This window comes from Phoenix dactylifera, chromosome 11 (genome assembly GCF_051530095.1).
Source record: "Phoenix dactylifera cultivar Ajwa chromosome 11, Ajwa_hap1_PhDact_Kaust_v1.1, whole genome shotgun sequence".
NCBI classification, from domain to species: Eukaryota; Viridiplantae; Streptophyta; class Magnoliopsida; order Arecales; family Arecaceae; genus Phoenix; species Phoenix dactylifera.
The window spans coordinates 5947684-6017976 of record NC_143200.1 but is presented as its reverse complement, the minus strand read 5'-3'; the positions used below and the strand labels follow the sequence as shown (position 1 = coordinate 6017976).

The 70293-nt window shown below is 39.2% G+C and overlaps 6 protein-coding genes, 4 non-coding genes and 1 pseudogene across 10 annotated transcripts in view; 5 read left to right on the top strand and 6 right to left on the bottom strand.

Moving 5' to 3' along the window:
* The window catches only part of LOC103706612 (kinesin-like protein KIN-5C), a 9605-nt gene extending 1805 nt beyond the window's left edge, over positions 1–7800 (top strand). The window contains exons 3-23 of the mRNA XM_039117794.3: positions 132–290; positions 456–805; positions 886–1024; positions 1177–1274; positions 1380–1536; positions 2726–2795; positions 2871–2947; positions 4445–4498; positions 4596–4676; positions 4764–4875; positions 4950–5036; positions 5140–5315; positions 5432–5593; positions 5702–5809; positions 5901–6059; positions 6141–6224; positions 6306–6511; positions 6595–6696; positions 6807–6916; positions 7042–7193; positions 7325–7800. Coding sequence (XP_038973722.2) covers positions 132–290; positions 456–805; positions 886–1024; positions 1177–1274; positions 1380–1536; positions 2726–2795; positions 2871–2947; positions 4445–4498; positions 4596–4676; positions 4764–4875; positions 4950–5036; positions 5140–5315; positions 5432–5593; positions 5702–5809; positions 5901–6059; positions 6141–6224; positions 6306–6511; positions 6595–6696; positions 6807–6916; positions 7042–7193; positions 7325–7516 — 2835 coding nt within the window. The 3' untranslated portion in view covers positions 7517–7800. The remainder of the gene's footprint in view (positions 1–131; positions 291–455; positions 806–885; positions 1025–1176; positions 1275–1379; positions 1537–2725; positions 2796–2870; positions 2948–4444; positions 4499–4595; positions 4677–4763; positions 4876–4949; positions 5037–5139; positions 5316–5431; positions 5594–5701; positions 5810–5900; positions 6060–6140; positions 6225–6305; positions 6512–6594; positions 6697–6806; positions 6917–7041; positions 7194–7324) is intronic.
* A 2354-nt stretch (positions 7801–10154) lies between these two features.
* LOC148700611 (uncharacterized) lies at positions 10155–10652 on the top strand. Its single transcript, XM_088707883.1, has one exon. It carries the CDS (start codon positions 10155–10157, stop codon positions 10650–10652), a length of 498 nt encoding a protein of 165 aa, XP_088564009.1.
* A 1477-nt stretch (positions 10653–12129) lies between these two features.
* Positions 12130–14800, bottom strand: LOC103706579 (uncharacterized). The gene is made up of 2 exons (XR_015971079.2): positions 14664–14800; positions 12130–12662 (listed from the first exon to the last, which is right to left on the bottom strand). It is a non-coding gene; the product is annotated as an uncharacterized LOC103706579 (transcript).
* Positions 14801–22169: 7369 nt separating this feature from the next.
* On the top strand, positions 22170–23401 carry LOC148700610 (pentatricopeptide repeat-containing protein At3g26782, mitochondrial pseudogene; annotated as a pseudogene).
* A 13719-nt stretch (positions 23402–37120) lies between these two features.
* Positions 37121–38167, top strand: LOC103706578 (germin-like protein 9-3). The gene has a single exon (XM_008790725.6). The coding sequence runs from the start codon at positions 37261–37263 to the stop codon at positions 37936–37938; it is 678 nt and encodes a 225-aa protein (XP_008788947.4). The 5' UTR covers positions 37121–37260; the 3' UTR covers positions 37939–38167.
* A 1938-nt stretch (positions 38168–40105) lies between these two features.
* Positions 40106–40885, top strand: LOC103706576 (germin-like protein 9-3). The gene has a single exon (XM_088706657.2). The coding sequence runs from the start codon at positions 40256–40258 to the stop codon at positions 40883–40885; it is 630 nt and encodes a 209-aa protein (XP_088562783.2). The 5' UTR covers positions 40106–40255.
* Positions 40886–43106: 2221 nt separating this feature from the next.
* LOC103706575 (ubiquitin-ribosomal protein eL40 fusion protein) lies at positions 43107–48179 on the bottom strand. Its single transcript, XM_008790722.4, has 5 exons — positions 47899–48179; positions 47698–47784; positions 47473–47575; positions 44367–44433; positions 43107–43316 (listed from the first exon to the last, which is right to left on the bottom strand). The coding sequence occupies exons 1-5, from the start codon at positions 47999–48001 to the stop codon at positions 43290–43292; spliced, it is 387 nt and encodes a 128-aa protein (XP_008788944.1). The 5' UTR covers positions 48002–48179; the 3' UTR covers positions 43107–43289.
* LOC113462692 (small nucleolar RNA Z266) lies at positions 45461–45549 on the bottom strand. The gene has a single exon (XR_003385636.1). It is a non-coding gene; the product is annotated as a small nucleolar RNA Z266 (small nucleolar RNA).
* Positions 45688–45775, bottom strand: LOC113462693 (small nucleolar RNA Z266). Its single transcript, XR_003385637.1, has one exon. It is a non-coding gene; the product is annotated as a small nucleolar RNA Z266 (small nucleolar RNA).
* Positions 45931–46019, bottom strand: LOC113462698 (small nucleolar RNA Z266). Its single transcript, XR_003385642.3, has one exon. It is a non-coding gene; the product is annotated as a small nucleolar RNA Z266 (small nucleolar RNA).
* Positions 48180–50536: 2357 nt separating the features above from the next.
* LOC103706574 (alpha/beta-Hydrolases superfamily protein) lies at positions 50537–59428 on the bottom strand. Its single transcript, XM_008790721.5, has 5 exons — positions 59071–59428; positions 58471–58709; positions 53230–53342; positions 51297–51437; positions 50537–51178 (listed from the first exon to the last, which is right to left on the bottom strand). Exons 1-5 carry the CDS (start codon positions 59336–59338, stop codon positions 50926–50928), a joined length of 1014 nt encoding a protein of 337 aa, XP_008788943.1. The 5' UTR covers positions 59339–59428; the 3' UTR covers positions 50537–50925.
* Positions 59429–70293: the final 10865 nt, after the last annotated feature.

Here is a 70293-nt window from a genome sequence, read left to right as displayed (position 1 = left end):
TGCAGCAGCATGTATTCTTATTATAGCATTATCCTACATATTCGACATGAAGGTTCTGTAATTCCTGAACATTAATATGTTTTCAGATACACGTTCAGACATATATTGATTCTAAGTTTATATATTCACAGGTCTTTGGTCCTTCAGCTAAGCAGAAAGATCTTTATGACCAAGCAGTGGTTCCAATTGTAAATGAGGTCTTAGAGGGTTTCAATTGTACTATATTTGCTTATGGTCAAACTGGCACAGGAAAAACTTATACAATGGAAGGTGAATGCAGGAGAGCTAAGGTAAGATGCACAAGATGCACTTTAGATTAGAAACTTTTTTGTTGCCTACCATCATTTCAAAATGGATTTCTTAACCTATTAACTGCCAGAAACTCATTGCTCTTTACAAATATATGCTACTGCAACATGATGGTTTTTAATCTTATGTTGAACCCATACTTGCAGAGTGGGCCTAAAAATCAGTTACCTGCAGATGCAGGTGTCATACCAAGAGCTGTCAAACAGATTTTTGACACGTTAGAAAGTCAAAATGCTGAATACAGTGTTAAGGTTACTTTTCTAGAGTTGTATAATGAGGAAATCACCGATTTGCTTGCTCCGGAAGAGTTATCCAAAACTGCAATGGAGGACAGGCAGAAAAAGCCATTACCTCTCATGGAGGATGGTAAAGGAGGTGTTCTGGTAAGAGGCCTAGAGGAAGAAATAGTAGCAAGTGCAGATGAAATCTTTTCTCTTCTAGAAAGGGGGTCTGCAAAACGCCGTACTGCAGAGACTTTATTAAACAAACAATCCAGGTGATACTTTGCCATTGTCTTGATCTGTTTCTTAGATAAATGTTTCTGCCCATTTAATCCTTTTAATTTTATAATTCCAGTCGGTCACATTCTTTATTTTCTATTACCATTCACATAAAAGAGGCAACTCCAGAAGGTGAAGAGCTGATCAAATGCGGGAAACTAAATTTGGTTGACCTTGCTGGGTCAGAGAATATTTGTCGTTCAGGTGCCAGGGAGGTAGTGCATTATATTCAGACTTTTATTCTACTGCAACTTTCTGTTAGCTTGTTTAAGTAGTATTGCGCTATTAGCTATCTGATTTAGTTCAATGATTGATAATTTGGAACCTGTTCTTAAACCACCATTTTAAGCTGCTGTTTTTTTAAAAGGGTCGTGCAAGAGAAGCTGGAGAGATAAACAAAAGCTTACTTACTTTGGGCCGTGTTATTACTGCTCTTGTCGAACATCTAGGACATGTCCCCTACAGGTTCGAACTTTGAACTCTGGACCGTGTCATATTTTTGTCATTTGTAGCTGCTCCTCTTGATATTCCAGCCCTTTTTGTTAAAAGTTTTATTTTTTGGACATTCAGGGACAGCAAGCTGACACGTTTACTTCGTGATTCACTGGGTGGAAGAACCAAGACATGCATAATTGCTACTGTATCACCATCTGTACACTGTCTTGAGGAAACCCTTAGTACATTAGACTATGCTCATAGGGCGAAGAACATAAAGAACAGGCCCGAGGTGCTTTATTCTTTCCCTTTTTTATGTTTGGGTAATGTAATTTACTTTGGTGTGTATTGAGGAAAACAGTCATTTCCTTTCTTTAGATGCATGCTGATTTTTTTCATTGTGTGCTAACTTGGCATGTACATATATCATCGAGAAGTTTTCTTTTCTCTGCCATTTAAAGTCATTTAGAGAAAATTTTGAAAATTACTGTCTGACTGTGATTTACAATGCATAAATGTGAGCCTTCATTAGCAATTCTCTAGATGAAAGAAAAATGTAGGGTACATTTGAAGATCGTAAACTGTGAATTCCACTTATGTTTATTGTGGGTTTGAATATCACTTGAAGCTTATGTTGTTTTATCGCTTTTTGCTAGTCTGTCAATTTGACATTGCCATGAATTTAAAAAAGAATTGATGTGCTGAAAAGACCTTCACAATTGATCTGTCTTGGTTGTAGTAAAATCTAGCTTTCTCAAAACTGGATCAGCTGATCCAGTTCAACTGTTTTTGTTGATACCAAAGGAACATCTCTACGTTGTTTGCTTATCTGCATTGTCTATGTAATATATATGAATGTGAGATATGTTCTTAATATTGCCCTATGAAAAAATAAGTCTTTTTAGAATAAAATAACAATAATCCATCTTTATATCTGTCTTCTTTGTATTTAATAAAAAGTAAATGAATCCAACATCATTTGATGATCCATAGATTGTAGCAGAATATATGGTCTCTGAACCAGAATTGACTGACTCGTGATCAAAATGTTCTTTTCTTTAACTACTCAATGCCTCTAATCATTAGAATAAAATATCAACATTTTATCTATCCCTGCATTCAAGGAAAAAAGTAAACTAATCTAATGTCAATTCAATGATCCGTAGATGTAGTAGAATACGTGGTCCTTGAACCAGGGCAGACTGGTTCGCATTTCAAATGTTCTATTTCTTTGAACTACTAAATGCTTTTAATAACTAGATGTGTACTCGAGACAGTTCTGCTGGTGATAGTTCGCATTATATTCTGATAGTGCCAATATTTTCTTTTGAAAGAATGATAGTGCCAATTTTTATTTAGGTTTTCACAATTTCATTTATTCCTGGTGATCCAAATAATTGTGACAAGGCCTATATGTCATCCTCATAGAACGATAACAGCTATGAGTTACTCATCTTAATTTCTGTTGCCTTTAATTGCAGGTAAACCAAAAAATGATGAAATCTACATTAATTAAAGATCTCTATGGAGAAATTGAGCGTCTTAAAGCAGGTAATTACTCATTTATTGGAAGTCAATTGCATCTTGCAGCATTGTCAAATGGCCTAAAAACGTTTCCTTTTTCAGAGGTGTATGCTGCTCGCGAGAAAGTTGGAGTTTACATACCAAAAGAACGATACTACCAAGAGGAGGCTGAAAGAAAGGTGCTGGACTACCTATCCTATCCATCTCTCTCTCTCTCTCTCTCTCTCTCTCTCTCTCTCTGTGTGTGTGTGTGTGTAAAAAATGCTACCAATTACACTATTAAATGTCAGTTCCATAACATATGAAATAATCTATCATAATAGGTTTTAATTAATCTTAACACAAGAAATAAACTACCACAAGATATCATGTATGTCAACAGTGTCACGCCCTCGCCTCCGCGGAGCACGTGAGGCATCTAGTGCCCACATGGGGGCCACATAAGGGGGGAAACACGGGGCTTCCCTGCCAGATATTGTCCGGTTCCGGAGCTTCACGCAAGCGTCCTTCATCCCTCTCCGGTTTTGTTTTCTACCCAAAACGCGTCTGCAGGATTTGGAGACACCCGCCTCATATGCTCAGGCTCTGGAACGAGTCTTTCCGATGTGGGACTATTGGGCCTCACACCCTTCTCACCATCGGACAAGAGCCGTCCTCGGCTCTGATACCAAATGTCACGCCTCCGCCTCCGCAGAGCACGTGAGGCATCTAGTGCCCACGTGGGGGCCACATGAGGGGGAAAACACGGAGCTTCCCTGCCAGATATTGTCCGGTTCCGGGGCTTCACGCAAGCGTCCTTCACCCTTTCTCGGTTTTGTTTTCCACCCAAAATGCGTCTGCAGGATTTGGAGACACCCATCTCATATGCCCAGGCTCTGGAGCGAGTTTTTCCGGTGTGAGGCCCAATAGTCCCACATCGGAAAGACTCGTTCCAGAGCCTGGGCATATGAGGCGGGTGTCTCCAAATCCTGCAGACGCGCTTTGGGTGGAAAACAAAACCGGGGAGGGGTGAAGGACGCTTGCATGAAGCTCCGGAACCGGACAATATCTGGCAGGGGAGCCCCGTGTTTTCCCCTCATGTGGCCCCCACGTGGGTACTAGGTGCCTTACGTGCTCCGCGGAGGCGGGGACGTGACATTTGGTATCAGAGCCGAGGACGACTCTTGTCCGATGGTGAGAAGGGTGTGAGGCTCAATAATCCCACATCGGAAAGACTCGTTCCAGAGCCTGGGCATATGAGGCGGGTGTCTCCAAATCCTACAGACGTGTTTTGGGTGGAAAACAAAACCGAAGAGGGGTGAAGGACGCTTGCGTGAAGCCCCGGAACCGGACAATATCTGGCAGGGGAGCCCCGTGTTTCCCCCCTCATGTGGCCCCCACGTGGGCACTAGGTGCCTCACGTGCTCCGCGGAGGCGGGGGCGTGACAATCAGTTCCTGTCTAGGGTGTATGCAACCATGAAAGCCTCAACCCACATATGTAGGATCAGCTTTGAGTCAACATATATTCACTCATATTATAATTCATTTATAGATTCAGCCTCAGTTTTTTTTTGCTATTGTCTGCAAACCTACTGCTGAAACATTCACTGCAATTTCCAGTAATATTTATACTTTGAAATAGAACTTGCCTTATTATTTATGATGTTACTGAATCTCTATATTTTGTTGCATAAAGGCAATGACAGAACAAATTGAGCAAATGGGGGTCTTGCTAGAAAATAATCAAAAGGTCAGAACAATTTTTGCATGCCCTTAATTTATAAATCATCCTGTCTAAGATTTTCAGGTTCTGAATCAGTATTTATCTTTCTGCATTTCATGAATAGAATATTGAGGCTCTGCAAGAAAAGTATAATGCTCAGCTTCAACAGTCTTCTGACCTGAGCAAAAAGCTTGATGCCACTGAGGTAATATGAGTCAGAATCTTTCTTAGCCCTTTCTTTCATTTTTTTTAAAAATTTCACACAACCGTTCTAAGTTCTTTTGATATGCAGAAAAGTTTGGAGTATACTAGTAAGTTATTGGCTACTGCTAGAGACGATCTGAAGCTAGCTCAATACACTCTGAAGGAGAAAGACTTTATTATAACAGAGCAAAGGAAAGCAGGTTTGTATAATTAATAGATGTTCAACGTCTCAAAAACTATTTAAATTCCTTAATATTTGCAATGCATGAAACAGAAAATGCTTTGGCGCATCAAGCTTGTGTTCTGAGATCCGACTTGGAAAAGTCGATACATGATAACGCTTCATTAGTTTCTAAAATAGGTACATTTCGCTTTTAGTGCGCTGCTGTACTTGAACACTAAGCTGCAGAGCCTATTACTTATCTTAATATGTTCTCATATTTTTTTTAAACATGATTCCCCAGCTAGAGAAGACAAATTGAATGTTGCCAACAGATCTATAGTGAACAATTTTCAAGCTGATCTTGCAGCAAAGATTGGAACACTTTGTAATACTGTTGTTGCAGCCTTGGATCGACAAAATGAGCACCTTCGGTCTGTTGAGAAACTATGTCAATCTAGTCTTGATTTTCATGATAAGGTACCTATGCTGATAAAAAGGTGTCATCACACTCAAAAATTACTATCTTTATCTTAAAAAACTTTTATCATTTTGTTACCTTCCTATTTCTTTATTTATTGATATCATGCATTCAGGCAGTATCAGAACTGAAAAGGAAAGCGTTAGCTTCAAGAGCTTTGTACATTTCACATATAGAAGCTGTACAAAATGTAGTGCGCTTGCATAAGGCAAGTAGCAATGCCAGCCTAGAAGAGATGTCATCTACGATTTCTGCCAATAGCTGCTCTCTTGATCAGGTGAGTAGCTCCATGTATCTGGGTTTCTGAATTCACACCACAACCATTCCTGTTTCCCTACACAAATGCTGTTTTTTCATGCACAAAGGCTGCTTGCTTTTGCATCAGTTACTTGCTTCGGGGGAAGGAGAAGCAGATCAGATTTTTGATGATCTGCAAAGGGTATTGTCAGATCACCGTGGAGGGATTGCACATTTCACTCAGGAACTTCGTGAGGTTTGCTATTTAGTTTTTTTTTTCCCAGTCATATTTCGCGAATGTAATGAGAACCTAGTTCATTGGACTTTGCTGATGTTAAACTGTGCAGAAGTTTCAAGTTAGTTCGGATCGGACAAGGGAAATGTCCAAATTTATTCTTGGACTGCTTGATAAGATAGGGAAGGGAACAAAAGAATTTCAGAATGACTCAACTTTGGTACATGAGGCTCAGGTGAAGAGCATTGCCGAGTTTCAAAAAGCATATGAGGTAAACAGTTTGCAATATGTTATGATCCAGTACTGCAGATTTGGCTTGATAGATTATCTAAAAGTTGAACACTGCAAGCAGGAGCAAGCTAGATCCGAGGAAGAGAAACTTTTAACAGACATTACCAATTTAGTGTCCAGTCACATGCGTCGACAGAAAGAACTGGTGTGTCCTGATGTTCTATCATCATAACTGGGTATTTTTGTTCTGGTTTTCAGTGATATCATAAGATGAGTTAGCTTGCAGGTGGATGTGAGGCTCTCTGGCCTGGGAGATGCTGCTCAGAGTAGCAAAGTAATTCTGGATAACCATGCATCGTCAATGGACATTGTCACAACTGATGCCAAGAGGAAGTGGGAGGAATTTTCTAAGCAGGCAGAGCAAGATTCAAAAGATGGTTCCAACGTTTCAGCAGCAAAACATTGTCGCATGGAACTGCTGCTCCAACAATGGTCCATTCTAGTAGCCTTCTTTGTTCCTCTCTTGCGTTCACGGATCTTGTTTTTCTTACTGCATTCTTTGTACGATGCCACAGTACAAACACTGTCGATGCTGCTTCTCAACAATGGAAGAAGACACATGCATCTGTTAGTGAGATGAGCAGCAAACATGTTGCTGAAATGGAAGCACTAGTAACGTAAGTCTTGCGCTTTCCCACTCATCTTGTCGTCTCTTCCATTTCTTGCATCAAACCCATGTCTCTTCCATTTCTTGCATCAAACCCATGGCTGCATGACTTCATCGCAGGAATGCCATTGAGAGCAACGAACAACATGACGTTGAGGTTGCCTCTGCAAGAACAACAGCAGAAGAGGATGTAGCCAAAAATAGCATAGAAGTTCTTCAGCATTTTGACGGTGAGTTAACCACCCATCTTTTCACCTTTTCGCTTTGATGCTCTGTAACACAAGAAAGCAATAGGAACAAATAGGAACTTTTGAAATATTTGAATTGCGTCATTTCTTGAATCAATTTGCTTCAGGTGTGATGGATCATGAGCGCAAGTCAGCATCTGCAGCAATGGCAGCAGTGGAAGCTCATTCAGCAACGCTGCAGAAACTGCGAGAGGATCACTCAAGCCAAGCCGCAGATATTAACAGCCACACGGAGAGAACATTCCAAAACAGCTACATGGTAAGCCCACCAATAATTACATTTCCTTTCTCTCTCAGATAATATAAGCACTAGTTTCTCTTCACTTGAATGTTGCTCACACTGTGCACTTAATTTACTCTGCCATAACACACCATGATCCATGATCACAGGACTATGAGCCAACCGGAGAAACCCCCGTAAGGTCGGAACCAGATGTACCAAGCAAAGGAACGATCGAATCCCTTCGAGCCATGCCAATGGAGGTGCTCCTCGAAGAGTTCAGGGAGAACCATCCATACGAGTCCACCAAGGAGTCCAAACTGTCTCTCATACCCCGTTCTCCACTCATCCAGCTCAACTGATAGATACTTCTTCAACCTCAAAGCATCAAAAGCTCTATCTCTCAGGAGTTCCTTATTTCGTTTTATGTACTGTAATCTTATCTCCTGGTGTAATTGAGGGCCAGGGAGGTAGTTTAACTTAGCTCCCCATGCTATCCATCTGTACTACTGTGATGTATGGAAGAAAAAGAAAGCATCAAGTGCAATATTTTTGTGGCATGTATGCATTTTGCCGAACAGTGAATAGTTGTATCACAAGGAGCATTGATTCTTGACAATAACAAGAAAGGTGCTTCCAAATTTTCCATGGCTGCTATTAGGTGTGATAGAGGTGGGTCTCCGATTGCTGGAGCAGAGTTTGAGAGGAAGTTAAGTCATATAAGGAGCGCACCTTCTAATTGTGTGTTTATTTTGCGAGTTGAGAGTGATTGAATGGTTGTTGGGTTTAATTGCCGTCTGTATCCAAAGGAAAAAAAAAAAATTGCTGCCATTTACATGGAGCGTTGCAAAAGCACCATAAAATTTACTTGGCTGAGGGATAGGGGTTGTATTCTTTGCATGAATTATGCAATAGTTGCTTTGAGATCTATACAGATAGTTAAATAAAATGATTCTGAATACTTTAAAAGCTGTGCAGGATACGACTGAATGGTTAACGTTATGAAAGATCAATCATTCTTTTGTGTGATAGATACAATCTGAACCCTTGGCTGAAACTAGTATTGGCACATTTGGTGTATGTGGGGGCAAATGAGAGAACGTATCAGATGGCAGGGATATTATTCTTTGGTCAAATTTAAAAAAAAAAGAAGAGAATTGCTGTTTCAGAGAGATTAAATTAAGTATGTGGTGGGGACATAGACCACTGTTTCCAGCATGTTTATAGACGTCGCCGGCGTGCATAGCAGTATAGCACTTTGGCCCTAGTGTTATTTTCTTATGTATTTTTGTTTATTGATTATGTATTTTCGTCTTTTGTTAGTTGCTGGCTTGTTATGATTGTATTTAGCTATTGTAGTGAACCATGATGTTGTTGGATCATGGGTAGTTATATGATCATTTGTGGGATCATGGGTAGTTGCATAGGGGGTTATATATGGAACCCCCATGTCTCCTGTTTTAGTTAGAGAGTATTTTGGAATGAAAACTTTGTCTTGACATCTGGTGGACTCCATATCTTCCCTCCCCTCCCCTTTCTATTCATATCTTCTTCCCTAAATCACCTATCCCGCATCAGTTTGGTATCAGAGCCCCCGGTTTTGCCACTGTTGCCAAAACCTCTCCCTTTCTGGGCTGTAGTGGGACAAAATACACCAAAAAAAAAAAAAAAATCCTTTTGCTGTCTCCTTGTTCCCGAAAACTCCCACAGAAGTTTCACCCTGTGTATGGCGGAGTAGCGCCGAATTCCAAGATTCAGGTGGGCGCACGAGATCTACGCTGTACCTCGACCACCACGAACGCCGGAGCGTGTTGAAGGACCACGCCCAACTCGTGTGACCAAAAAAGGAAGGAGCCTCGCCTCCCTTTTTTTGTCTCTGTCTCTCAGTTCCACCGTAGCAGCCGCAGACCCCACTCACAGAGAAGAGATCTGGGAAGAGAAACGGTGCTCGGAGCGGGTGGCCGGCCGCCGTCCACCACCGCAGGCCACGGGATCCACTCTGCAGCAGTAGCCACAGAGTCTGGAACCATCTTCCGAAACCGTCGGGAGGTTGAAGGAGCACTGGTTAACGGGTAAGTCCCTCACCCGTTACCCTGTTTATTAGCTCGGATCCACTCCAAAAAAAAAAGAAAAAGAATGTTGCACGTGAGTTGCACGTACCCCAACCCACATGAGGCACACGTGCTCCATCGCACGTGAGTCGCACAAGCTAGTCACAAAAAAAAACAGCGTAAACAAAACACTGGCTTATATACCCCCCTTCTTGTCCCAGACCGTCCTTGGCAGGACATTAGTATGGATTTTGTGCTAGGATTGCCAAAGACTAGAAGTAAGCATGATTCAATTTTCGTGGTAGTGGATCGGTTCTCTAAGATGGCACATTTTCTGCCCACTTCCAAGACTTCTAATGCCTCCAAAGTTGCGCGGATAATCTTTGATGAGGTCGTTAGACTCCACGGGCTTCCAAAATCGATAGTGACTGATAGAGATGTCAAATTTTTTAGTTATTTTTGGAAGACCCTCTGAAATTTTATGGGCACAAAGCTTAAATATTCCACAGCCTATCACCCTTAGACAGATGGTCAAACTGAGGTGGTCAACCGCAGCCTAGGAAACCTTCTACGATGTTTAGTGGGTGACCACCCAGGTAATTGGGATCTTCTATCCACAGCTGAATTCGCCTACAATAGTTCTGTGAACAGGACCTCTGGCTTGAATCCTTTCGAAATTATTTTAGGCTATGTTCCGTGAAAACCTGTTGATCTTATCCCAGTAGCACCTAACAATAGAATCTCTGAGACCGCTAAGTCCTTTGCGCAACACATGCAAAACTTACACAAAGAGATTAATAAGAAAACTGAAATCAATAATGCGAGATATAAAATGGTTGTTGACTTACGTCGACGTTATCACAAATTTCGAGTGGGTGATGATGTAATGATTAGAATCAGACCTGAACGGTTTCCACCAGGAGCCGTTAGAAAATTGCACGCCCGAAGTATGGGTCCATACAAAATTCTGAAACGGGTTGGATCTAATGCATATGTGGTGGATATTCCAAGTGATTTTGGGATTAATCCAGTTTTTAACGTAGAAGACTTAGTTGCCTACCGAGGTCCGACAACTATTCCTGCAGACCCATTCAATGAGCCTGATACTGATCTCACATCCAATTTTGAAAACATATCTCCTGCTCCTACCTTGTCTCGTGTACCTTTTTCTCCGCAGATCACAGACACAGTGGAACAGATTTTGGATGATCAGATTGTTAGTACGCAGAGCGGTGGTTATCAGCGATATCTTGTCAGATGGCATGGTCGACCTTCGTCAGATGATACCTGGATTAGTAGAGATGAGCTTCAGCGACTTGCTTCAGATTTGTTGGAGCATTACCAGACATCCATTTCGCCAGAGGCGAACTCTTCTCAGCTGAGGGGAGTTGGTGGGGACACAGACCACCGTTTCCAGCATGTTTATAGACGTCGCCGGCGTGCATAGCACTTTGGCTCTAGTGTTATTTTCTTGTGTATTTCGTTTATTTATTATGTATTTTCGTCTTTTGTTAGTTGCTGGCTTGTTATGACTGTATTTAGCTATTGTAGTGAACCATGATGTTGTTGGATCATGGGTAGTTACATGATCACTTGTGGGATCATGGGTAGTTGCATAGGGGGCTATATATGGAACCCCCATGTCTCCTGTTTTAGTTAGAGAGTATTTTGGAATGAAAACTTTGTCTTGACATCTGGTGGACTTCAGATCTTCCCTCCCCTCCCCTTTCTATTCATATCTTCTTCCCTAAATCACCTGTCCCGCATCAGTATGAAGAGGATGTGAAGAAGGATTTTCAAGAAGATGATAATGAGCCGTCAAGGTTGGCACTTGCAAAGGTGCTTGGGAGCCTGAAGTCTTGGCGTGATACAGTCAGAAAAATTGAAAATGAATTAAGACGCTCCATAGATTCTTAGTTATATCATCTAGTGAAAACGCTAGTTTATTTTCTACTCCATTTTTTCTTTTTTCTTTTTTGGATTTAACTTCTTAGGCTGTGTGCTAGATTATAGCTAAACGAGCGGAGTGAGAGAGCGAAGATATCTACATATATGTATAATAGAAATTATGGGGATGCGTCTTTCCCGGCAATCTTTTTTTTGGACTCAACCCCCCAAGCCATGTGTTTGATTAGAACGAAATTAGCGGAGTCAGAGCAGTGAGACATAAAAATGAGTGGAAATATTATTATCTTATTTCAGTAAATGGTATGCAAAATAAGAGAATGAGATGCAAGAAATGTTTTAATGGATGAGAAAGAGGCAATTGCGAGTATCAGTTAAACAAACAAACAATCATGTTTATCCTACCTTTTCCTTTTATTTTCTAAGTTTCCATGACATATTTCCTTGTGACTCTTCTAATAATTGTTTTTTTCTGAAAAAAAAGTCAGCAAGGATGCCTCTGGAAAACCTCAAAAACATGTGTAAGATTAGTAGTAAGTTCATTGGAGACAGAAAGCGGTTGGGAAAAAGAGAAACTATTATACTGCAGTACCTTGGCAATTGCCCAGTAGATACTTTATAGTTTTCTATGTGCTTTCATATTTTTTTTTACGAGAAATGGCACCATGTTTTAAGAAGAAAATAAAAATAAAAAAATATATCATAATATTTTTATTATGAAAAGAAAAACCAAAAACAATTTTACCTTAAAAATCTGATTTGCAGAATTTAAAGAGAACTGTAGTTCCTAATAGTACAAATCAGATCCATTATGACGATCATGGATGCTTCTCGTTTCCAACCTTTTTTTGTTCACCTAACTGAACTAACTACTGGATGAATATGAAAAGTATTATAGATGAATGATATGAAAACTATTACAGATGAATGAACATAATGGAATTACTGACCTGTAATGCAAAGTACTGGAAAAGATAGATAGGGATCCCTCCTCCATGTTACTCCTGGACCATGTCACATAGCAAATGGATGCATTCAATTGATCACTTGATGTAGTACAGAAGCAAAGAGGCAGTAGTCCATGGTTACCAAGCATACAAATCTCGAAAACATCGTAAAGCAGCCGGACTTGACATAAAAACCAACACACTAACCACATTGTGTAATTTATTTATTTTTTTTTTTGCTACAAACTCGCGTATTTTTCATTGCATGCCTATTTACAAAGCCAGAAAGATAGATCCAAGTGCAGTAATACTGAGCAGAATGGGAAGGGAGCAGCTGTAGCTGCTGCTTGCAGCGTTGTGCCTCCGGTGGGCAGCAGCAGCTCCGTTCCTTGGGGCAGTCAGGGCCCCTCCAATTAGTGGAATTATCCTTCCATCAGGTGTGCTGGAAGTGCCATCCGAGCCTCTACCACCACCATTATCAGATGAGCCACCTGAACGGCCACCACCTGAACGGCCACCACCCGAATGGCCACCACCTGACCCGCCACCACCTCCCCGTTTGTTGGTGGTCATTTTGTTTACTCCTGCTGTTTCCTGCATGGGGGCTGGAGGAGCAGTCGAAGTACATGGGATGACAAAATCAGAGATCACAATGACTGTAACATGTGTTGTTATCTACAGAACAACAGTCTCATGGTTTGCACTATGAAGCAATAAAACAAACCTAGGAGCCAACAGAATAGTCCTTAATTATGAAAAAAAGCTCATCAAGTAATTAACTAGCTAGTGATTAGATGTAAACTGTTCTTTGTTAGAAGATTACTATTGGCTGAAAGTCCATGAAAGTAAGCAAATTTTTCATGGTCTGTGTGGATCCTAAGTAAGACCACAACTAATGTATTGTTCATCATAAGACCTTTTTCATCAACACAGAAATGGAAAAATAAAATAGTTATACCGTTGGCAATCAGATGTAGCGCAAAAAGACATTTTCTTTTTTAAAGCTTATTTATGAAGTGCCACTGATGGCAGATCAAGTGAAGCAATTTCAAATAAGTCAAAAGGTCAAAAGAGACAAGGGCATGATAAAAGATAACTTGGAAAGAGGTATAGGGAAATGAACTGTAAGGAAATTTACAGGTTGGAGGATGATGAGGCTTCTTGTCTATGTCCTCTCACTCCTCTTTTTCTTTTTGAAATTATCAGTAACTGTGCTTTGTGTTGATTCATTATTTTAGACATCTGATATGTTTGCTAAACAGAAGTTACTGTCATCATTATAGGACGCAAACTATCAGGAAGCAGCATCAAAATTGTAATGAATTTCTTTCCTTCAGAATTCTCGAAAACACTGCTTTCAGAATATGTTCCAGACTTCTTTCTGTCAGTGTGAAGCTGCTGGGCCACTAGATAAAGCTTCAAACAATGTGCTCAGCATTATTCAACTATAAGCTACTAATTCTATATAGTTGGTTCCGTAAACCACTTTGCAAAGCACAGCACACTGTTCTTACTAGGAAAACTTGCCGGAACTAGTGGCCAATCTTCACAGGTGGGCATCCACTGAACCAAATAGAAAAAGGACTACAGAAAAATCCTCCAGATAAGGCCGGTGCCGACACTTATCCTCAAATGAATAAGAATCACCAAAGAACCTAAATATCTCCTATGACAGCATCTTCCTCTTCACAAAGGTTTTTCAAGATTCCAAAACCAAATAATTATGGAAGAGTTTCTGAGACTTGTTCACATAGTCACCCTCTCTTTCTGAAAAAGTAAAAAACTGAATGGTAAAAGTCAGTGACTGAGAAGGCCCTGAATATAAATATGAGCCAACCAAAAATCTTCAACCATTTACACCACCTTCTTGAGCAGGTGAAATCCTTTGCAAGGGTAAACTATCAAAGAAGTTGGTTTCTATTATAAACCAGTACTGTTACATGGACTCTTGTGTCCAGCCTGAAGAATTCATGTCGCCATGTATCCTTGAGCTGGATATGTGTCGGTATTCTTGGGACCACTTAGAATCTGTGAAAATATCACCAACTAATTACTAGCATAAAACTTTCAAAAGATATGTCAAGGAAAGCCAGATTGACGTAATGTTTGAAATCAAGAGTAATATTATGAATAAGGACACCAATAAGTTAGGAGTTTTACACTTTCTAAGTTTTTATTTAAAAACTGCTCAAACTGTCTAGTCCTGGATATTCAGTCCAAACCATCTAACCAAAAAAAATTGAAATGTATAGGAAAAACATTTGGTTAAATTAATGTCCCTATTGGAATACTGTTTATGTCATTCTTCTTCACACTTTCTGCTTCACAGATTGATATTTGTTCGATAACAAAGATATACCAGATCTATCAGTCATCTACATCAATTCGCAGATTCTTTTTCTCACATCTGTCGCAGTTATGTTTGGAATCCCTATTATTTCAGATTTTTGAATCGCTAGATACAATGTAAAATGTCATGAAAACTTTTAGCATACATAAAGAAATCTACAAACGAACTGCCCTCAATCAGAATCAAAGAACACCAAAAATTAAAATCAACTCAAAGCAATACCAAAACACAAGGAACAGAAACAAAGACAGGATACCTGAATCATTGGTGCCAACGGACTGCACCCCTTGAAGAAGAAACAGAACAAGAAGCAAAATGAGAAGAAATTTTCTCCACCTATTTCCCATCTCTACATCCACCAAAGCTACACCAACCCATCTCTCTCTCTCTCTCTCACTATATCTATGTATCTATTTATGAATTTCTCTTCTCTCACGCAACGCTAAAAGTGAGCAACTGCGTCTCCTCCACATCATGTTCCGTTCCCCCACTCCCTTCCTTTTTTTTCTATTTTTAATCAAGTTGGATGAGGTCACCATGCACCCACGTGTTAGATTCTCTCTCCCTTTCCGTTTTTTCTTTTTAAGACCGAGAATTCAAGCTATTCCAAGTTTAATGCATCCAGAAGACGCATCCAATTTGCAAACCTATTTACCTCACGATTGATATGCCTCACTCACAATGAAGTGTCCCCTCTCACCAGCCTCCAAATATTTTATACCAGGGGTGTGCACCCATCTCCTGATCTATCCCTAAATCCAACCAATCACCGTAGTATAATCGCCCTCAAATAGGATGGAGTCAGCTCTTAGAGCTCATCGTACATAGCTGATGCCAGCTCAAGCAACCCTCAACTCCACTTCTGGAACCGAGGTGTCAAAAATCGGACTCCTGCTAGCTACTATGAGGCTAAAGTCTGGGCCTCTAATCATAAATCCAGCTCCGCCTGTCTTTGCTGCCACCGTCCAATACACAGCCATCGAAGTTAACCTTGAAGAAACTCAAGAATGGGAGCTCCCAAGAGTGGAACACCATTTGGGACGCTGCAAGAGCTAGTGAGGAGTTTTAGATACCCTGAGATGTTAAAGGTTCTCCAACGACATATGATGGGTGATCTCAACAGTCTATACTAGGGCCCTCTTCAATATGAATCTCGGTGGCTGACTACCAGCCACATAAGCAGTTGTAACGATAGAGCTTCTCCTTGGATGTAATGATAGAGCCACATAAGTGACATATCTAAATGATGTCTTGGTAGATCTTCTCTTTAGGTGCTCCAAAAAGGTAACAATCAGGATTATTGATTGAAGCACCTCTTGAGGGATGTCATCTATTCTCTACACTTGGACCGCTCTCTCATACTAAAATAGGACATGGTCAACATACTCTATCCACCTCGTAGCCGGGGTAGGTTGGTGGAATGCTCATCCTCCGTCTACATAGAACACCCCTAGTCAGAAGGCAACCCCAGGTTAGCTTCCAGATAAATAGGGCAATCTTCGATGGACACCAAACCTCCAAATCCAAGCGCAGTCCTACTCCTATGCAGGCTCTCTCCTAAAGAGATAATAAAGATCCTTGGCCTTTGCTCTTGGGCTACAAGTAGATCTCCAAACCCTCATGTCGGAAATATTGTTCCCAGGGATCGTGAGGGACCGCACCATCTCAGCTATCTGCTCTCCAAATAGTTGGGAAACCAAACTAGTGTTCCACCTCTTCTCCCTAGTCAGAAATAGATCGCAAACTCGCATGATGTCTGCCATCTCGTTATAGACTATAGTCGGCCATTGCCTCAGAGGGAGATCATCCACCCAAGTATCCCTCATAATATCCAAACTCTGCCCATCCCTAATCATCCATCTTGTGTTGGCCATCCCCGTCCGGGCATGCATGCAAATCTCTCTCCAGATGAAGGAGCTACTCCGACTAGCCAGAATCTTAGCAACTGAAGTCTACGAGCCATGCTTAACACTCATCAGAGAACTTCAGAGACTATTGGGCTCAAGCAAATACCTTGCAGCACGCCTAGCGATCATGGCCTCTCTCTTGACCAGCAAGGACTAGATGCCAAGTCCACCATCTTGCATTGGCTGACAGATTAAGCCCTAAACAACCAGGTGCACCTCGCGCACACCACCATGCGAACCCTACAGGAAGTTTTGAAGCATCTGCTCAAGCTTTGTAAGAAAGGCTTTTTACATGACGGTGTTAGACATCAGGTAGACTGGCATAGAGCTAAGGACTGACTCATTAGAATCAGTATGTGCATAATGGATAAAAATGTAGCCTGCCAACCCTCAAGACGCTCCTGAATGCTTTGCTCCATACTAGCGTAGTCAGTCCTATGGTGCCTCTGCTCAGTGATAGGCACATCTTGGTATCACCATGGCCCCTCCTACTCTCTGATCCCAAGGCATTCTATGATAGATTGCTTCACCTGCAGCTTTGTCTTCAGATTGAAGCAGATGATATATTTGAGTAGGTTTGGCATGAGGCAGAGCGGTAATCCTCTAAGATTTTTTGAAAGCCACCGCGTTCCTCATGGAGGCCTAGGTTAGCAAGATACTATCATCCGCAAAAGGCAAATGCGAAATCGGATGAGCTTTTGAGGTTGGCATATGGGCATCTATTGACTATTGTGAGCATGCCTCCTATAGAGCTTGAGATAAGGCATCAGCATAAATAATGAAGAAGTATGGGGATAGAGGGCAACCTTGGCAAAGACCAACTGAAGAGTGGAAAAAAGTCGTTAGTGTGCTGTTAATCAAGATAGAGAAGGATGGGCTCGTACACAACTCAGAAACCATGAGATCCACACCTTATGAAAGCCAAAGCTGTCTAGAAAGCCACAACTCTAGCAAACTCGGTCATAAGTTCTCTTTATGTCGAGCTTGATAGCCATGAGGCTCTGGCAGTAAGGGGATCTCTAGAGGTCATACATAAACTCCTAAGTTAAAAGAGTGTTACTCGTAATGCTCCGTTCACCTACAAAGGCCCCCTGCTTAGGGCCGATGAGGCTGGGGAGAATTGGCTTCAATCTATCCACCATAATCTTAGCAACAACCATGTACAGGGTGGTACAAAGACTAATCGACCTATGGTGGTACAAAGACTAATCGATCTGTGGTTGTTGGGCTCTGAGGCATCTTATCTCTTCAAGATCAGAGTAATGTAGGTCTCCTCCAAACCTCAAGTATTACGGTAGTGTTGAAGAACTATTGAATAACTGCCACAACCTCATGGCAGACGATGACTAGAAAGCATCGTGTGCAAATAAGAATGCCCCCCCCCCCCCAACCAAGTCTTTCAACAATCTGACCAATGTCGTCCTTTATGGAACGGATCTGATTCCTCTGTCTCCGGATGCTAGTGGACTGGTGAAAGAATATGGTCTTTTTGTCCTTCTATTTGATCTACTAAATTCTTGACTTCTGCTGCTAGAGGACCTACTTTTGCCATAACAAGGAGTGATGCATGGAAAGCTTTACTCTAAGGTCTGTCAACTCCTCCGCAAATAGTCCACTACCCTGGTCCTCTTTCACCTGGAGGTCAACAATAGAAGCTTCCACCTCTTCAAGGTGCCTGAAAATGTTGCCTACTACCTCACGGTTCCATCGCTGCAATCTCCGCTTCGTTAGCTCTAGCTTGCAGGTGACACCATACATGACATCCCCTTGCATCGGCACCCCCTAGGCACCTTGCACAATATCTCAAGATTGAGGGTAAGCAAGCCACATCTTTTTAAACTGAAAGAGATAGTAATAATTGACCCTCAGATTAGTACTGACTAAGATCGAGCAGTAGTCAGATGCAATCCGAGAGAAATAACGTACTTGATAATTGAGAAACTGTTGGATCCAGGTAGCACTGGCAAAGGCCCTGTTAATCCTCTCGCAAACTCTAGCACCGCCTAATCGGTTGTTTTACCATGTAAATTTAGGCTCGAGAAACTAAGATCAACCAACCCATTCGCCGAGATGAATCCTCGCAATTTTTTGATCTTGATCTTATCAGCATAAGACTTACCCTCTTTCTTTTCATGAGGCCCATAAATATAATTGAAATCCTCCGCAATTCTAAATGGTATAGCTTGCTCAATCAAATTAGAGTCCTTATCGAATTAGATTCGCCAGTATTTATAGTCGGTGTTCCCATACCCATCCGACAAAAACTAAAGAGATCCATTAGGCTCCGAAACCACCTTTCCAACCTATTGGGTGCAGTTGTCGGAAATCTCTACAGTAGCCACACCAAGCTTTAATACAACCATGATACCCCCCGCTAGACGTCAGGATTCAATAGCGTAAAAATCCCAAGACACGAGGAACCGGCGCTGAATCTAGAGCAAACTCCTTCCGACAGTGCGTTTCAAATAGTAAGCAAATTTCTGGATTACGTAGACGCACGAGTCTTCTGAAAGAAGAGAGAAAGGAGGCCCTGTCTCCTAGTTCCAAAATAGAATCGTCATTTAGGTTGTTCCTAAGTCCGCACAGCAATGGACCCCAACCAACGGCCCCCCTCCTTGACCTGGGTTTTCCCCTCTCCCTGCTCGCTGGCGGGCCAGCCTGTGGAGCCGACAGCACCGGGAAATTGGTTTCGGCCGGATCACAGATAAGGATCTAAGATGCAGGCGTGGGATCGGCACCGTCTGCGGGAGTTCTCAAAGCCCCTTGATCAGTAATCCGGAGCAGCTAGGTAACCTTCCATGGCCAGACTTCCCACCGGAGGAGGCGGCGGCCCCTCTGGCGGATCCACCACCGCCAGCATCGGGGGCTCAACTAGGAAAGGGGTGCCGAACGAAGGTGGTGCCTGGTTTTCCGCCGCCCGTCCGCTTAGAGAAGCAGTGGCCGGCCCTTTGAAAGGGCCCTTCGATGAGCCCTCTCCCAACGGCGGCCCAGGAGTCGCGCCGGGCCATCAATCCCGCCCGCGCTCGAGCCAAGGTGGATCGGGCTTTCGCGCTTCGAGGCCGCAGCTGGGCTTCTGAGCTGCTTGAAATTGGAAAGGCCGGGGCCCGCATCCACCATACAATCCTCCGGCCCACCCGACGGCTCTAATGGGCTGCCCCCATCTGCCTCCTAAGCTTGGCCCAGGTCTGGCCCCAAACATGCTTGTTCCCAGGACTCCATTGCCGACAGTTGGCCAGCTATCAGCCAAGGCGGGGGTGGCAATCGGATCGGGTCGAGACATAAACAGGTCGGGTCACATGCAGGTCAGATCAGAAAATCATAAATCTGAACCCGACCTGTTTATTAAACAGGTCAGAAATTACAATCTGAACCTGACCTGTTTATTAAAGAGGTGACCCGACCCGATCCGTTTAACCTGTTTAATAAACAGGTAACCTGTTTACCTAACCCGATCCGACCTGTTTAACCTGTTTGCCCAACCTGACCCGTTTAACCTGTTTAAATCTGTTTAACCTGTCCAGCCCAACCTGTTTAACCTGCCCAGCCCGACCTGTTTAGACCTGTTTAGACCCGTTTAATCTGTTTAGACCTGTTTAAACTGTTTAACCCGTTTAACCTGTTTAGACCAGTTTAACCTGCCCAACAGTTAAACGGGTTAAACGGTTTAAACGGGTCAGATATCTAAAATCCGTATCCAACCCAATTAATAAACAGGTTAAACGGATCGACCTGTTTACGACCCGAATCTGTTTAGGCCAAACCCAAACCCGTTTATGACAGGTCGAACACGGATCGGATTGGCGAGTCGGGTCATATTTTGCCACCCCTAGCCAAGGGCCGCCGGCTAGGGCTCCATTGCGATCGTCCTCCGATTTGAAATGGAAGACGAGATGAACCTCGGCAAGGGGAGATGCCTCCACCTCGTATTGGAGCTTCCCCCTCACCTTCATTTCTCAAGCAATCTAGTTGGCCGGGACCCTCTGTCCCAGGCTTCGAGTGACGAATGCCAACTTCTCCTGCGCCTTCTCTTGAGGCTTCGATCCGTTCCTCCAGCAGCTCAAGAATATCCATAAAATACCTCCGGAGGTTCTCCAACTCCCCGTCGGAGATCATGTGGCTTGTCCACCACACCTGCCTCAGCCGGCTTTGCGCCGCCTTGAGTCCTGGGTTCCCATCGCTTGATGTAGGCGGTGTACGGCTCCCGCTGCCGGAGGAGCAACCCGTTGTATCACCACCCCGATCCCCCATTCGTCAATTGCATAGAAGGTGTTCGATGGAGTGTCCAAAAAAAAAGGAAGCACGAAGATCAAAGCAACCGTTCATACAGGGCGCGTACTACTCTTCGAACCCTGTGTTAGATTCTCCACCGCTTAAAAAGTAGCCGTTGTAGTCCCCGCGGTAACCCAAGCCAGCCTCACCACGGTGGCCCTTTACATAAGTTCCCATGGTGGGAGCCTCTCCTCCCCTGGTAATGGCTAGTAATCCCATGCTCAAATTTAGATTTTTACGCCTCTCCCTCCAGCCTCATGAAGCCAGAAATCTCTTCTTTTCCTCTTCCTTTGCTGTGGCGGCGACACCCATAGTTTTAGACTCCGTCTTAGAGCAACAAAGGTTCATCTCATATCCTGAAGCTGGAATCCCGGAAACCCACTTCTTCCCCCATTTCCCTTGATCCCAGGTCCTGTATGTCAGTCCTGGTGCAATAACGGAACTCGTCCCAACTCATCCCAGTTCAAACAAACTCGTTTGCATCTATGCGCAGCATGCCGTTGGCCGATGCGCATGCTCTTTTGCCGGATGCAAGAGTGGGAAAATGTGTCATCCAGTGCGATGGTTAGTGGGTTTGTGAAGACTGGAAATTACGAGAATTGTTTGAGAATTTTTGAGGGAGGACATTCGTTCTGGCTCTTGGATTCATAGCTACAAATTTACCTTTTGCTTTCAGTGTTATAGATGCAATACCAATCCAATTAGGTATGGAAATCCACTATCTTGTTTGGAAGTCTGGGTTGTTGGCGGCGCTAGTTGACATGTATGCTTGATGCGGCATGTTGAAGATGCTTGCAAGGTGTTTGATAAGATGTCGAATAAGGATATGGTGACTTGGACTTTCATGATTTCTGGGTGTGCTTAGTGAGGGAACCCTGAGGAGTCTCTAATCTTTCTTGATAGAATAAAGGAAGAAGGCATTGCTCCTGATAAGGTCACCATGGTGACCATTGCTTTTGCTTTTGTACAAGCTTGGGACCATGATAAGGCTATAAGATGGACCATGATTACATATCGAGGAAGAAAATCTCATTTCATGTGATTTTGGGGATGGCGATAATTGATATGCAGCTCAACTCAACTAAGCCTTAACCATAAACTAGTTTAGGTTGGCTACATGAATCCTTTCCTCCATTCCTCTCCATTTAGGACTACACTTTTTGAAACATACGGAACATCCTACATAATTTTTGGTCTACCTCCACCTCTCTTTCCTTCTACTTATATTAAATCACTCCTTCGTACTGGTGCATCCCTCAGTCTACATCGTACATGTCCAAACCATCTAAGTTGACCTTATCAAAATTTATCCTAAATTGATGCTACCTCTATTTTTTACGAATGACTTAATTTCTTATTCTATCTTTTCATGTATTATCACACATTCATCTTAATATTCTCATTTCGGCCACATTCATTATGTGCATATATTGTTTTTTAACTACCCAATATTCTGTACTATAAAGCATAGCTGGTCGTATATGTATCCTATAAAATTTTCTTTCCAACTTGGTAGGTATCCCACAATCACATGATATCCTAGTTGTACTTTTTCATTTATCCACCCTGCTTTAATCCTATGGATATCATTCTTTTCAATCTCTGATTCCTTATGAATAATCATTTTTAAATACCAAAAATTATCACAGAACTTCATGATCATCATTTTTCACTCCATCTTTATCTCTATTTCTTACTAAAACCATATTCCATATATTCCATCTTGGAGCATAGATGATTGATATGTATGCCAAATGTGACAGCACAGATGCTGCCAGGGAGATCTTTAATCAGATGAAGGAAAACAATGTCATTTCCTCAGCTTATAGAATTCCTGTGCATGGCAAAACAGCTCCGGAGTTGTTCTCTTCAGATGTTGCAGAGTGGAATGCAACCAAATGGAATTACCTTCTTTTCCATCTTGTCTGCTTGTAGTCATGCAAGTTTGGTTGATGTAGGTTGGTAGTTGTTCCATGCAATGGAGAGAGATGACTCGATTGAACTTGATGCAAAGCACTACACTTGCATGGTGGTTCTTCTTGGCTGAGCAGGAAGACTTGATGTTGCAATGGAATTGTCCAAGAGGATGACATTTTAGAAAGATGAGAGCTTTTGAGGGTCTTTGTTAGGTTCTTGTAGGATCCATGGGAGTATAAAGTTGGCAGAGAAGGCTGAAAAAAGCCTTCTTGAACTGGACCTAAGTACTTTTGAGAATTATGTTTTGCTTTCTAATATATGTGCCAATGCATGTAGGTGGGAAGATGTGGCCAAGGTGACACATTTGATGTCCAGCAGGAGATTGAAGAAGACACCTGGTTGGACATGGATTGAGAGTAACAACTAGACACATCAGTTTAGGGTGGGTGACAAGAGCTATACATAATTAAAGGAGATCTATGAAATGTTGAAGGTCCTGAGTGAGAAGTTGGAGTTGGCTAGCTATGCTCCTGATACTAATTTTGTGCTGCATGATGTGGATGAGGAACTTAAACCAGGATTCTTATACAATCACAGCAAGAAGCTGGCAATTGTGGTTGGTCTAATTGCAACAACTGTGAATCAGGATAACTAGGAATCTTAGAGTATGTGGGGACTGCCACACCTTTACTGAGATGGTATCGGCTATTGTACAGAGGGGATGCAAACAGATTTCACCACTTTAAAGAAGGGCCCTATTCTTGTGGGGGCTTTGGTGATAAACTGCATTTGCAATGAGGTGTTTCTGTTTTCCCACAATGTTGTATAATAATTGAGCAGCTTTTTATATTGTAAAACAGATATTATATATGCCAATGGGAAAAATTAATCTTTTTAATCATGATTATGGCCATATATTTGTTTTGCTAGTAATAGAAATCATTAGTATTGCCATGTTATGCTATGGGGATGTAAATCTTTGTTCATCTGGTGTAGCTTATATGATATGGATTCATTTTGTTTCTTTTGTTTTTTATCTTTTTTCAAAGCAACAAAATTTTCAATCGTCAACATGAAAAAAGGCTTAGCTTATTGTAAAAAATCATGAGTTGGTGGCTGAAATTGACTGTTAGATGTAGTTTTGGGTCTTTTGCTAATTTGACTTCATGGGTACCAGTGGCTGTTGCTTGTATGACTTTTTTTCTTAGTAGTTTGATAAATTTTATCAGAAACTAAACATTACCTGGAAAGCATGTAATGGCCAAACCTTATGTTTAACCATGACATCAGTCAAAACCTTCAAAAATTATGCATCTGGCAACTTCATCAAAACATTTCCTAAATCAGACAAGAAATTAAGGACAGGCACTACATCATTTTGCAGTTATTTTCAGTTGGACCATCTGGCATATAATAGGTCTTGGAGACAAATGGATATCTGCTTCTCAACCTTACATTCTTTCGTTTCTTAATAGAATCTATTCATACCTTTGGACTCATTAAAGATTGCTGGTCACATGCACGGCCTTACTCTTAATTGGTCTTTCTAAAAATTTGAATTTTATTCATGAATTCCAATTCTTTCAACATATTCAGTTCATGTTGTCAGCAATGAGTTGTGACTATATTTTTTTCTGCGGTAGGATCATGATACCGCACATTATTTTGTGACAAAGTCCTTCAAGACTGTGTATCTGCTTGCGGTATGCCGTGCATCTTCTTGCGGCATAACCTTCCGGGCTAATCAAGTGCTAATGTATTAGCCCCCCATTGGTGAGGTCCTTAACATAGGCAGATCGAAAGTTCAAAATAATTATAGTGTTTCATATTCCAATTCGATAAAAATATCAAAAATCATGCGGTATCAAAATTGATTAAGAATAATTCATAACATAATCATACATCATCATAATATTCCAAAATAAAATATATTCAATAATAAAATATTATTGATCAAATTCATGCGTCATGAACAATACTATTCAAAATGTTGATATAATAATTTTATGATTTATCGATAAATTTAGAAAAAGTGAAACATCACTTACCTTGTGGACGAAACCAATTATAGATCCAATCAATTCTGAAAATTCCTCTCGGAGCCTGATATTTAAAAATTATATTTTCATTAAATTTTTGCCATGATTATTTTAAGAATAAAGATTCTAAATTCCAACACCCTTACAGGGCTAACCAAGCGGGAGTGCCTGACATCCCGATTGGTTCGATCAAAGTGATTTCATCTAATCATGGTTGAATCAAGGTACAGATGGTTCGGTAGAAATAGCAGGTGATCCAAATTAACAGTGTTTGGCAAGGGTCAAAGTAGGGTCGGCACACTGCCTGACGTCTATAAATCAGGATACTTCACTAGGATTGATTCAAAATCACTGAGAAGAGTTCTTACTGAACTTAACAACCCTACAGAGAGAGTAAATAGAGAAAGTCTAGGTAGAGAGAAATAGGAGAGAAAGAATAGGGAAGAGAGAGAAGAACATAGAGAGAATGAAGCTTCTCTCTGATGACCCAAAGATTGATTTAAAGATTGATTTTGATGATCACAAAACCTTGAAGTATAAATACTAATGATTGTGTTGCAAGGAGAAAGATACTTATTTTGCAAGGAACATAGCAAGTTGGAAGAACACAAGAAGGCCTCCAAAGCTCTCAAGAAAAGTTAGAAGAAAGCCACACCTCATTGGCCCAAGATTCAAGTTCAAAGGCTTCAATTTAGAAGAGCAAGTTTTAGGAAAAATTCAAAGGAAAGGCACTCGAGTCGACTCCTACAGTTCCGAGTCGACTCCAAGGAGCAACAGACAGCCGGACAGAAAGATTCATCTCAGAACCTGTCAACGAGTCGACTCCTGAAGAGCGCGAGTCGACTCCGATGTTCACCGAGTCGACTCCAGGGTAGTATGAGTCGACTCCTAGGAGTCACAGGCAGAAAAGTCAGAGAGCAGTTTTCGGTTCTGAGATTCGAGTCGACTCCAGTGGAACGCGAGTCGACTCCGATGGTTGGCAAGACGACTCCAAAGAAAGTGAGAGTCGACTCTCAGAGGAACACAAGAAAAAAGTCAGAGAACGTTTTTCGGACTCTGAGATTCGAGTCGACTCCCGCAATACGCGAGTCGACTCCTAGACAGCGCAACCCCAAAGACAGAAGACGGTATTTTCGTCTCTGAGAGGCGAGTCGACTCCAAGACAGTTCGAGTCGACTCCAAGGCAGCGCGACCCCAAAATACAGAGGATCAGTTTTCGGGCTCTGAGAGCCGAGTCGACTCCAAGAGAATCCGAGTCGACTCGAGGAAGAAAATCAGAAAATATGTCCTCTGGATTCCTGAGAATGAGCCGACCCCTAAGTGCCCGAGTCGTCTCCAGCTATTGGCGAGTCGACTCCAGTTTGGTCCGAGTCGACTCTAGGACAAAGCGAGCACATTAATTCAAATTTGGAACAGTGGCCGAGTCGTCTCCAGTCAAGCACGAGTCGACTCCTGCAACAGGCGAGTCGACTCCAGATCGCGCGAGTCGACTCCGATCCCAACGGAAATATTGTCAGGAGGTACAGACTGTGTCCAACGGCTCTATTTTTGTCTCTAACGGCTAGATTCTTGTTTCCACGCCATCTAAAGCTATAAAATCAAGAGGAGAGCTAGGGAAGAAAGTATGGAAGTGGGAAAGAACATTTAGAGAAGAGATCTCAAAGAGATTACAAGGAAAATCTCCCATAAGCACAAAAGGGCCATCCAAAGTGAAATAGAGAGAAGAAGAGCATCCAAGTGAATCCCAAAGCTTCCTCTCCATCCGTGTGCTGCCTCGGTGATCCTCTACTTCGTGCCAAATCAGAAGAGGGTCAAGTAAAGAAGAAGCCGAGCTCCTTCATCTTCAAAACTCGTTTGAGGGCTTCTCTTTACTCTATTTGGTTATATTGTTATATTTGCTTGTTTAAAAAGCTTTGATTTGTTTTTAAATTTTTGTTTTAATATCTTGTAACTTGATTCAATCAAGGGATTGAATCAAGGGGTTAAGGTTTGTTGGTGAGCCAAAGGGAAAACCAACGGTAATAGGTTTGTTGGTGAGCCTAGGTTGAAACCAACGGTGTAAGGGTTCGATTGTGATCCCGAAAAAACAATCAGGGTGGTTCTAGTCGGTGAGCCTGGGAAAACCGACCGAGTTCGTTGTGACCTCGTAAAACAACAAGTTGAGTTGTGAGCTTGTAAAACAACCGGCTGCAATCTGTAGGATTATAGTGAAATTCCCAAGAGGTCTTGGGGAGTGGATGTAGGTGCTGGGGTGCACCGAACCACTATATGTTTGTTGTGTTTGTAATGCCTCTTGTCATTGTCTAACTTACTCACTTACTTACTTAGATAAATTGCTTGCTTAACTCTTATCCGCGCATCCTTTAGTTGCAAGCATATTCAATCAAGTCACATTCTATACATCAAACTGTTGCTAAGTTTAAATTTCACTGTGCATCTATACAACTTAGCATAATTAATCAAAAAGTTTTAGAAGTAGTCTAAAAGTTTTAAAAGACCCAATTTACCCCCCCTCTTGGGTTGTATCTACTGGGCAACAAATGGTATCAGAGCAGGTGCTCAAATATTATTTGTAGTCTTAACCGACTAGAGCCAAAGATCATGACAACCCCACATAACGTATTACTTGCTGAGGGACTTTCCACAAACAGACCTCCACTGTTTGATGGATCTAACTATATTCAATGGAAAGCTAGAATGAAAATCTTTACTCAATCACAAAACTATGAGTTATGGAATGTCATAACAAATGGCCTACACACACCCACGAAATTAATTGAAAGTATATTCGATAAAAATTTGGCTGAACTAAATGCTAAGGCTATGAACCTTCTCTACTGTGCATTTAATAAAAATATTTTCAACCAAATTTGTATATGTTCATCTGCCAAACAAATATGGGATACTCTTGAAGCAACTTATGATATTTCCGAAGAACCCCATGTTAGTTTACTTGAGGATAATTGCAAGACTAACATTGAGGATGCAGGAAACACTCTAAATCAGGAAGAAAGATTCAAAAGCTTCCTAAAGACAAAGAAGAAGAGGAAGCTAGAAGAAAGGAAGAAAGAGATAAAAAGGAAGAAAGCCTTGACCAAGAAAGAGTCAAGCAAGAAATTAAAAGTTAGGAGCAACAATGATGATATTAGCTCCAAGAAACTACAAGAGGTAACTAACTCGTGCTTTATGGCACAAGAAGACAAGGTAAAATCTGAATCTACTCTTACCTCAAATGATTTTCAAGAAGAATTCTCTTATGATGAATTATTAAATGCTTTTCATGATTTGTATGGTGAATGTAGAAAATTAGCTGTGAAGAATAAAAATCTTAAGAAACTAAATCTGAAAATTTCAAAAGAAAGAAATTCTAATGATGAAATACAAGATAAACTAAATTCTGAAAATAAAATTTTAAGATTAAATTCAGAACAATTAATTCAGAAAAATCAGAATTTAATTAAAGAAAATCAAAACTTAAGTAAAGAAATTAACCAATTGAAGTCTTTTATTAACAAATTTACTGTAAGTTCAGAAAGATTAAAAATGATGTTTGAAAGCCAACATGCAGATTTTGATAAATCAAAATTTGGCTTAACTCCTTCACTTAGCAATGAATCCCTAAAGAAAAAGGTTATCAATTCACCAAGCAATCCATTAAATAAGATAACTTATTTCAAACATGAAAAGAATGGGCATAACAACTTTACCTATCGTTCTAATATAATTAAATCAAGTAGTAAAGTTATTACAATTAAACAAATTTGGGTTCCAAAAGGAACTATATGTCCTAACTCTCAAGAACCCAAGCAAGCTTGGGTACCCAAAATGAAAATATGAGGATGTAGATTAAGGTGTGCCAAGATACCCATGAAACAAATAGAACTTTCATACAAATGGGTGCTCTAGACACACATTAAAGAGTGAAACTTAAAATACACTTATGAAAAGTAATTAAAAAATTAATAATAATGAAATCAGTAACCCTTGCATCTCATCATTACTTTTGCTTTAGTATTTGATTAAAATATGAATTGCAAGTATTGATCAATTTTGTGATATAGAAAATACTTTTGAAAATATTATCAAATCACTTCATTTTATAATATGATTTACTCACTATTGGATAAGTTGCTAAGAATAACTCTATGAATTCTCTATATGCTTGATTGAGAGTTTTTATCCATGGCATTATTGTTTATCGATCATAGATATGAAAATGTGCACTTGGTATACCTTTGAATATATGCACTATGAATACCAAGATTAAAGAAACCATTTTGGATATAAAATCAACTCATGCTAGTATGTACTTAATCTCAAAAGACCTTGCCTATGGCTTACTTAGAGTATTTTCTGAAAGGTCAAAGTTTACTATGCATGTTAACTAAGGAAACAAACAAAAATCAATTTTTAAATCTAAAAATGTTGTTTCCAACACTAAGTTTTCAAAAGCTTACATTGGTTTTGTTCTTGGCACTTAAATTGAAATATTTTCTGCATTGGCACAAACTCACAAAAAGGAATCAAATGAAAAAGGTTTGCAAACTATGAATCATGGCATAGTGTTGAAAACCAATTTTGTATTAAGTTGTGCACAGAAAATAATATTGAATGCAATTATTTCAGCACCAAGGACACCTTAAGTAAAATAGGGTTAATAGAATTCTTGAAGAAATGAAAAAGACAATTGTGTATGATAGTCATCTACTATTTTTAAAAGCTATCATCACTGCTTGTCATACATATAATTTCTATTAGATCTATTTTTGATAAAAACTCCTTTTGATCTTCTAAAAAATGGAAAATGAACCATTGCTATCTTTCATATTTTTCAGTAGCTTATGATATGCTTGATATGGTCTTTTGAAAATAATGCCAAATCTGATAAAGATATTTCTATCCTTGGATATCATTCATCAAGCAATGCGTATAGAATGTTCAATGAAAAGATTCTAGCTGAAGAAATATCAATTCAGTTTATTCTTTATGAGACTAATGATTTATTATCAAAATACTAAAATCAAATTATATATGTATATGGTTAATCTTTTACATATAACAATCTGAAAACTTGTTAATAATCAGAACCAAATTGAGTTTTTCAGAAATGCACTTAATGAAGAAAAATTGATAACTACTAAAAGACTAAATCAAGAAAAGATGAAATAAATCTTGATGAAATTCTTGCATGATTAGAAGTAAAGATCACCATTATCATTTGATTGCTTTATGAGCTTTATATTCTGTCAAATGAATGTGTAGAATGCACTTCTATGTGATTATTTCAGATCTATGTAAAATAACCACCTTATTTGAAAACATTCATTACAAATATGATAAAGCAATTTGTGATTTGGAACAAGCATCAAAAGCATGATAGAATAATTATTTTATCATATACCTAATAGACCAGATTGTGTGATCATTATGTGCCCTTGTGCAAGACTTCAATCTAACTCTAATGAATCATAATTTATTGATAACAAATGAATCATAATCTGGATTTTGATAGAAACAATTGTTTAAGGCAATTTGATCAAAACTTAGCTAGCATGTCTTATTGATAATTATCTTAAGCAAATAGAATCTAAGCTAAATTGATGTTGAAAATAAGAAATTAATTTGACCTTGATGAATCTTCCTATTACTTCACATGCTTGTCCTTGAACAGTCTTGGTTAATGAAACTATCTCTTTAGTTCAAGTGACATATGTTTGCTTATATTTAGGCAATCTCTTGAATAAAGTGACTCAACATGCAACTATTGTCATATCTTATATTGAGTCATCTAGTTAAAAAAAAAAATATGTTGGATGAATGTTTTGTATCTTGAAGAAACTAATGACTTTCTTTCAAGAAAGAAAAGGAGTTTGTTAATAATGCAGGATCCTTGAGCAAGAAAATGAGAGATCTCAACTTGAAGGATATCTCCATGTAAGATACAATAAACATTCACATGCAAACAAGAGAGAGGACCTTCTTCAGCCAAAAGTTCATACATAAGAAATCTAGTAGGTATTTGACTGAAGAATGCAGAATGAATTGGTAATTCTAGATACTTCTCTCATAAATTAATTGAGCAAAGTCAATAACTTAAATCTTATTATGGCATGATTAAAGTCTTTAATTATAAATTTTTGATATCATGTCTATATATATATATATTGATTGACTTATACTTTTAGAAATTGTTTCATGGTTTGCCCAAACTAAAATATATCTTTGCCTATGTCATAACCATGAAATACACAAGTTTATGCTTAAAATTTTGATTTAAAATAACTTGTGAGAAATTATGAATCCTTGAGCACAATGAAAATGTTGTTTGCATGATATACATCTATATGATACATAAGATTATTTCGTTATTCTACTCTTTCATGTAAATTACTTGAGAATAACAAAAAGAGAGAGAGATAAAGAAAAGATAATGGATATTATTCAAGAGATGTAAAATCTAAGCAAAGGCAAATACTTCAATCTTAAGGAAAAGCAAAACAAGCATAATATATTCGGCACTTTTGTGAGACTTGTAAAAGGGATAAAATCCATAATTAATTACACTTAAACAGTGAGAGTTTGAAGTGAACATTTTAACCTTTCTATATTGCTCATCATAGGGATGGTGCCAATGGGGAGGCTAGTGGTAGTACCCGGCACTATTTGACCCAACTATTCAGTGTAGGGTATATTAGGGACGGCACAAGAGGGAGGCTAGTGGTAGTACCTCGTGCCCCTTCCAACTCCACCGGATAGGAAGCAAATAGAGTATAAAGCATAAGAAAGTAAAAACGAAAAACAATAACAAAATGTTCGTTAATTGATTAAGAAAAGAAATTCAAAAAAATGAATGACAAAGTAAATGAAAGTATATAAGAAGAATCAAGTCAAGTTTTAGTCACTTGGAAACACACCTTAAGGATGAAATCAGTGCAAAAGTATGTTTAAATAGGGGGAGTTTATTTGAAAAGAATTGATCATTGACATGCTTGTTATTTTAATGCATGACTTAACACATAATATATTTTGCATATGGCATGACGTCTGAAATTATGGGTTCTCAATATTTTGTAATGCTCCATGCTTAAATAATTTGATTGAATGTTTTATTCTGGTACTATTGAAAAGAAATTTCAGATTTGTCATTCACGATTATCTTTGAAAGTTAAATAGATTTGCAAAAAAAAAAAAAAAGAGAAGGATATTTCTATTTTGAATTGATCTTGATCTATCCTTCTACTTGCCTAACTTTGATACATAATGTCCTAATACTTGTTAAAATATCCTCCATTGTGTATCGAAACTCAATATTAAATATAAAGATTCTGAAAGTGCTCTAATGTTATTGAAATATGTGTTTTCAATCATAATGATTTAAGATGAGCTACAATGTGGAAGATACATATCTCAAATTATGACTTTGAAAGACTCTATTGAAAATCTTTATGAAATTCAGAATCTGATTTTGTATAAAAGCTTAAACTCAATATGATCTCTAAATAAAATCTTAATGTAAGAAAAACAAAATTAATTTTGATGCCTTGGTTGATTGCTCCGATACGCATCCGAAACATATCATTTCTTATCTTTAAAGTATACTAATATTGGTCCAAATGATGTGTCTTTCGATGATCTTGATTGAAAACAAAAATTTCTAAATATATGATTTTATTTTGATATTAAAAAGATTTATTGTGTTTCATGTATACATTGCTGAAAAACTATGATTAAGAAATAGATATCTATAAATATATATACCTCAATGATCATCTATATGTTTTTCTCTCCTACATTCTTAAAGACTTCCATCAGAATATATATAGAGTGAATGATTTTAAAGCTAGAAATATTTCAGCTCACTCAAATGATTCTAAAAGAAAGAAAATGTGAATGCTTTTGAAAGAAACTGAGCTTCAAATGAATCATTTTCTGATTAATATTTCTACACATTTTCTCTAAGATTAAGAGAAAGCATAACTTGTTCTTGATAGATTACTCTACATTCTCGATATCATAGAATTTCAGTTTTATTCACGTTTGTCATTAAAATCTGAAATTCAACAATAGAAAAGAATGATTAAAGAAGAATGCATCTTTTGAGGGGGAGCTTTAGATATTCAGTATCTTTTTATGGATTGATTTTAATGAACCTCATTATATTGCAAGACTTGCTTTAATTATATAATGAGTTTATACCTTGAGATGAGTTCTATAAAGGTTGTCTTATCTCAAACATTGAGTCTTATAAAAATAAGCTGAAACTTATAGAAAATTTTTTTTGTTTTGAGATTGACAATCTTATTGAACATTATCTTCAAATTCTAAACTCTTAAATGGAATGATCAATTAAGGGGGAGAAAGAAAATTTCAGAAGGAAAGATCATATGAAGCTAAATCGCATAAATCCATAACTAAAGGAGAGAGAAAGAATACTAAATGAAAAGTGATCCTAATGCTCTCCAATATTTATCATCTGAAATTTAAATCTGAAAATTTTTACGATACACCTTGAGGCTTGTTATTTGGTTAGTATATCTTATGCATCAATCATGAACCAAATTGCAATTCAAATAGTTGATCTTAAGAGCCTCTAATTTAATGAAAAAGGGGGAGAATAACGTGTTGAAGTTTCTTGAGTATCTCTTAGAAAATCTATTTTGAAATTCACTAATGAGTCCTAATTGGCTTGCTCCTTAGAACTTAAATTTTGTGCCAATTCCTATTTTTATGTATCAAATTGTGCTTATTTTCTAAAGGAATAAAAGAAAGTCTTTAAGTGAGCTCTAAGATATATCAAAAATTGCATGAATCCATATTTTGGTATTTGTGCCCCAATGCTCTTATTATCATTAAAGAACTTTGAAGTCATTAAGAATTAATGATCCAACATGATATGTTTTTCAAGTATATAAGTTTTGATCTTATACTCTGAAAATTAATTAAATTGCTCTCATGTTGATAAAATACTTAATATATTGGGCAAAAGATCTTAAATGAACAAGCTTTCATACTTATTATTGAAAAGAGGTTAGATTTCCATTCGTGCTTTCTTTAAATATCATTCGTGGTACTTCTTGAATTAACTTAAGAAAGATTCCATCTACACTTGAGTTGAAAACTATCCTTGGAATCACATTCGATGTGTTCTGCTCTGAAATTATCTTAATTGGCTCTGATCTATGCTCATTAATCTTATTCTAATATTATTGCCTTGAGTTATATGATTCATATCCTTGCAATAATTTGACATATTTGAGTAGTCTTATCTTTGTGCTTAATGTTTCACTGTCTTTTTGATGTTGTCAAAAAGGGGGAGAAATACCTAACTATATGCTCATAATGCTTTATATTCTGTATGTTCTGAATTGAATACAAACCAGCTTAAATTTAGATATGTTGATTATGTTAAGCTGATTAAATCTAAAGCATTATCATGAAGTATGTTTTAAATATATATGTTTTCTACTTCATTCAACTTAGCTATGCACTACTTCTAGAACACAATATATTTTATATTGCATATACTCCAAGTTTTGTCATCATCAAAAAGGGGGAGACTGATGACCCAAAGATTGATTTAAAGATTGATTTTGATGATCACAAAACCTTGAAGTATAAATACTAATGATTGTGTTGCAAGGAGAAAGATACTTATTTTGCAAGGAACATAGCAAGTTGGAAGAACACAAGAAGGCCTCCAAAGCTCTCAAGAAAAGTTAGAAGAAAGCCACACCTCATTGGCCCAAGATTCAAGTTCAAAGGCTTCAATTTAGAAGAGCAAGTTTTAGGAAAAATTCAAAGGAAAGGCACTCGAGTCGACTCCTACAGTTCCGAGTCGACTCCAAGGAGCAACAGACAGCCGGACAGAAAGATTCATCTCAGAACCTGTCAACGAGTCGACTCCTGAAGAGCGCGAGTCGACTCCGATGTTCACCGAGTCGACTCTAGGGTAGTATGAGTCGACTCCTAGGAGTCACAGGCAGAAAAGTCAGAGAGCAGTTTTCGGTTCTGAGATTCGAGTCGACTCCAGTGGAACGCGAGTCGACTCCGATGGTTGGCAAGACGACTCCAAAGAAAGTGAGAGTCGACTCTCAGAGGAACACAAGAAAAAAGTCAGAGAACGTTTTTCGGACTCTGAGATTCGAGTCGATTCCCGCAATACGCGAGTCGACTCCTAGACAGCGCAACCCCAAAGACAGAAGACGGTATTTTCGTCTCTGAGAGGCGAGTCGACTCCAAGACAGTTCGAGTCGACTCCAAGGCAGCGCGACCCCAAAATACAGAGGATCAGTTTTCGGGCTCTGAGAGCCGAGTCGACTCCAAGAGAATCCGAGTCGACTCGAGGAAGAAAATCAGAAAATATGTCCTCTGGATTCCTGAGAATGAGCCGACCCCTAAGTGCCCGAGTCGTCTCCAGCTATTGGCGAGTCGACTCCAGTTTGGTCCGAGTCGACTCTAGGACAAAGCGTGCACATTAATTCAAATTTGGAACAGTGGCCGAGTCGTCTCCAGTCAAGCACGAGTCGACTCCTGCAACAGGCGAGTCGACTCCAGATCGCGCGAGTCGACTCCGATCCCAACGGAAATATTGTCGGGAGGTACAGACTGTGTCCAACGGCTCTATTTTTGTCTCTAACGGCTAGATTCTTGTTTCCACGCCATCTAAAGCTATAAAATCAAGAGGAGAGCTAGGGAAGAAAGTATGGAAGTGGGAAAGAACATTTAGAGAAGAGATCTCAAAGAGATTACACGAAAAATCTCCCATAAGCACAAAAGGGCCATCCAAAGTGAAATAGAGAGAAGAAGAGCATCCAAGTGAATCCCAAAGCTTCCTCTCCATCCGTGTGCTGCCTCGGTGATCCTCTACTTCGTGCCAAATCAGAAGAGGGTCAAGTAAAGAAGAAGCCGAGCTCCTTCATCTTCAAAACTCGTTTGAGGGCTTCTCTTTACTCTATTTGGTTACATTGTTATATTTGCTTGTTTAAAAAGCTTTGATTTGTTTTTAAACCTTTGTTTTAATATCTTGTAACTTGATTCAATCAAGGGATTGAATCAAAGGGTTAAGGTTTGTTGGTGAGCCAAAGGGAAAACCAACGGTAATAGGTTTGTTGGTGAGCCTAGGTTGAAACCAACGGTGTAAGGGTTCGATTGTGATCCCGGAAAAACAATCGGGGTGGTTCTAGTCGGTGAGCCTGGAAAAACCGACCGAGTTCGTTGTGACCTCGTAAAACAACAAGTTGGGTTGTGAGCTTGTAAAACAACCGGCTGTAATCTGTAGGATTATAGTGAAATTCCCAAGAGGTCTTGGGGAGTGGATGTAGGTGCTGGGGTGCACCGAACCACTATATGTTTGTTGTGTTTGTAATGCCTCTTGTCATTGTCTAACTTACTCACTTACTTACTTAGATAAATTGCTTGCTTAACTCTTATCCGCGCATCCTTTAGTTGCAAGCATATTCAATCAAGTCACATTCTATACATCAAACTGTTGCTAAGTTTAAATTTCACTGTGCATCTATACAACTTAGCATAATTAATCAAAAAGTTTTAGAAGTAGTCTAAAAGTTTTAAAAGACCCAATTCACCCCCCCTCTTGGGTTGTATCTACTGGGCAACACTCTCTCTAACCAAGGAAGAGGATGAGAGAGGGTGGCTGCTGGTGGGGAAACTGAGGTTCACCAAACCGACGGCTGGCGGCTGTCCACGGCGGCTAGCGGCAAGAAATCAACCGCAACAACTGACCAAAATAGGGGTTTCAACCTCTTAAGCCAACAAATTCATAACATCTCGATGATCGGAACTCTGGCAAAAGCTTCAAGCTACTGCGAGGGACCGAAGGAAGACCACAGCGACAAACATCGATGATGAAGGACAACTGAAAAGGAAGAAGAAGGGCCAATCTCTTGAAAATAGAGGAGACAGGGTGTCGCCCTTTTTCGCCAAAAATCCGATGATCACCGGCCGGAAATTGGGCTCTAAGGTCAACGGAAGAAAAAGTTAGTTTTGGTTTTGATAACTATTAATCCAAAGACAGCATAATCATATATAGATACAGAGAAAAAGTTAGTTTGGAATAAAATGATTAGCAATTAACTGTGCAGTCCTCTCCTGCATTGAACAAAAGTTTCTTTATGAGAAATTGAATATCTTTTATCTAACTTCTCATTCATTTCATCAGCATGTAGAATTGTAGATATAACCAGTTAGTTGGCCGAGGAACAACTGTACAATATTCTGCTTCTTGATTCTATCATTCTGCAATCAATCTGGATTTCAAGGTGTTAGTTTAAAGCTAAATATTCCTATTTCATCATAATAGTGCAGGCCATCAAATATAGTTTTTGAGGCTTCTTTTTAGAAGTATTTTGAGGTGAACTTAAACTACTATTTTCCCCTGTATTTTGGTTATCTATTTAGATGATCAACCTGTGATTGAGATATCCAGGATTTCAGCTTATGGTATTTCCAAAGATGAGATGCTATTCACATTCTCATATTCCATTTAATTTTCCCCCTTGTGGTCCATATTGGTGGTTTCATCAGGAAGGTCCCTTCTTTGGTCATAAGTTCACATGAAGCCATAGGAGGAATGACAAACTGGCATAGTTATTTCCTTCAGGCGGCCACAAGGTTAACAACATGGCCGTGCCATGGATGAGGCTTACAAACCTGTCCACCCAAGCATATATAAATACATGGGTTGCGCAAAGCTCTGGAGAACATGCCCAACGCAACACCACATCCAATAGCCCAGAAGAACTTTAAGTTGGGAACCATGGCCCTGAATGCTCTCAGCCATGTCTTGTTCCTCCTACTGCTCGCCTTTGCCATGTCTCATGTGGCCTCTGCAGGTGATCCTGACATCACCTCAGACTTTGTCCTACCACCAAACGCCACTGTTGTTGATGGCAGCTTCTTTACCTTCACCGGAATGCGCATGGCCGTCAATGCAGCGCCGCCAAAAGCCTTCACTGCCTTCAAAGCTACAATGGCAGAATTCCCAGCTCTCAATGGGCAGAGTGTCTCTTATGCTATACTGATGTTCCCTGCTGGTACTGTCAATCCCCCTCACACTCATCCCCGTGCTGCGGAGCTCCTATTCCTTGTCGATGGCTTTCTTGAAGTCGGGTTTGTGGACACTACAAACAAGCTATATACTCAGAGACTCCAACCAGGGGACATGTTTGTATTCCCCAAGGGACTTGTTCACTTCCAGTATTGCAGCAGTCAAGGCCCAGCGGTTGCAATTTCTGCATTTGGCAGTGCGAGCGCTGGGACTGTATCGGTTCCTGGAAGTGTCTTTACAACAGGAATTGATGATGACATCCTTGCAAAATCCTTCAAGACTGATGTCGCCACCATTCAGATGATCAAGTCTGGTCTTGCACCGAAGGCCTAAACTTGAAGCTCTTTTGTGATCTCAATCATCTTACATTGCAAGTTCCTTTAATCAGCTGTCCTACCACCTTTCCTAGGAAAATGTTGCCTTTGAATTGTTTTTGTGGAGAGCATTGACATCCATGTCTGTCACCGACTTATTCATTAATAAATTGTTTTCTACGATTAAATTATCTCTCTCTCTCTCTCTCTCTCTCTCTCTCTCTCTCTCTCTCTCTCTCCCTCCCTTTTTCAATGATTTGAGTTATGAGGAATGGCATCCTTTTTCTTAACACAGAGGAGACTCCAGGGGCAATCTTCTTACAACTATGGAAGTTCTATGTAATATTGTGCATGACACCAGACGTGGATTACATAGTATGTTAATTCGGAGCAATCAACAAAACGTTTATATTTGTCTACAACATATGGGCTAGAAAGCCTGAGATATAAGATAAGAAAATATATCTATTTGTCAACATGAAGATCAGTAACTAACATATCATTGGAAATTTAGAAACGATTTGGAAAGAATTTTACAATTCTTCAAAGCAGACAGGTTAAGGAAACTAAGAGCAGGCTGTGATTGAATTGCTTTCTTGTCTTGATCTAATAAGGATCTAGTCTTATTTACATCAATTTCATCTGTAGGAACAAACTAAAACACCTTTATTTCATTTATGGTCATGGAATGCAAAGAACAGCTCCAAATGCTGTTTTTGGCACCACCATCACTCTTATGAGGGTTGTAGGGAATGAAACAAGATCTTGGAAATGCATAGTTTGAGAACATTCATCAATTACAAAGAATGGAAGACAAGTGGTGTTAAAATATGATGAAAACAAGGTTTTGCTAATGAGGGTAAAATGAAAATTTTGTTATGTTGTGTTAAAATTTCACAACGAAAATGCTTGTCCTTTACCCAAGCATAGCAGTGGACGAAATAATCATAAGTATTTGAGTCTCATACTCAAAATGGAGCATAATGTTCCAAAAAGGTTGAGGAACTATTATTTTCATAATAAGGTTTACCTGGGGGAGAAAAATCCACCAAGGTAGCTTCAAATTTAGTGAAACAATTAAAAAGTATGTAGATGAAATATTGTTGTATAATGCAAAAAATTCCAAAGGTCCTCAAGCAATCGGTCTCAATTGCGCAAAACAATTTAGTTCTTTCTTGAAGCAAGCGCGGCAGTGGTTACGGCTGACAATCGAACTGGTAGAAGTTTTCTTTCACAAAGAAATTTGAAAATTCATCCAGCTTTACAATCAATCGATTACAGATCCATGAACTTCTCTTATTGAGTTCTAATGAAATGACAGTAAACCTCCATTCCTTCATTTATGAAAGCAAACGAATGGTCTAATCATTTAGCTAGAGCTAATAATTAAATCATATAATGTCATGTTTGTATCATTTGAACTGTTTCTCAAGTTACAGTATATTCACACATTTCTTCAATAAATTTTTAGTAGGCATGCTTATACTTATTCCATTTATACATAGTTTCTAGAATATATGAATTAATACCATGTTTCATCTTATATGTTGCCAGAATTAGAATTTAAATCACCTAGTTCACTAAATTAGTTTCTGCAGAAAAGGATTCAATTCTTTTTAAAACAGTGCTTAGAAGCACCAATAGAATATATTCCTACTTCCCTAGACCATGAAGAAGTTGAATTGAAATTACCACATAATTGTGAGGGTATGTAGTTGGTAAACCTCTTGTGTTGATATAAGAGACCTAGGTTCTAATTTTTGGCCGGCTTCTCTACTTCTCGAAGAAGAAAAAGAGGAGGAAGAATTTATTGCACATTTGCATATGTACATTCAAAAGTTGGCCTCAAGGAAAAGCCTAACCAATTTTTTTAAAAGCACTTTTAACTGGTTGGTAATTTGATTTCACTAGCACCAAACTCCACAATTGGCCAGGGGTTACTCTTAAATCAAAATGCAAGCTACTTGTTTAACAATTTGTACTCTTAGGTGTCAGTTCCTGACTCGACTTGGAAATTCAGTTCTTGCTATTCAAATTACATGAGATCTTCCCTCAGTTTAAAACAACACAGCATCAGCACAAAGTGGAGAAGATGCCTCGTGAAACCTAAAGCTTTAGCTGCTTCCACGGAGCCTCTTTCCTCCATTCATTACTTCCTAGGGAACCACTGGTACTATGTGAGAATAAAGAAACACAAGCCATCCTTGTGAACTCCGAACTACCCTCAGCCGGCCACACTACTCTCTATACAAATCCATGGCCTCCTCTTGGAGATCCGCACCACTTTGCTCACTACCTCTTCTAGCCATTAAAACCAGACCCAGCTGTTATCAACAATGGCCGCTACCACTCTCAGCCATGCCTTGCTCTTCGTACTAGTCTCCATTGCAATTCCACTCATCGCTCAGTGCAGCGACCCTGACATCCTCGCAGACTTCATCCTCCCACAGAACCTCACCTCGAACCTTATCGATGGGAGATTCTTCACCTTCAGCGGCATGCGGAATCCACTAAATGGCGAAGAGCCGAAGAACTTTACGGTGCTCAAAGCGTCCATGGCCGAGTTCCCGGCCCTCAATGGGCAGAGCGTATCCTACGCCGTCCTCCTCTATCCTCCGGGCGCGGTCAACCCCCCTCACACCCATCCTCGCGCTTCTGAGCTCTTGTTCCTCGCTGGGGGCTATCTCGACGTTGGCTTTGTCGACACCGCAAACAAGCTCTACGTTCAGACTCTTCAGCCTGGGGACATGTTTGTGTTCCCCAAGGGACTGGTGCACTACCAGTATAACGGTGGAGAAGGCCAGGCAATCGCCATCTCCGCCTTCGGCAGTGCCAGTGCTGGGACTGTATCAATCCCTGGGAGTGTGTTTGCCACTGGCATCGACGACGGGATCCTCGCAAACTCCTTCAAGACCGATGTAGCCACGGTTCAGAAGATCAAGGCTGGGTTTGCACCGAAGGCCTGAGCTTGAAGCGTCCAGTTATTTGACATAAAATGAATATTTGATGGCTTTACTCAGGAATTTGCTTCCTGTTTCTTTCTTCCATAATTCTTGCTTCGTGTTCTCTTTCTAATAATCCTGTTGGCTGCCCATTATTATTTATGTTCAATTACCCCCGTTATTTTTCTATATGGCAGAAAGCCATGCAAGCTTCTGATCTATTTTTCTTGAGTTCCAACGGTGGGAACTGAAGTTCTTGCGAAGGGAAACCATCTGTCAGAAATCAACCATCTGCATGAAGTTTAGATACAAGCTGGCTAGCGCCATCATGCTGCTGCTCCAAGTTGCAATCACTTTCAGACTAGAATATTTCTCCTAAGTAGGTTGTAATTAATTAATAATGTTTTTAAAAGATTTTTCTGTGATGAGCAGAGCTCAGAGATGCCCAGTTTTCAGAGGAGGTCATTAATGTCCTTAAATTGGGATGGTCATTGTATATTTATTTCCAGCCTAGCAGACATCTATGCATAACTATGGGCAAAATAGATATGATAAACATCAGGCATGCTGGTGATAAACATAAAATGCTAATTATGGGCTAAACATCAAATGGAAGTCAAGCAAAGCATTGGGTGTAAGTTTAATCGAAACCAAACAAAGATCGCAGTACCTAGCATTGCCAATGAAGTTGCATGTAACATATTCCACGGCCATTTAGGGGCAACTAGCTACATCAAAAGCATAAATATACCAAAACAACTGTTAAATTCACAAGATGATTGGTATGATAAGAAAAGGTAATTTAACTGGGGATCTGATGATATAGGTTTATTCAATTAGTTACGCACTATAAAATACCTCGTTGTAATCCTCTGGTAGGGGGAAAACCAATGTAAGCTGCACAAATATGTGGATTCTATAAATGCTCGAGCCCTTATGAATCGCATCGATCTCTTAATACCATGTTGAACAAGTGATTGAGCGGACACTATAGGAGCATTGCATTGCTTCAATTATTTAAGTAAGTCTCTAACTAGAACCTCTATTTGTTAGGAATGGAGATTGTTTCGTAGAACAATTGCCCTTATGAACAAAAAAAAAAAATCCAAGCAGATCATTTTATATTAAAAAAATTCATAAAATAAATAAATTATTTACGTATTAAAAAAGAGAGATTAATTTCTTGCCGCTATTTTGACTTCCCAAAAGTATTGTTTCTAAACCCCTTGTCAGATGTCATTCAACTAAAGGTGGATACATTGAGGAAAAGTCTCATAGAATAATTGATGTGATGCGTTTTCATTAAATCATTTGAACCCACCTAGAATATTTAAATATTTTTATGGCACATAAAAAAAAGTTGTTTAATCCCCATGTTCCTCAATTCTCCATTCTAATGTTCCTCAATTCTCCATTTTATGGCACAAATCTTATTTTTTTGTTTTAATCCCCATGTACCATGTGGCATATAACAGTAGTTTTAAGTAGCCTGCTTAGCAAAGCTTCGTCCAACTTAGATGCCGAATAGCTAACCAGAGAAAGATAGATTTAACTATTGGTAACCACTACTGAATTAACTAGCTACTGGTTGAACTCATCCGTGAAATAAGGTAACCAGGTTAGCCTACCATATGGGGTGTTAACTAATTAAAATTATCCTGGCATCTTGGATTCTTACATGGCTGGCTAAAATGCTAACCATCCCTAACCAGCAGATAGCCAAAATTCAGATGGGGTATATTATTTAGAACGTTTGGCGTATGAAAAAGGATGAAGTAGAAATCAGATATGGAGAGACACCCTAGAGTTCCCACTCGTGCATCAATAATGTATAGTAGATTTTACATGATCTTAGAATTTTTTATAGAATATTTTACAAATTATTTGATTAATTTTATGGTAAAAAAATAAGATTTCATTCAAATTTTTAATTGGTTAATTTTGCCAGTTCCCCAATATAAAGATTGGGGATACAAGCAGAAATTGATTGGCTATGGCAAACTTAAGTACTTGAGATTGTTGTAGCTTATTTTGCAATACCGTACACTGATTAGTAGACCTAGGGGTACAGTTCGCCTTCATTTGCCGAGGGCTTCTGCAGTCTTCGAATATGTGATGGATGTCCCTATACGAGAGAGATCCATCCGCTAATAGAAAGCTTGGAAATATTATTTGCATCACCATATAAATATTCAGTAACTGAAGTAATAAGCAACCTGTACGAACAATCACAAAAGAGTATGGATGCAACAAAATGTTTAGATTCTTCATCTTCATCTTCATCGGTCAACAACTGCATGGTTCAAACAACAAGCTCAAGGTAGTCTGACATTCATATTACCAGGGAAAATTAAAGTCTAGATTCCAAGCTAATTCTGTTAAAAGTTCAGAGTTCCAAGGGCAAAATAAACTTCATCCATGCAAGCATTTACTTGATCTTCTTCTTAGGCCTCAGCTGCAAAGCAGTAAAATTCATTTGTGAGACAATGATTCAAGAGGCTGAGATGGTTGTCAGGTTTTACCAAAACAGGTTCTATAGAATATAACCCAACATAAATGAGAGCTCAACTCATATTGCTTTTGTTTTCTGTTTTTTGTTCTCAAAAACTTTTGTTTTCAAAAATTAAAAAAACAAAACGAGACTGAACAATGCATGACAAAATCCTTGGATGGTTTCAAAAAACACAAGCAAAACTGATGCTGAACTGTGCTTCGTTTCTGAAATGCTTGGATGGTTTCAAAAAAAACTAGAATTTTTTTGCATGAATACCCTTCTAAAAATTCAAATTTACGTGAAAACCCTCTTAGAATTTATATTTATTTCAGTACCCTCATAAAACACTGGTTTTGCACAAATAACACTGATATAACGGTTCTTCTAACACTGCTAATAAAAACCATATTTATTTTAAGTAAAAATTATATAAAATTTTAAAATTACTTTTTCTTCCATCGCGATCGCTTTATAAATATTTCTTTTTGTACATCTACCCATTAAAAGTATTTTAGTCATTTTAATTTGAAACCATTCATTTTTTAATGGCGTTGGCTGGCATGGATACATATGCAAAAATAAGAATAAAAAAAAATAGAATAGCAAAACAAGTGTTTGATGAGGGTATATATGCAAATATCAATTTTGGGAGGATATTCATGCAAAATTTGATATTTAGGAGAGTATTCATGCAAAAACCCAAAAAAACTATATTGAAAAATTGGACAGGTTATGAAAATCCTCTATGAAAAAGCAGGTACTCCCATGTTTTTCACAAAACCTATTTTACATGAGCAGGTTTTACAGTTATTTAATTACTAATAGACAAAAAAACAGGTGCCTAATGTAGAGATGAAGTTGACAACAGAAATTAAATTGAGGGCCTAAGATTAAAATGAAATATTATCGACATTAGTACTCACTGATAACCAAAACAGTGATAAAGCCGTGCAACTCACACATGAAATCAACAACTACAGATTGCAAGGACAGAATGACAGAGGGCATTACCTGGTTGCTGTGGCCACACTTCTTTTTGCGGCAGTTCACAGCCCTTGGATGCAACCTTGCATAGCACCTATACAATGAGAAAAAGTGTCAGTGCATTTTCTTTTCTATTTTTCAACATGACTCAAGATTAACAACATAAGCAAATTGTGTTCGAAAACTAATGTTCTCCTAGCCATAAATTTAGGTGAAATACAAGGGGCAGGTTAATGGGCAGCTCAGGTTGCAGCAGACCGTGAATGGGAGGAAGCCTGTTAAGTATTCAAATAATATTTTAATTGGGTTATATTTCCTTGATCAAGAACTCCGGCAACAATATTGGGGTGAGATTCATTTGTCATAGTGGAAAATGAAGGTAACCCTAAGAATTACACAAAAGATGTTCAAGAAACAAATTAGAGTAGGCTTAACAGAGATTCGAGTCTCACAGAAATGCATGCCAGTGTTGACTCTAATAAGCTAGGATAAGATATTTGTTAGTCATGGAAAAAACTTAATCTGTGCAATTAATCCAAAAATGTCTTTCAATAACAATGAAGGATTGAACTATAACCAAAATATATTGAGTACTATTTTGGAGAAAATCATTGACAAGTACAGTGTTGACAAAGTAACATTTGAAATCTACCATGTTCGATGAGTGTTTGTACAATATACATCCAAAAACTAACAACCCCTTTAGGGTTGGACTGGACAGTCTCAAGCTCTTGAAATAAATATTGAGATGTAACTAGAAAGACCAAAATAACTAGGTCTGCAAATAGTGATAGGGATCAATCGTTTCACCACGTATATAACTCTACAAAGCAGATTGTACAATATATAGTCTCAAGTTCCATGTATATTCCTACCCCACATCCCTAAAACATGCATCTGAAAACTATTCCTAGCCAAGGTATCCAGGACCTAACAGATCCTTTGTTTAAAATTTAAACCATTTTATCATGAATAACAAATTCACAGACCTTTTGCAGATAAGCCAACTAGACACTATACAATAAAAATAATTGCAAGAAAGGCCAAAAACGAACCAGTGAATCTACAACTATAACAACACAAAACTATCATTTAAATATCAAAGTTTACTTTTGGTGTACAAATGGCAGGTCAGAATATCAATAAGCCTCATAATTTGTGCTCACAAGAGAACTTCACACATCTAATTGATGCATCACTCCTGCCACGAGTTATCTTACATATTTGGCTGCTAGAACATATTTGTTACCCATTGATGCATCAAAAAAATACAAAATCAAATGGATGATAAATAGGATAGTCATATGCCAACAATTTAAATTATTATATATTTAAAGTTTGATTGGATATATAATTGGCAGGATGTCAATAAGCATCAAAAGTTGAGTTCATCAGTGCACTTCACACATCTAATTGATACATCACTCCTGTCATACATTCTCTTACATGCTTGGCTGTTAAAAGATATACTACTTGTCCTTTTGATGCATTAGAACATATATAATCAACTACTTAATAACTAGAACGTGAAGAGTACCTTGATCATAGATTAAAAGTATCTATAACTCATTAAAATATATAGATCATGTAGAATTGGCAGGCCAGGATATCAATAAGCCTCAAAAGTTCAGCTTATTAGAGAACTTCACACATCTAATTGATTCATCACACCTGCCAGATATTTCCTCATATTTATGGTCGTTAAAAAGGTGCACTGGTTATCCATGAATGCGTCAAAACATTTGAAATCAGTTATAATTGGTTACCAACCAGAATATCAAAAGAATAGAAACACGACAAATTGAAAATATTTCCCAGTTTTTACCTAATGGGAGATCCCGTAAACACAGACAAAAGCAGGGCAGCACAAACCTGCTTACTCATCCTAAGGATTTACATTTAAGGGTAAACCAAATGCCAAATTGAAACCTCCCAAACAAAATGAAAAAAGAAAGGTACCAAAAAGGGATACTTTGGAACCTATGCATCAATATTGCACAGCAATGACTAGAAACGCTTCCACATGGTACATAAAAAGATCTTAAGGGCCATGTTTAATTGCTTGAGAGCAGATTTTCATAATCCCTAGTATGACATGCCACTGTACCCCCAGATATAATGGCGTGCACCGACAAGACTTAAGCCAAAAACACCAGGGATCCCTTGAACTTCTCAGGTCGCTGCAGGAAGCCTAGTAGAAGACCAAAAATAACAGGCCCTTCATAATATGCACTTATCTAACAAAAAAGGGAAAATTTAAAGCAATCTTCTTCTCTTTTTTTTTTTTGGGGGGGGGGGGGGGGGGGGAGGCAGATAGAAAATTTTATCTGAGCTTCAAAACTGCATTTCTAATGTATAAAAATAATGAACAAAAATAAAATCCATTGGCACATCTATATAAAAAGGAACAAGCAGGCCGTGTGACTAGTGAGAAGCATGGCAGCCAGATAAAGGCAAACAACCATAAAAGGAGGACATTTAAGTTTCAAACTAGATTTCACTACTTTACCATGCATTATCAAACCAAATATTATATTCATGGTTTCAAACAACTAATAATTTAACTGAGGACAACAAGAAGCAATGGTTCATTTGGATGACTAGCAACATGAATGATCATCAACATGTAACATAAAACAACTTGAAGCCACAAAGATATAGCATTTTTTAGAAAACAAGTGTGAATGAATAACATTTGATGCTCCTCTGTTATGTAAGCATCAAAACTGCCACAAAACATTTCAATCACGTTTGGATACTCCTGGGTTTATCGCATAAATTGGCTGCATGTTCCGCCCGTGAAAATCAACTGCCGTTAGACCCAAAGCAGATGACAAAGTTTGGGCGATACATGATATTTGGACCCATGGTGACCTTCATAGCACATATAAAGCATGCAGGCAACAGCCCATAGTTCCAATAACAAGTTAGATTTTTTTTTCCAACAAAGAACATCACATACCAACTAACATGCCTACAAACCTACAAATCATCTTCAACTAGAAAACAAGAAGAGTTCAATATAGACATATAAGATACGTAGATAATAGTCTTTATACACTTTAATTGGCCAAAACAAGTTCAAAGATGAAAACTTTGGTACATAAAGAGGTTGACGGACAAAGAAGCATACTTTCGGCAGATCATTTTGTCCTGGTTGTACTTCCTAGCAAGAGCCATAAGAGAGGGCTCTATGATCCCTCCCCTCAGCCTCAGCACCAGATGAAGAGTCGACTCTGCATCACCACATCAGTCAAAATAGTCGTCAATAGAAAAACCCATAAAAGAAAACCCTATGAATCTGGAACCAGTACAAAGAAGAAACTAAAAGAAACCAACTGAGGTCGAAAAATGGAACCTTTCTGGATGTTATAGTCCGCGAGGGTTCGTCCATCCTCGAGCTGCTTCCCGGCAAAGATCAGACGTTGCTGGTCCGGCGGAATCCCTAAAGTTCGGAGAAAAATAGTCGCAGATCGTCAAAAAGAATAGACTAGAGATTCCTCACATCAAAGAAGATCGGATCGAAGCAAGGAGAAGTGAAGGAGCGGGAGAAAGAGACCTTCCTTGTCCTGGATCTTGGCCTTGACATTGTCGATGGTGTCGCTGCTCTCGACCTCGAGGGTTATGGTCTTCCCTGTTAGGGTTTTGACGAAGATCTGCATCGTTACCAGAATTCCCTTGCTCTCGCCCTCCCTTCCCGTCTCAGAAAAATCCGGCGTTCCCCTTATATAGGCGCGCCCGACTTCGCTCTCTAGGGTTTCATTTCGTGGTAATAGAATGACGAGATTGCCCCTCTGCGGTTCCCCATCCAGACCACCGTGATAGAATCTCGTGATAGGGCTGCAATCGTGTGCCGTGGCTGAAGGCTTTAGCTCAATTAAGTTCAAAAAATACTCCCTAAATTTGATCCGAAATCGATTGACATCGAAGCTCAAACTCAATTTAATTATTATTAAATAATAATATTTGAGATCAATTCGATTCGAACATAAATCAAGCCATATTCAAGCTCGAGTGCGCGCTCGAACTTTGGTCATAATTAAAAATATGATTAAAACAAAATATAACATAATAATTATATTTTAAATTAATCATATATATTATAAATAAAATATAATAAATTAAAAATAAAAATATTTGACTAGGCTTGCCGCCTTTGAGCCTACTATTTTATTACTCGAGCTAGAATCGAAAAACTGTTCGAGCCATTCGAGCTCAACTCAAGCTTAGTAATAGTTAAGTCAAGTCAAACTCAAGAAGCTTCGAAATTGCTCGGTTTATTTGCACCCTAATAATATCACAAATAATTTTCAATATTATTTATAAATTATATAATATATATTTATAATATATGAATATGGATACAAATATCAGGCCAAGCTAAAGTAGGCTATTGTCCCTCCAACCTATATATCGGTCCTATCCATTTAAAATCAAGCTAGGTTGAGAGCATCATATGCTAGCCTAGACCAGTTGCATCTCTAAGGTCCATGGATAGAATGGTCAGATCTAATAATTTCAAAGTTGATACAAACATCTACATCAAAATCTAGCTAGACATGAACTAGATGAAACTTATTCTACCCATTACAATGTATCATAACAACTTATAAGGCTTGCCTATATTTTGGTAGTTTTATCTTGCCTTTGTCTATAATTATAGGAGATTATGCATTCAAGACATATTATGCATGATTTGTTGGTAATTTAAATGTGAAGGTTTGTGTAAAGTGCAATGTGTGGATAAGATGCGCTTGAGACAAAAGAGAGCTTAAGCCATCATAATGGCTTTGCAAAGTCCGATGCTATGGTAGTGTTAAGCAGGACCAGAAGAGCCGAATGCACATGTGAATTTGAATGTAAATTTTATAATAGAACATATGAGTTGTATTTATATTTATTAATTATAATTAATTTATAGTGATGCAATAGTTAATTAACAAAACTACTAAATTGGTTTGAAGTATGAGAAAATTTACTAGGTTCTAAAATAATATGCAATTTATATGTAATTTAATATAGTTCTAAAGTTGCTAATCTATATGTTGATACTTCCCCTTAAAAAAAAAACATGGTTCTTGTAAAACTAAAGTTTTGCAACAACAATTAAACAAATCATCTAATCTAAGAATAACATATTCTCAAAGAAAAATCAATAAATTATTTTAGAAAGTAAAACAGCTAAAGAATTTCTTTATAAGAGATTGAGGGGGTGGGACAGCTAAGAGAATTTAGAGTTTTTTGCCTCTCCCTCTACTTTTCCAATCCATCCAAAAATATATTTACAATAAGGCCAATGTTGGTTTTTTAGAAGAATAATCTTCTTCTCTTTCACTTGGCAACTCTTCTCATATGGAAAATGGTCTAGATTGAACTTGAGACTTATTCAACCTTTATACTAGTCCACAATTTCGTATAAAATGACTGATTGTGATGAAGATATATATATATATATATATATATATATATAGTATTTATTTCAATTTCTACTTCATTATTTGAATCTTATGGATCATGGAGTGCAATCATTTTTTTTTAATGCTCCCCTACATATACATTCATTGTAAAGGGAAAAAAACTGAGAACTAATAAATTTGTTAATTTAATTAATGCAAGAATTATTGTATTAGAAATTAATGCATTGTATTTTATATTTTTAAAAGATAATTGGTTAAACTGGCATAAGATGACTTGTGCTCTTTTTGGAAACAACACAAATAGTATATGATCCATTCAATCATATACCATGAATCAAACTATAAACATAAGGAAACCATCATTTATTTATAAGTTCAACATAGAAGATGTAAAATACTCAAAAGTATGAAATGCTAAGAATTGCCAATATATAACATGTTACTTTAAGTAAAAGCTTGTATATACTTTGATGCCGACTTAGAGTTATTCAGAATGCAGTAAGATATTTAAATCATTTGATTTTAAAAAAAAACATTTGGTACCTTATGTGACGAACAACAATGAGTATGATAAGTTATTTTAACATTCTTCCTTTAAATTTTGTTTGCTATCTTATTCAAATTTGCCATTTCATACTTTTTTTTGTAAATAAATGGCACCCATTATCAACATCAATATCCAAGTGATAGTATTGTCATCTTTTTTATTTTAGTTTCTTCGCGCTGCGTGAGGACTTCCTCACACAGATCACTGGCACAATTGGTAACTGAAAATAAATCTGATCTAAATGTAAAAATTACCCATATCAGTGAAAGAGTTAGCTGCGAAATTATCCTGAGATCACACTACAGGTCAGAAGGCAACCATACAGCTTATACTGCAAACCCAGCTGAATCTCTTCTCCCACAGGAACCATCTCCAGCAGCCACTGCCATGAATGCGTAACACTTGCTCCATAGTTGGTTCCAAATCCAAAGTGATAGGAACACCAAACACATCCCATAACTGCCAAAATATAAATTGCCAGATGCCACGGTTCCAAATCTTAAAAGAAACAGAAAATTATAAAAATTTACTGAGCACATCTCAGCAATCACTTTCACTACTTCATATATATGGAAATGGGAAAAGTAAAAAAAAAAAAATGGTGGTCCATGACACTGGAATTTCAAGCCTTTGATATGAAATTAGGTGCCATTATCTCAAGTAATCCCTTAGGGTTGTCAACATGGACCCAGTGACCAGACTTCGGAAGAACGTGAACTGAAATCTTCCCCTCTTCAGGTGTCTCTCCCTTTCTGCACAGCCCCTCAAGCTTCTGAAGCACATCTCCTTGCCATCTATCACTGTTTTCAGCTCGCACCATTGCAATCTCCAAGCCCTTTGGCGGGTGCTCCAGTAGAGACCAATAACTTGTTTCCCTGGAGTTATCAACATCTTTAGCTTCCAAACCAATGCAATAAACAGGAGGTGACTGGGACATATTTCCGACATTAAGGAAGTTAAAATGGAAGCTTGCAATGCTATGAATTCTTATACCTGTAGGAATTGAACATATCAATAGCAGCATGAAGATTAAAAGTCCACGTCACATGTTCACCTGCCTTCTTTAGATTGCTGCCAATCCATTCTGAAAGTGACTTGGAAAACCCAAGGCTGAGCATGTGGTCCACCACCCACCTGAACTCCAAAACAACAGACCAAATGAAACAATGAAATGGACTGTAACAGTAAGTGGCACAGATTTATTTCACATGCATCTCTGGGGAGTTGCACATTTAAATCAATATTAAGGGACATGATACCCCTAGACCAATTAATAAGTCCATAACAAGGAACGGGAATATGAAAGTTGGGCAGTATGGACCATTTATGTGTCAGTGATCCTTTACTTTCTCACTATGGATAGAAGTGCATGGAATGCCTATCAACTGGTTCTCTGATAACAAATTTGAGAAAGAAAATTGGAAGACCTTCAACAGTAAAGATACTTCTAAACCAAGTAAAAAAATATATGCACTTGATGGTAGCATCATGACTTATGACAACACAATTTTTTAAAATGTGGTCTTCCAAAAATGACAGAGGACCATAATTAAGTTCTCTACTTGGCCACACTGTCCGGAATTAAAATAGAAATATTCATATGATGAAATTCTGTTGATAGATAATAGTAAAGCTATTTTTCGGGTAGGAGTATATAATTATTAACAACACATGTAAAGGAATATGAAAGAATCTCACAAAAATTTTCTAATAACAGATAATAAATATAAAAATGATTGATATGAAGGTATATTCATGCCACCAGCAACTAAACTGCAATGATAAAGGATCTTGATAGTTGCATCCCTCTTTTGGTGCCTAAACAGCTTTAGTCCCCGTTATTCCACCAAATACATCACCCACAGGACCCATACCATTAAATGACTAGGACAAGGTACCCCATGTTGTCTCACTATTGCCCAGAAAGATTTTCATATCTGACAAAATAGACCCCAATCCTTTTGCATAATATCTAATTTAGTACTGTTCTCCTTTTTATTGTATGTCCTGTCACCTGACTGCCTTCTACTTGCCCAAAATAAACACTTAGTCCTCTCTGGTCCTCCACCTGCAACCCTGCACCAGAACTCTGTTCTTTTCATGCCATTTCAACCCAGCCAGTTCTCTGTTGTTGGATCGAGGCACCCAAAAAATATTCAGAATGGATTTGCAGAATGCAAATATATTTAAGTCTTTGAGTGGTTTTTAGTAGATGGAGATGTTTGTTCTCAGTTTAAGAAATTAGAAGAAGGAATTATTTAAACCACAACAAAGGCCTGTCTCCAAAGATTGCAATGATAAAAATAATGTTTTCATTGTATTAATATTATCATTGAACTATGTTCTAAGATCCATCTAAATAAAGTTCAGATTGTAAGCCAAAAATTACAATTCCATTAAATTTCCCTGAATCTATTGTTTGATTGCTGTCTCCCTGGAACCTCTGAGCAACAGATCAGCTTAACAGGCATAAATACAAGGAAGAGACTGGCAATGAGTTCATCGCACAGTTGATTTCAGGGTTGCCAGCACTAAAGCCATCAAAGGTCAAAGATATGTGGCTTCCCTAGAAGCTGGAAAGGAGAAGTACGGCTGGCTGTCAGGGTAGCTAGGAATGAAGCAGCATGTGATGGGCTCGAAAGACCCTCATGGGGTAGCAGAAAACAGGGATTGGATGGAAGATGAAGTGAACCTATAGGGGCATAACAATCAAATAATATAAAAATATGATACCAATTAGAAGAGAAGGGGATTACTTGTTTCATTGTTTAAAGAAGTCAGGACTAACTAATTTCTTTTTAAAGAATGGGAAAGGGAATAAAATGGATTTAAGCACTAACAAATAGGTTCACCAGCCATAACAATATGACTGACTCACGCATACAAGACAATGAAAGAGAGATAGAGAGAGAGAGAGAGAGCATACTGTCGTGATGGGAGAGATGAAGGCAGACTGTTTAGAGTATGCAAAACCTTTTCCACTTCACCATCACTGGCATCTGACTTTACTTCTCCAGGGACAGAATCCAACACCCAAAGCTGTTCTGCATGAAGAAAGAAGATCAAGCAACTCAGATGTAAATAAAGTGGAGAAAGTCAAATTACAGGACATTTTCAAGAAGAGGAATATTATTAAAGTCTAACATAAATATGAAAAATCTACTTATTGGAAATTAGCTTTATGTGAATAATAGGGCTCACTGAAAACTAAACTTATAGATAAGATACAAACATGGAGGCCACTCTGCCAAGAAAATCTAGTGAAGCCTGGATTCTACCCAAGGCTGATGAATATAAAATCTACTTTTAATTAAAATTGTAAAAAAAACAACCATAGTCTATTGAATTTTAGCTTCTATGAGGTATTATAACTATTATTCTGCTTTACATAAAGGACAGTAGTTCCATTAAATGGATCCTTTTTATCTTCCATTGCAAATTCCTTGATCTTTATAGAGCATATCTGGCCACAACAGCAAGAATAGATATACTGGCTAGACTTCTTTTGAAAGTTATAATGATTAATAGAACTTTTCTTACATAAAATTCTTATTTAAGCTGCTTCTTTTTGGTTTTGTATAATTTTGAATCTTTTTCTGGCTTTTATCCCTGTCTTTCTCCGCCTTCTAATCTTTCTCCTTTCAAATCAAAATCAATATAAACAAATTATAATCCTCTCACAGCGCAAGGCAAAAGCAATCCCATAGATTATGACTGCAGTGGAGAGAATCAAGGTGTACAAGGATACTGCTTCATAGATGCAGACAGTTAAAGAGAAGAATCAAGAACATTTCTTAAGGACAAGATTATAAGTGTACTTGTTCATATCTGATGGGTCCCACATCCTTGTGAAGATCTGTTGTTTCTGAAAAGCAGTCACCTTCGGATGGAGTGCAAATGGATTGGTAGCAATGGGATTTTCATATGTTATCTAGTATGTGTGGTAAACAAGCCAAACCCGAGCAAGATACGCGAGCTCAAGTTTGGCTTGAAATTCTCCATGACCAGCTTAAGCTTGGTAGAATCCAGGAAAGGTAAAATCAAGCTCGGCCTACTAATTACCAAGCTAGCTTGAGCTCGACATGGCTGGGATCCTTAGGAGCTGAGGAAAGAGAAAGTGTTTAGCAAAGCAAAGATCTACATGATGACACCAAAATCTTAAATTTTCATTCAATCTGTAATTTTTAAATTTAAAAATATATTTTTAGATAAAAAAATTAAAAAATAATAAAATTCAAAAAAATCACTGTAAAATCAAAAATATGTTTAGGGACATGAATACTACTCTTCATAAAAATTTTGTAACATTTTGTTCAAGTTGGACATGAACATGTGACTAGTGACATAGGTCCAAATTGAATACAATTGAAAAATAAGTGGCTTTCTGTGCATACCAACAGGCTAAGAAAAATATATGTAGCATCCGAGGTGAGATGCTACATAGATGTAAGCTCAAAATAATTTTTTGAATTATTTATATTTAATAATTATTTTTTAAAAAAAAGAATACAAAAAGTGAAAAATTAGTGCTATGTATAGGTAAATCAGAAATATTTTTTCGAAGTAGAAAACATCTTTTTTGCAGCATATTGAAATTTCACTATTTTCCAAAAAATAACAAAATAACTATAAGCTAAGATAATAATAATGCAGCATCCATGTTATGGTTCTCCATTTTTCTAAATTAATATACATATTTTTAGTTAAATATTGAATTAACTAAAAATTAATTAAAATTAGTTAATTAAGTGGAAAACTTAGTATTACATGGAGTTAATTACCTAAATATTAGTTAAAGTAAAAAATGTTTGACATGTGTTCTATTCACTTGCAGAAATGAATCTATCAAGGACAAAGCAGCCATAGCATGTCATTGGCTAGGATCATAGTATCATACTCTCTGGTCCCTCACCATTGGAGCTATAAGTGGTGCGACATTGAGTTCAGAGGGGGCAGGGTAACCTGATTGAAGCAGCATCTTGCTGGCAGTTATCCTGATGTGTCGATGTATCGAAAATGCTTTCAAGAGATCTGGTTGCTGACAAAAAAGCACTTTACTGATTTCAAAGCAGTAAAGGAAAGGGTTGCCCAAAAGAGGGTAGAGGTGGATCGTCGAGTAGCAGAGCCACCTTCCTACCATTCCAAGATGTTAGAGGAGGGCTCTATTTCAAATGATAAGGCATAGATCGAGGCTAACATCCAAGCAAGTTTGAATGTCCGGTGGTTGTAGGAGGAGGTGGACAGACATAGGGCTCAATTTGGGCCCTCACAGTATGAATCGGGCTCTGGTTTCGAGGCCAACAGGTCAAAGCCAGAGTTCAGGAGGGCCTATTCAGCCAAGAAGACCATCAACAAAGGTGGGAGGGGCATAGCATCTATGTTGGGAGTGTTCGGCAGCAGGTGCAAGAAGTCCTCCTCTAGAGAGATACCACTAGGGGTCACTATCTACGATTTTGATTCACATGCCTTCCCCAACAAGGATGCAAAGCAGTAGAGGATTGATACTACACAGGTGAAGGATAAGAAGAAAGATATATGGAGAGCTATCGCATCTTAGTTCCAATTTAGCCACATTCCAATGAACTCGGTAACACATAATATTGGTCTGCCATCACCTCGATACAAAGAGCAGGACGGGGTGTGGATCCTCCAAGGCCGAAGGATATTTATGGTGAGCTCCTTGACAACAACAAAGAGGAGTTCGAGAACTAAATAGCTTCATATCAGAGCAAGTGGGGTACCTATGGAAAGACAACTATGTGTAATGGGTGGACAAATCTCGGCAGGCGAAGCATCATAAACTTTCTAACTTATTGTGACATGAGGACCTTCTTCCACAAGTCAACTAATGCTTCAGATAAGGTACATGACGACAGTACATTCTTAAACTAATGGAAGAAGTGATAGATCATGTGGGAGAGCGAAACGTCATGTAGGTGGTCACTGATAATGGGCCACAGTATAAAGTTGCTATTGAGTTATTGATATAGAGGTGGCTCCACATTTTTGGACATCATGTGCTGCACACTACATTGACCTTGTATTGATGGACATCAAGAAGATTCACAGGATCGGGCAAGTCATAGAGATGGCGGCCTATCACCAGATTCATCTACAACCATACATGGGTCCTAACTTTGATGAAGTTCACTGGAGGACAAATATTGAGACCAGATGTTATACAATTTGCGAAAATTATATTGCACTTGATAACCTTCTTTAGAAAAAGGCAGGTCTGTGTCAGATGTTTGTCAGTGTTTAGTGACAGGATAGCAGATATGCAAGGGTTGATAATGAGGGGAACCACATTGAGGGCGGGGTGACGAGCCAGCAGTTCTAAACATGGAACGAGAGAGTTGTAAAGACTATCAATCTTTTATACATCGTGCTTCGAGCCGTGGGTTATAAGAGGTACCCACAAATGGACTTCCTTTATCATATGAGGATGGTTGCTAAGAAGCATATCAAGCAGGTAGATCCAACGAATGCCTACCAGTACATAGGCATCTTGAACAAAGGTGAGACTACTAGAAGGGTAGGGAGCTGCATCTAGTAGGTAAGAATATGCATTAAAATAGTTGTTTATTGTCTAGTCTTCTAGTTGGTCATATCGTACTAAAACAATAGATAATTGTATTGGCAGCAAGGTCGGTGGAACCGCCCCGAACCATCCGGTTCGGAGCATCCCGAGCCGTACCGGCTGCGGACCGGGATGGTTTCAGCAACGAAAACGAGACCGCACCGGAGGGAGAGAAGACGAAGAAAAAGGAGGAAAAGAGAAAGTAGAGGAGGGAGGAAGAAAGAAAAAGGAAGGTCAAGGCCGGCCTCCGCGGTCGGCCGGCGGAGGCCGAAGAGCCGCTGCACAGAGGAGGGAGCTGCGGAAGAGAGGCTCGCTCTAATCTCCTATTTTGTTTGAAACAGGGGCCTATGGAGCCCCTTTTATTTTTAAAGTTTTAAAGTGGAAGTCGGCAATTGGCATTCATAAAGCATCAATAGTTATCATAATGTTAAAATCCATATCTCCATACTCCTGAGAATAAATTTAACACATGCAACCTCCATTATTTAGTCATCATTCCATAGACCATAGACCATGCTCCATATGATAATACAAAAATCAGACTCTAAGCTAATCATTCATCATATCCATCATTAAAAGTTCAACAATCATCAAAAGAATTAGAATAGCCCTCTCAACCTCATAGATCTCCAAGAAGTGTATAGAGCTTTTTTTAATTTAAAAAATAATACTTACAATAAGCATTTGGCATGTATCCTATCTCCATCCGACAAGCACTAGTATCTGTTACATATCAAATGTAGATACTACATGAAATTTGAAATTTTGAATAATTTGTGCATCTTAGAAATTGTGTTGTCTAGGAGCTTTTGGGGTAAGAGCTCGAAGGCTTCTTGCCAAAATGGTATGAATTTACTTAAAATAAAAGGCATATATATATATATATATATATGAGGCAATCTAACATGACAACTAACGGGTTCGAGCACTAGAATAGAGTAACCTGTTTTTTTTGAAAAAAAAAAGAAGAAAATCTATAAAAATTGTTGGACCCCACTATCATTCAAAACTCCTGAGAACATAGAAAATAAAAATCTAATCTTCACAAAATGCTTCTATAAATTCAAAGATGCGAGTGACTTACAAGAATAAGCATAAATAGCTCACATATAGGTTTATGTGGCTCATGAGTCAATTATGGCCGACACTTCAAAAGTAATGTTGGTTTTGGATAAGTTTAGACTGAAACTGATAAATTCTGAGTTAAGCTTTGATGTGCCAGATGAAATTTAAAACCATGGAATCATGATCAGGAACATCTTACAACAATAAAAAGGTAATCTATGCAATAAAATTCAATAATCTTTATTTTTTACCAATTCTAGCATCTAGAAAACAATCAATAGGATTAGAAAACCATCATGGTATTCCGCATTTATTCCACGAGGTCTCATCCACAATGAGACATTGATAATAAAATAAAACAAGTACACCTTAGAATGCTTCAATATTTTACCTTCATATAGATGTTTCACATGGTTAATAACTTGAGTTTTGAATTATGAGCAACTATTTTCTATTGTTTCATATTAGCAACAAAAATAAAATGTTAGAAGTTATAGCAGCATAGACAATGATGTAAATTACCTGCTTGGGCAAGACAGCAGATTCACCATAGTCCCCACGAGCACAACTTGCCACAAATTCTAAGGCAACCTTTCCACCCATTGAGTGCCCTATGATGACTTCAGGCCATGCCAACTCATGAGATTTCACCAAATTAGCCAAATCTCTCGCTGCATTCCCCATGTCATGCGGAGGATCCAGCCCCTTTATTCCAGCTGATCTCCCATGATTCCTCAAATCCACAAGAACCATCCTCCATACTGCATATAAAAAAGCCGATATTGGTGAGGCAAAAAACCATTGTCTAGAATCAAAAAATTAAAAATTCAATCTTTTATTGAAAAAAGAAAACAAGATATTTTAAAAGAAATTGTAGACGAAAATACTGAACAAATTAAAGCAAAAGACCAATCATCCAAATGGGAAAAGGAAGAAAAACACAGATTTTTCCAACGACGCCGAAAATCTAACTACTATAACGCAGAAAAAAACACGAGATATCATTATAGAGTACAAAACTAAAATTAGAACAGAGGAAACAATCATATCCCTAAAAGATAGCACTTTGAACAAGTGTAGGAATTAGGCATAGCCAAAGAAATAAAACGCTAATCTTGGTACCGGAAGAACGCTTCTGGAGCTCCGAGGCGAGATTCCGGGAGAAAGTCTTCCAGTTCCGGCCGGATCCAAGGAGGCCGTGGAGAACGAAAACCGTGGAATTGGAGGGACCATCGGAGGCACGGACCTCCTCGTAAGCTAGGGTTTCGATCGACCTCGGGCCCTCATAAAGAGGCGATGGCGGAGACCTCGACAGGAGAAGCCATGGAGCCCAGCAATGAGTAGAGAAGAGGAGTCGAGATCGGAAAGAAGCCCTGAAAGTCCTCTCCATTCTATCTTTCGTGCGTCTTCTCGCGCAGAACGAAGAGAAGGCAATCGGATCAAATTTGAGACAGGCTGGCAAACGTTAATCCTGACCGAACCAAATTTTATGGGGCAACTGGATCAAGAAAATGTAAAACCCAAAGCTAATTTTTTTTATTAAAAAAAAAAGGTAAATTAAACGATCTTAACTCATAGCATCAGATCAACCAAAGTAAATTGCAATGGATAAAAATGTATTTACATAATTTTATTTACAAGATTAATTACCAAACAAAATCATTCGATATACCAATTTCACAAAATCAATTATTTTTATATAGTGTTATATTTTATCAATTTATCACCTAACCCACTAACCTGGCTGTAACGTTTCTATATTTGACATAAACAAGCCTAGGTTGTTAACGGACTGATCTAAGCTAATCTATTATTAAACGAGTTAAGTTGAGGTTTAGGGCTCCTGTGTTTAACCCATTTTAACATATTTAATAGTCGGCTCAGGAGATCACCAAATTCATTTAAGGCCCATTTAACTTGTTTATGCTCATTTGACATAGTTAACCTGATTCAATCCATTTCTTAAATGCATTATGTAAGCTGAGATCTAGTTATCTATTTAATAAAAATTTGGTTGAGATTTATATATTTGACTTATTTAATAAACAGATCGATTTAAATTAATGAATATTTTACCCAACTTGTATCGTCCCTAATTTTAGATGAGCATACCAAACTAAAAGTCCTTTTAGTCCTATAGGCCCATCAGAAACCACAAAATTAACACTACATCATTACTTTTATTTGATATTAAGTATATTTTTCCACTCTATATCTCATGTGGGTATAGTTCGATAAAATGAAAAGTGATTGCATAGTTTTTGAATAGCTAAATTAATATGAAATAATATATGGGATCAAAAATATGCTTCAAAGATGGGTTATATTATTTATAGAGAAACAATCGATTTATAATTAATAATTAATTTTATAAGTTAATAAATAGTCACATTTAGTTAGCCAAAACTCTGGTTGTATCTTCAATCGGCCTTCTTTATATTGGTGCCCACTCGATCATTCTTATGTATTTGGCCTCTAGTGTGATTCCTCAGCGAACTTCCATATAGTATCCATTCGATCTTAGCTCTTAGGATAATCCTTCTAAGATTCATTATATCAATTCTCACTCTATCATTCAGCTAATTAGGCACGTGTCTCCTACACGTCGGTTTGAGCCAGAATGTAGTGTAAACAATGCCTTCGAGTATCTAAATTAAAGTGTCGGCATTCGGCTCTTCAAATAATTACACCTATAATCGTGCAATGGTGCTTTTTCTTCCCTTATAGTAGCCACATGCTGGTATAGTATAACATTGATGCTCTTCCTATCCTATTCAGACATATTGCAGGGCTTGCTGGCAGAGTCCCATTCAGATGCAACGGAGAGGAGTGGTGACAAGCTAAATAGTGAGATTTGGTGTGAGCAAGCATACCACAAGCATCGGACTAATGAAAACATGATCAAAGAGAGGATAGCGAGTAGCATAGATTCATGAGCCTTGAGCTTCAAGGGCTTTTGCCACTAGCACACCACCATTCGAAGGAGATAGATAAGATATGTAGAGCTGGGCCATAGCAGAGAGGTGTAGCATTGGACTATGGTAAGGATGTAGCATTGGGCTATAGGTAAAGAAAGCTAAGTTGGTCCTCTCATGAGGTAGAAACTACAGTAGACTAAGATAAAATAAAATTCATTGAAATGATTGTTGAAGGGTCAAAGATCCTCATAGAGTACAATTCCATTATTTATACTAAAACATAGTAACTGCCACTTTGACGATTGCCATCTATGCCCGCTCTCTACTCTTAGTGGTTTTAGTAACTAACACCGATTGATTTTCCACTACTATATGATAATCACAATGGCCACTTAGCATGCACCAACTATTAGACCGACATTCATACTCTATTGAACTTAGCCTATCATAAGACTTTCTTAGGCCTACCTCTTCATGATGTTGGGTTGTCTCTCCTTAACCATCTTGCAACATGATCTTATTTTTGAAGATCTCATTGAGACCGATTCATTTAACTTCATATAATACTCACCCATTTTGGCTATTCAGACAATCACATTGATGTTGGGTCTTGATCTCATGCCTGGGAGTCCTTTCTGATTCTACTTCAAGGTGACCACTTGTGCAGTGATCCTTGGATGTTTAGATATGATGTAAACAATGCCCCCACATCCTACTAGCTATCAATCAATTAGACAACAGAATATACCATACATCACATATGCTATCATGAGTATGGCATTCAAAAATTCAAAGTTCTCAGGCCTTTTCGAATTTTTGTGCTTCCATCATAAACCCCGTCAATATATATCTTTTTTTTTTAAGTATGGTCTACGTGTCTTAACAAGATAGCTTGCCCTTCGAAGCAAACCACTTCCTAATGCATTGTAATCAATTAGAATCCTTTCAGGACATAATCTTATATAGTGCTAGAACCTTTTTAAAGAACTCAAGAAGTCCATCTTCCATTGCCGTTTCTAGTGGTTCTTGCTCCCTTCAGCTTCTTTAAGCTTTTCAAATCTCGATGACAAGATGAGCTAAGATCCTTCCACCCTTCATGCTCTCGCTTGCAAAAGATGAGAAGAATTAAAACACTCTAGGATTCTGCAATTGATATATCCTCAAGTACTAATTCAAAAACCTTCTGGCTTTTGTTTCTTAGGTCCCATCTTCCAATTTTCGATCCCTTAGTTTATTTCTTCCATTTTCCTGCACCATCCTAAGGAAACTTTCTTTACAAGAGGTTGGGGTTTAGAACTTCAGTCTAGAAAAATCCCTATCACCATTGGCCATGGTCTCCCTGGCGTGACCTTTGGAACCAATGACTTGACCATGTCTCATAGCAGAAATTATCTATTTGGAAGAAGAATGGTCTCTCTGACATCTCGACTATTTTTTTTTTATTTCCATCCTAGAGCCAACCGATCGTTACTTTTTTCCACTTTGTATTTTTCGTCTTGCTCAACCAACACTTTTCCTCAAAGCATGGGTGGTTCACCCAAGATTTAGTGTGGTTCTCTAGATGGTTCAATCAAATAACCAGATTATTGTGAAGAAAGACAAATACTTCACCAGTAACAATACAAGTAAATGCAAATGAAGGTAGTAATTATTATATGAGTCTTTAGAAACATCAAATTAATGCAACAATCATCATCCAATTAGAAAACTAACACCACATCAAAATCTGATCTAAAAATGATAAGAGAGACAAGCTGCAGCTATTGGACAAGGATCAATTGACCATGGTCAACAAGCACATGCCCCCTTCAATATGATATAATTTTTTTGCAACATCTCCTAATTCATGATGATATCCAAAGAATAAATGCATACCCAGCCACGTGGCAACATCGGGATAAAAAAATGATGAAGGGGTTTAGAACCAAATGCCTGAAATTGATGAAATAAGATGATAATTCAGATGCTAGAGCCATGACACCCTCAAATTCTATCTAAAGGAGATAGGCCGAGTAAGTTGAGGCATGGCTTGACATAAGAAGCACATGAAGCCTTACAGGCCAAGTAGTGCATCTACAATATCTCTGCCTTTGCCCTAAGCTCTAATTCTAATTAATATAACCCCATCAAAAAAATAATAGAGAATGTAGCAGGCACAATACACCAAAATTTAGCGTGGTTTGCCCAAAAGCTGGCTATGTCCACTATATAAGCGAGTGATCCACCATACTGAATTATAGGGCAGTTGACAAGGGAGTGCATTGCTTAACTAGCTTTAACACCCTTCTAGATAGACTCATACAAGAAAGACTATACTAGTAGAAAGCTAAGGGCTCGTTTGGTTCGCGGGAAGTATTTTTCCTCATAGGAATATGATTCCTGAAAAATAAATTTCTAGAAAGAGGATGTCTATGAAAATACTTTTGGCATGTTTGGTTGACTGTGGGAAAGTAATAAATTTTCAAAGTGTTTATGTTTGGTTGGCCATCCACTTTTCTAGAAAAGTTATGTATAATTCCTATTATGCCCTTAATAAAAATTAGGTCTTTAATGCCTCTTTAATGCTTTTTTAATGCTGAAGGGTCTTTTTGGGGAAAAATAAAAATAGAGTGATTTCCGTCTCATGGAAAAGACTTTTTTATGAAATGTGGAAATCATATTCTCATGGGAATACAACTTTTCCATCTCTCTCTTTTGAAAACTCCAACCAAACAAGTGGCATCTCATTACTTTTCCGTTGACCACACTTTCTCCCCTTCTTTTTCCGCAAACCAAACGAGCCCCAAGAGATATAACTAAAACCTGTATAATAACAAAGGGAGCACAAAAAATGAGACACCCTTCTAGCTGTGCTATCCATGGTTCAAGTGCTCATGGGTCACTCATCATTAGACTCAATTATTACACTTATTATCAATTGGAATGTTAAATGCACCAGAAACATGAATTTTGTTTCCGTTATTGAGATGTTTTTTATTAAAGGGCGACACATTGTTTGCAATTGCTCATCATCATCAGAAAATAATTGCCAAGCATGTGATTGAAACATATTTATGTTATCTAAGCTTCAATCAAAGTGATCATGCTATCAACTGATGTGTTGCTGGTGGTCCAAACCGAGAACGATTGGCACAGCGGTGTGAACGGGGTTCCGTTTGAGTTGCCTTGGTTGGTGTTGATTGCGCTCCACCTTCCACCGGAAAACCTGCAAGCAAGCCTCGCACCACCACTGGGGTAGTGGGGGCCCTCCGACGATCAAGTCAGAGGAGATTGGAGAGAGATAATAGTAGCAAGTAAGAGAATGCTCTGGAAGTTCTTGCTTACCCCCCCTCCTCCTTCCAGCCGCATATATACCAGGCTGGGGGGTCTTTCAGGGGGGTTCGTCATCGTGGGGCACGATGGAGCTGCCACTGACACGGCCGTTACAGGGCGTCGTGGGGCAGCGCTGGGTACGGCCATGACAGGGCGTAGTGGAGCTCCGCCTTGTACGGCTGTTACAGGGGATCGTGGAGCAGCGCCAGATACAACCGTTGCAGGGAGTAGTGGAGCAGGAGGCTGCGGCGTGCCTCTGGGGAATAGCCTGTCGTTGTCGAGAGATGTCCGACTCGGGGTCGGGCTGCGGAGACGAAGATGTCCGACTCGGGATCGGATTGCTGGATCAAGGGGCTGCCGACTCGGGGTCGGGCTGCGGAGCCGAAGATGTCCGACTCGGGGTCGGATTGCTGGATCAAGGGGCTGCCGACTCGGGGTCGGGCTGCGGAGCCGAAGATGTCCGACTCGGGGTCGGATTGCTGGATCAAGGGGCTGCCGACTCGGGGTCGGGCTGCGGAGCCGAAGATGTCCGACTCGGGGTCGGATTGCTGGATCAAGGGGCAGCCGACTCGGGGTCGGGCTGCGGAGCCGAAGATGTCCGACTCGGGGTCGGATTGCTGGATCAAGGGGCTGCCGTAGTCTTCCTGGGCGCGCGTGCCGGTCACGTGGGGCATGGTGGCTAAGTTCCCCCGTAACAGTAGCCCCCCACTTCCGAGCCTGGAACCAGAAGGGGAACGGGTGAAGGGAGTGATGCTTCGAGATTGCCGCCATCCCTCGGAGAGGCGCGCGCGCTTCGAGCTCCCCGCCTTCTTTATGGCGTATGGCGGTTGTTGCTGACCTGGCAGTCTGAGGATTTCGGCGGACATCCTTCCTTAATGGCGTCGATTCGCCTTTGGGGCGCGAGCGACCCTTCGGCAGCCAGGCGTCCTCTGGCGTCACCGAGGCGTCACCCACCTTTCCGCCTATTTAACCGGGGGCCCTCCTCCGTCCGCCTTTCTCTTTACAGACATCTTCGAGTTTCTCCTTTGCGCTGCCGTCATTGCCGTCGGACTGTTCGCTTGCTCCTCCTTTGACGCTCTCGGAGCCGTTCTTCCTTCTCTTCCGGTGAGTTGCCCCATTTTTCAATTTAAGGCTCTCCACACTTTCTCCTTTTGTATTAGTGTACTCCAGTCGTTCCGGTCATTTCCCCCTTCTTGACCCCGTCCTGACCGTAGATTCACTGGCCATTAGGGATGGGCGAAGTGAGAGCAGACCGCATTAAGTCGAAGCTGGTCGCCGAAGACCTAGATAGGTTCGTGGCTCGATACCACCTTCCCGAGGCCTGCAATGTTACGCTCCCGGGGCCTGAGGAGAGGATGTCCCATCCTCCTCCAGGGAAGGTTGCCATCAATGAGGGCATTCTTCAGGCCGGGTTCCGCTTTCCCCCCTCGGACTTAGTCGTTCAGGTGCTTCGGGGTTTAAGAGTTGCGCCGACGCAACTGGTGCCGAACTCATGGCGCGCCCTGACGGCCTTTCAGGTTCTCTGCCGCATGCACGAGGTTCCCGCCACCCTGAATGTCTTTTGGGAATGCTACGGCCTGAGCGGCCACCCCCAGGACAAAGGGTGGTGGTGCTTTGCGGTGCGGCGAGGGTGCGGCCTCGTCAAGGAGGCTCCTACCTCCATTCACGGCTGGAAGGGGCGCTTCTTTTTCGTTGACGCAGATCCCTCTTGGGGAATCAGGACAACCTGGGAGACGCCGATGAAGTCCCCGATTGGCCTATCGAGGTTGTCGAGGGAGGAATCCGATGGCGTCGCCGTCTTGAAGGGGTTGGTTGCCGAGGGCCGGCTCCCCTCGGTGGCTCGCCTTATTTCCGAGGATACCTTGGTGAACGTCGGTCTGAGCTCGGTCCCCGCTGACCGTGAGCCCGCCACCATTTCTTTTTTAGCTCTTTTCTCCTCTTTCGTCTCGTTCTTTCCTTCAGTTTCTCAACCTCCGACCACCTCGTCCTTTTTGCAGAGATCGACGACGTCATGTGGTCGGACAAGGCAACGGCTGTTGGTAGGACGTCCCTACTGAAAGCAGTCCGGAGGAAGAAACGAGCTCCTCCGAGCGGGGCCCCACCGGCGAAGAAGTCCCGCCGACAGGCGACTCCGACGCCGACAGACGGGTCCGGACCCACCGATCAGGGGGACGCCGCGGGCGCGGACCGGTAGTTGACGCTGTATCAGCCCTCCGATGCCGAGACTACCGTTTCTCCGGAGGCATCTGATGAGAGCACAAAAGTGCGACCTACATGTTACTAAAATTAGTGTTATTGTTAACCGATAATGATAAATTTACTGGATTAATATTATATTTGGGTTTAACACAGATTAGTATAAATTAAGGATAAAATGCACATTGAGTACAAATTTGACTTCAAATCGGGCCCGAGTCGGGTTCGGATCCGAGTCGGGTTTGGGTCCGAATCAGGTCCATTTCTTTTGTGTTTTTAAAAAATAATTTTGGGCAAATCTAAATTGGCTATGTCGCAACTATAAGGTGCTGGGTGACCCATGACTTGAAAGAATTGCACTTGACCTCCAGCCAGGATAGATGACCCATCTACAAGCCAAATTTCATATCATACTATTTTTTTATCTATATGACTAATTGGACTCCCAGCTCCCATCTTACGAGGGAAAGGAAAATCCAAGCCGCATCACCGCCCTTCCCTTGCTCCCGATCCAAGCGCGCCTCTCATCCGTGATCCCGTGCGAAAGAAGGGGAGAAGGAATTCACCAGCCCGCGTCCCCGTCGATCCCGCTCCCAAGCCGACACCCAAAGAAGGAAAGAACACCACCGCATGCCAGCGATCCCGCCACTGCAGCCTTCACCGCGTCCTCACCGCGTCTCCCCCGTATCCATCTTCCACGGCATCCTCCAGGTCACCCAGTGCGAAGAAGAGGGGAGAAGAGGGAATCCCTCGCCCGTCCGCCTCTTGCGCGTCCCCACCTTCCATCCGCGTCGTGCCAGCCACCGTGCCAGCGAGCAGCCGCGTCCAAGCCACAGCATCCCGCGGCAGCCTCCAAATGATCCGCAGCGCCCCAGCCACGGATCACCATCCCGTGATCGGCTCCTCCGCAATTCCTCCCAGCTCCAGCCAGGATCCAAGCCGTGAATGCTTCCTCCCGTCTTCAACGCTGCTCTCAGCGGCTCACAGCCACTCATCCCGTTCGGCCTCCTCCACATCGAGAGCTCCCGAGCCAGCTCTTCCCTCCCGTGATGCTAGCAGTGGTCCCGCGGCGCTTTCCAAGTGAGCTCCAGCCCCTCTCCCGTGATCCAAGCCCTTCCGTCGATCCCGTGATGCATTGTCAAGGAACGGCAGGCCAGCTCTCTTCCGGTTTAGCACCTCGATTCAGCCCCAGCATCCCGGATGACACGCATTCCTCCCCTAATTTCAGCACCCCGCGATCTATAAGAAGGGGGAGAACGAGAGGAGGAGGGAGGAGGGCAGGGTGGTGGCCGGCGGGTCCAAAGGAGAAGAAGAAGCTCGGCTGGTTCAAGAAGGAACAGGGAGAGGGATTGTTTTGAAGGAAATGCTCTGTTTTCTCTTTCGAAAACAGAGCATGTTCTAATATTTTCTTTTTCTTTTTGTTTTTTTTAAGAGTTTTATTTTAAGAGCATGTGTTTTGGGGTTTTTAGTTTTATTTATGCTGAAGTTGTAATTTCTGTTGTTTTTAATTTCCGTTCTTCAAATTCTGTAATCTTTCTTCTTTTTTTTTAATGCAATATATGAAATTTTCTTTTATGCAATTTATGTTCCAGGTTTCAATCTTCTTAGCACTTGCTTTCATCCATTTCAATTCATGCCAAAATTTTCCTTTGAATAGTTAAACATTTCATAAATTTATAAATGCTCTTTGATTTCTAAATACTTGTCTTTTTATTATTTTTAAATAAAGAAAATTCTCCGGTAGACTAGAGAATCCATCAACATCCTCATAATAATGTTTTTCTTTAGTTATTCGAAGCTCGATTTTGAATCCGAGTGAACGTTTTAATTTTTATGCAACTCCAATCGCCTCCCTGTGGATCGACCTCTTACAACCACTATTCTTCGAGTAGAAAAGGTAAGAGTAAAATTAAATTTAAACTTTGTTCGTCGGTTCTAACAACGATCTGTCTAGCATATTTTTAGGTAGACAGGAAAGGACGAACAGAATTTTGGCGCCGTTGCCGGGGAGGCAAATCGAGAAGCAAGAACGATCACGAAGATCAAATTGGATTTTGGATGCCCGGAGTGAACGCACTCCGGTAGTAAGTTTTTATTTTTATTATTTTGATTATTTTCAGTTAATAATTTCGTAGTTATTAAATTCTGAAATTTGAAATTTGAAAAAAAAATTCAAAAAAAAAATAAAAAAATAATAATAAAAAATAAAAAAATAAAATCTAAAAAAATATTTCAAAATTCAAAAATTCAAAAATTTAAATTCAAAATTTGAATTCTGAAATTCGAAATTTGAAATTTAAATTTAAATTTAAAAAATATATTAAAAAAATTCAAAAAAAAATTAAAAAAATAAAAAAAAAATCTATATTATTTTTGCTAGTAATTGATAAGGCGCAATCCCCCCGAGGTGATCATACCTCTATTGGGACTCCTCACGGAGTAATCTCCAGAGCTTATTCAACGGGCATTCGGAGATTGACTGACGCATAAGAATTGTGTTTAGTTTATATTCAAGTTATTGCTATATATAAAAAATAATAAAAAAAAATAATAAATAAAAATAAAAAATTATATAAAAAAATGAAAAAAAAATTGCTTGCTCATTTAATCAGTACAACCTAATGACATTGCATAAACTTTAAAAAAATATTGATTATTTGCTGCATTTAGTATTAAGCATTTGCATAAAGTAATTAAGGGCAAAACCCATTAAAAAGATAAGGTCGGGAAGTCATTACCTGTCCTTAGCCCAAAAATCACCACCTTGCATACTTATCCTAAGCCAAATTAAATTAAAATCCAATTAGACGTTGGCCTTAGGGTTTTCGAGCTCAATTAGGCTCTTGGAAAGAAGCGCCTGAAAGCCACTCCAGTGAGGATTTAGTAATTGGTGATGTCTAGGAAAGTTTTACAACAGTGAGAACTGTTACGGGTATTGTGGTATCGGTGTATCCCTTCTGGCACCACTGCACACCCCGGGACTTTCCTGGTCACTGGTTACTGGATCACTTAACTGGTAAGCTCAAGCTTAATCTGAAAGGGAGATTAGGAGCTGTCTAATCTAGAGAGAATTTCAGGAACTTTTTTAACCTGAGAAGTCTCTATGCAACTAGATATAAGAAGCTACTAAACCTCACTTAGCTCTAAAATTAATAAGGTCAAATTATTGTGTGGTGTTGATTGTGGTCATCTTGGTCTAGCCCTTCTTCTTATCTTTTAGGATTTTGTTTAAAAAAAAAAAAAAATGAGTCTAATTAAGTTGTGGAAAATGTATGCATGGTAGAAGGTCATTAAGGGATAAGTTAACCCCATTTGATCCTGAGATTGACAGAACTTTTCATCATAACCTGCGAACTGTAAACCAACCGTCGATCTCTACAATGGGTGAACATATTAGAACCCTGAATGAATTATTCGCTCCTGCATCCGCTAGTCCACCTACATGCATAGTATTGCCAATAAATAATGCAGCCCAATTTGAAATTCGGGCTGCAACAATAAACATGTTACCCAAGTTTCATGGGTTCGAGAGTGAACAACCCTATATTCATCTAAACAAGTTTTTGACAATCTGTCAAACATTTAGAAATCAAAACTTAGATGAAGAGGGTATTAAATTAAGATTGTTTCCCATGACTTTAGAAGATCGTGCTGCTGCATGGCTGTATTCCCTTGCTTCAAATTCCATCACATCATGGGAACAGTTGTCTAGGAAGTTCATGGCTAAGTTCTATCCCATGGTAAAAACTGAAAAAATTAAGGATGCCATCAGAACTTTTAGAGAAAAATCTGAGGAGGAATTTTCCCAACTTTGGGAAAGATTCCATGATCTGTTAGTCAAGTGCCCGCACCATGGGCTTGACAAGGCTGATCTAGTACATTTCTTTTATAAAGGACTAACTCCGGCACATAGAAACAT

Excerpts from the sequence above, each read along its gene's own strand:
- LOC148700611 (XM_088707883.1), top strand. The coding sequence starts at position 10,155 with ATGGGTCCATACAAAATTCTGAAACGGGTTGGATCTAATGCATATGTG.
- LOC103706575 (XM_008790722.4), bottom strand. The coding sequence starts at position 48,001 with ATGCAGATCTTCGTCAAAACCCTAACAGGGAAGACCATAACCCTCGAG. Across the intron at positions 47,576-47,697 it reads GGACTATAACATCCAGAAAG|AGTCGACTCTTCATCTGGTG; the intron begins GTTCCATTTTTC and ends GTGGTGATGCAG. Across the intron at positions 43,317-44,366 it reads AGTGTGGCCACAGCAACCAG|CTGAGGCCTAAGAAGAAGAT; the intron begins GTAATGCCCTCT and ends ACTGCTTTGCAG.
- LOC103706574 (XM_008790721.5), bottom strand. The coding sequence starts at position 59,338 with ATGGAGAGGACTTTCAGGGCTTCTTTCCGATCTCGACTCCTCTTCTCT. Across the intron at positions 58,710-59,070 it reads GCTCCAGAAGCGTTCTTCCG|TATGGAGGATGGTTCTTGTG; the intron begins GTACCAAGATTA and ends TTTTATATGCAG. Across the intron at positions 51,438-53,229 it reads TCATCTCTCCCATCACGACA|GTGGGTGGTGGACCACATGC; the intron begins GTATGCTCTCTC and ends TTTGGAGTTCAG.
- LOC103706578 (XM_008790725.6), top strand. The coding sequence starts at position 37,261 with ATGCCCAACGCAACACCACATCCAATAGCCCAGAAGAACTTTAAGTTG.
- LOC103706576 (XM_088706657.2), top strand. The coding sequence starts at position 40,256 with ATGGCCGCTACCACTCTCAGCCATGCCTTGCTCTTCGTACTAGTCTCC.